This window comes from Anabas testudineus, chromosome 3, assembly GCF_900324465.2.
Source record: "Anabas testudineus chromosome 3, fAnaTes1.2, whole genome shotgun sequence".
Lineage (NCBI taxonomy): Eukaryota > Metazoa > Chordata > Actinopteri > Anabantiformes > Anabantidae > Anabas > Anabas testudineus.
The window spans coordinates 10158633-10219067 of record NC_046612.1 but is presented as its reverse complement, the minus strand read 5'-3'; the positions used below and the strand labels follow the sequence as shown (position 1 = coordinate 10219067).

General features: G+C 39.3%; 7 protein-coding genes across 10 annotated transcripts; 1 reads left to right on the top strand and 6 right to left on the bottom strand.

Moving 5' to 3' along the window:
• Positions 1-8655: 8655 nt before the first annotated feature.
• Positions 8656-14240, bottom strand: ist1 (IST1 factor associated with ESCRT-III). 2 transcript variants are annotated; one of them, XM_026378823.1, is made up of 10 exons: positions 14124-14240; positions 13448-13548; positions 13129-13309; positions 12928-13015; positions 12710-12793; positions 12513-12623; positions 12240-12428; positions 11594-11695; positions 11045-11090; positions 8656-10542 (listed from the first exon to the last, which is right to left on the bottom strand). In XM_026378823.1, exons 2-10 carry the CDS (start codon positions 13533-13535, stop codon positions 10376-10378), a joined length of 1056 nt encoding a protein of 351 aa, XP_026234608.1. In that variant the 5' UTR covers positions 13536-13548; positions 14124-14240; the 3' UTR covers positions 8656-10375. The 2 variants fall into 2 exon arrangements, with proteins under 2 accessions (XP_026234608.1, XP_026234609.1); XM_026378824.1 differs by having other exon boundaries at positions 11045-11051.
• Positions 14241-14922: 682 nt separating this feature from the next.
• mphosph10 (M-phase phosphoprotein 10 (U3 small nucleolar ribonucleoprotein)) lies at positions 14923-20466 on the bottom strand. The gene is made up of 11 exons (XM_026378034.1): positions 20354-20466; positions 18708-19371; positions 18446-18627; positions 18179-18341; positions 16845-16986; positions 16596-16663; positions 16359-16496; positions 16161-16271; positions 15707-15814; positions 15386-15616; positions 14923-15166 (listed from the first exon to the last, which is right to left on the bottom strand). The coding sequence occupies exons 1-11, from the start codon at positions 20437-20439 to the stop codon at positions 15017-15019; spliced, it is 2043 nt and encodes a 680-aa protein (XP_026233819.1). The 5' UTR covers positions 20440-20466; the 3' UTR covers positions 14923-15016.
• A 14-nt stretch (positions 20467-20480) lies between these two features.
• On the top strand, positions 20481-23505 carry mcee (methylmalonyl CoA epimerase). 2 transcript variants are annotated; one of them, XM_026378031.1, is made up of 3 exons: positions 20481-20557; positions 21203-21543; positions 22517-23505. In XM_026378031.1, exons 1-3 carry the CDS (start codon positions 20530-20532, stop codon positions 22667-22669), a joined length of 522 nt encoding a protein of 173 aa, XP_026233816.1. In that variant the 5' UTR covers positions 20481-20529; the 3' UTR covers positions 22670-23505. The 2 variants fall into 2 exon arrangements, with proteins under 2 accessions (XP_026233816.1, XP_026233817.1); XM_026378032.1 differs by having other exon boundaries at positions 20515-20557; positions 21209-21543.
• A 204-nt stretch (positions 23506-23709) lies between these two features.
• LOC113174233 (ferritin, heavy subunit) lies at positions 23710-28491 on the bottom strand. The gene is made up of 5 exons (XM_026378030.1): positions 28198-28491; positions 26911-27016; positions 25890-26036; positions 25458-25583; positions 23710-24164 (listed from the first exon to the last, which is right to left on the bottom strand). Exons 2-5 carry the CDS (start codon positions 27010-27012, stop codon positions 24006-24008), a joined length of 534 nt encoding a protein of 177 aa, XP_026233815.1. The 5' UTR covers positions 27013-27016; positions 28198-28491; the 3' UTR covers positions 23710-24005.
• Positions 28492-31077: 2586 nt separating this feature from the next.
• Positions 31078-33845, bottom strand: LOC113173956 (60S acidic ribosomal protein P2-like). The gene is made up of 5 exons (XM_026377561.1): positions 33774-33845; positions 32873-32996; positions 32737-32785; positions 31699-31797; positions 31078-31191 (listed from the first exon to the last, which is right to left on the bottom strand). The coding sequence occupies exons 2-5, from the start codon at positions 32993-32995 to the stop codon at positions 31115-31117; spliced, it is 348 nt and encodes a 115-aa protein (XP_026233346.1). The 5' UTR covers position 32996; positions 33774-33845; the 3' UTR covers positions 31078-31114.
• A 1862-nt stretch (positions 33846-35707) lies between these two features.
• lin7c (lin-7 homolog C (C. elegans)) lies at positions 35708-43028 on the bottom strand. Its single transcript, XM_026378702.1, has 5 exons — positions 42829-43028; positions 41598-41716; positions 41388-41459; positions 41029-41238; positions 35708-39868 (listed from the first exon to the last, which is right to left on the bottom strand). Exons 1-5 carry the CDS (start codon positions 42863-42865, stop codon positions 39701-39703), a joined length of 606 nt encoding a protein of 201 aa, XP_026234487.1. The 5' UTR covers positions 42866-43028; the 3' UTR covers positions 35708-39700.
• A 2572-nt stretch (positions 43029-45600) lies between these two features.
• bdnf (brain-derived neurotrophic factor) lies at positions 45601-60046 on the bottom strand. Of its 2 annotated transcripts, none has more exons than XM_026378594.1 (2): positions 59925-60046; positions 45601-46987 (listed from the first exon to the last, which is right to left on the bottom strand). In XM_026378594.1, the coding sequence occupies exon 2, from the start codon at positions 46964-46966 to the stop codon at positions 46157-46159; it is 810 nt and encodes a 269-aa protein (XP_026234379.1). In that variant the 5' UTR covers positions 46967-46987; positions 59925-60046; the 3' UTR covers positions 45601-46156. The 2 variants fall into 2 exon arrangements, with proteins under 2 accessions (XP_026234379.1, XP_026234378.1); XM_026378593.1 differs by lacking the exon at positions 59925-60046 and adding an exon at positions 52401-52759.
• Positions 60047-60435: the final 389 nt, after the last annotated feature.

Below are 60435 nucleotides of genomic sequence, written 5' to 3'. Positions count from 1 at the left end.
CAAGTATTATCAAGTATTACAGTGATTTTCGGAAACATTTTGTTGATGGAACTCTCAACATAAGGTCCAAAGGTGTCTATTTAAAAACAACAAAAAAACAAATTAAACACACCACAGATAAAGCAAAACATTGGGAGTAGTCAATACAACAGTTTTAATTATTAGTAAGAAATAATTAACTGGCAGCTCAGCACCAGCAAAAGACCTGGGACTAAAGTGGACAACCATAAACTTCTGTCCATGGTGAAGAAGAACCCCTTGACAACATCTAATTAGGCTAAAAACACTCTTGATGAGGTAGATGTGTCATTGTCATTGTCAAAGTCTATGTCAAGAGACAGTTATGAATGTAAGTACAGACACTTCACAACAAGGTGCAGAACACTGGTTACGCTCATTAGACGTTTTCAGAAAACATCTTTAAGTATCTGAACAGTTCTAAAATATCTCTGGACTGATGAAACCAAGATAAAAGTCTATCAAAATAATGGGAATATAAATGTATGGAGAAGGACAAAAAAACAGCTCATGATCCAAAACATACTACATCCTATGTCAAACATGGTGAAGGCAGTCTTATGGCATAGTCGTGTAAAGCTGCCAGTGAACTTGTTTATTGATGATCTGACTGCTGATACAAGTTTAGGGCTATAGTCTGTTCAGAAATCAGACAAAAGCTGCAAAACTGATAGGACTTTGCTTCATACTGCAGATCGATAATGACACAATACAAGCTGCAAAAGCTACCCAAGAGTTTCTCAAGGCAAATACATGGAATATTCTTCACTGGCTTAGTCACCTGATTGGCTCATGGCTGCAATTCCTGAATGGTTAATGTCACATTTTTGTCAAACCCCTTGACTTAAAGCTAAAAGTCTCGGCTTTGCTCACATCATGAGTGGTTCATTTCAAAATCAATGTGGTGGTGTACAAAGGACAAATTCCAAAAACCAAATTATCTACATTCCATTACTGACTGAATCTTTGTAGTACCTGAATGTAATATTCATGAGTGACTGTCAAAATCTGCTATAACTGTACCAGAGAAATAATCCAGGTACGCACTAGTAACAATACAAAACAGTAAAAAAACATTAAGTGTGGTGTTCTTTACATACACTGTATGTACTACCAAATTCTTCATGTATTAATATATCAGGCAGACACATTGTTTAAAGCTTTAATCAGATCTCGGAATACAAAGTGGTACTGAGTGCTTTTTGCTACAGTAGGCTATCGCTGGATGATAACTCCAGAGATGTTAAACAACAGTTCTGGAGTCTGGTATACTGACACCAGACTCTTCAATTCCACATGGGTGCAAGGCCTGACCCTGAAAATCACTTCATTCACAACCAAGTGCCTGTATTGGAATATAGACACAGAGAGGTGGAGTACAGAAGGCTGTAGGGTGAGTTTCCACCTGGATAACGTCCATATTGTTTTAGTTCTGCATGTACAGTAATGTTCTTGCGGTAGTAGATGAATACCAGATAGGAATGTGCTTTATTTGTTTCAGGTGGGAATAAACAGCACTCCAGAGCTTACACAGTGTCTGTGTAACCACCTCACCCTGTTTGGGAGCTCTTTCTTTGTGATGCCAAACTACGTGGACATAACTCAGACCGCAGAGTTGTTTGCCACCGTGTCTCAGAACTACGTGGTGCTGGCACTGCTGTGCGCTTTCTTCGCCCTCTACCTGGTCACTCTGCTGTGGGCTTGCTATGCTGACCGCAGGTCTCGCTATAAGGTCAGCCCCTCTAGAGAGAGACCTCATAGGACTGGTCTTTTTATGTGTTTTTCTATATGTTATCAAGTATGAACATTTGAACTCCACATTTAAAACATATATAATAATAATAATAAACTTTCTCATCACAGTGCCCAAACAAAACACTTTGTGCCATCAAATTCATATTAATGCATCATAATGTTTATGCTAAACTCTCAGAGGAAGGTAACTCTGCTGGAGGACAATCACCCAGGCGCTCAGTACAACTACCTGATCCATGTCCAAACTGGCCATCGTAAGAATTCTGGGACTACTGCTAATGTAAGAACCCTCTCTGATACGTATATTGTAAAGAGTAAACCTCTTTACAGCATGTTGCGTTTTCTTTAGACCCATTCAGACAGTCAGTCGATTCAGTTAAAGTTACAAAATTAATTCGTTTATGATGAAAATTAAATTTAAATAAATTATAAAATGTTGTTTTAAAGTCTTTTTCATTCTATTCAGTGAAAGTGAAATGCACTAATCAGCCTAAATCTACTGTTTTGCTCATGTGTTCCTTTGAGTGTGTACAGTCTAGATCACAAGTGTTGTTGCATCACATTGTTGTGCTCTCCTGTAGGTCACAGTGCAGCTAATTGGCTCAGAGGGGGAGAGTGACATACACATCCTCACAGATCCTGACAAGCCTGTGTTCGAGAGAGGAGCTGTTGATATATTCCTGTTGGCCACACCCTACCCGCTAGGTGAAGTGAAAAACGTCAGGCTGCAGCACGACAACTCTGGAGGTCAACCATCATGGTACTAGAGGCTGAGACCGAACTTTCCCCATGTTTGTCCACGACTGATAAGATGACTTAGCTAGTTTTGAAACCAGTACAAAAAAAAGCTCACTTGAGGCTTTATGTCATTTTCAGGTTGTACATTGAAATCATACGTACTTATTGTAACTGTGTATTTGGATAGATTCAGCACTCAACACGTGCACATCTGGCAGGTGTTTGCAGCACTTTGATGTTCCCACTTTGAATACATAACTAGAGTTTATACTATATGTCTCACATACAATTACCCATATGATTAATGTATGAGCTCTGTTGTTTTGTGAATTCCACATAAATAAGGTACATAAACAAGGTCATCATACAAGACCTCCAAACACGACTTGTGTGGCACTTCTTTTGTAACTGCTGGCTGAGCGCTGACCGCGAAGACGGCATGACCAAGAAAACCTTCAATGCTGCAAAGAACAATGAGATTGCTAGTTTCAGGTTGGGATTTAACCACTCTACAGCATAAAACAAATGTAAGAAAGTCACTTTAATTCCTTAGCGTCATTATGAATTTCTGTTTTTCTTTGTCAGGAATATTTTCCAGACCAGAACATCAACTGGCTTTAGGGACGAACACATCTGGGTGTCCATAGTGAATCCTCCCTCACGTAGCCCGTTCACACGTGCACAGAGGGTGTCCTGCTGCATGAGCCTGCTCCTCTGCACCATGGCCATCAATATCGCCTTCTGGAACATTCCCATAGATTCAAACTCAACAGTACTTTTTCAATTAGGTACGTTTCAGGGTCTTAAATTATTTTAGTTGTTTCTTAGATTTGTGATTTTGAAGTTTTAGAGTAGAAATTAGGCATTATATACATTTATAAATGAAAAGTATGTTTACATTAGACATGTTATAAGCATCTAAAAAAAAACAGCAGACATTCCACTTGTAGAAAAAGAAATCTGGTATAACAACTTCTTGTACAAACCCATAGTAATTTTAAGATAATTACCATATCGACCATAAATACACAGCAAACATCCATCTGTTATCATGATCGCTTTTCCTCTCAAGGGTTTCAGGAGTGCTGGAGCCTATCCCAGCTGTCAGTGGGCAATTTAGTGTCACCAATTAACCTAACTGCATGTCTTTGTACCGTGGGAGGAAGCTGGGGTACCCGGAAAACCCACAGACACAAACTCATTGCCTGGCAACATTGCACGTGGCAACATCTTGCCTTTAGTGCAGATAATTAAAAAAAATCATTTATTTAAAGCTGTAATTGGTGGGACAGGTTGGACTAAAACTGCAAAACACGTCACACTGCACAACCACCTGCTCCTGCAGCTGTTTTTTGGATGTTATTGACTACGCTTATGTTTAGCTGATTCACATCAGCAACACTGTGTGCTTTTCATATTTGGCCAGGTTCATTGCAAATCACCTGGCAGGAGTTCATGGTGGCGGTGGAGAGTGGTTTCCTTATGTTCCCAATCAACATCCTCATCATCACCATCTTCCGAAGTATCCGACCTCGCATCATTTCAAAATCCCCAAAAGATGACTCTGAGACCTCGAGATCCCAAGCAGTTAGCATACCAACTATTCTGAAGGTGTGTTTTGCACAATCTAATCTCTGTGGACTTCCAGTTTCTACTCACCTTTTACTTGATATTATGTACACCTACTTTTATTTATCAACAGTATGCTGCACATGTAGCATTTGGTGTTTTGGTGTTTCTCTTCTAGGAAACAGAGGTGGTGATTTCTTTAGTGAGCAGAAGCCCAAGGAACAAGCTATCAGAGATAAACAGTCTGGAGTCGACCACTGACCTCTACCATGCTTTGGACAATATGCATGAATTCGTCCAACTTATGCAAGGTAGTTTTTAACTTTTTATAGCTAAAAACAAATGCATTATTGCAAAAACTTTGGGCTTGACAGAGTAAATTCCTTGAACTGTTTGTTTTTTTACAAAGTGTCTAAACTGAAGTAAGTAGTGCATTGAGGGGGATTCAGTGCTGTATTTGCAGCAGGACAGTGATGTATGTGGGACTGACGATGACACCAAACTTGAATCAAATAGGTAGATTTCTAGAAACGTCTCTGACCAATCTGTGCAGCAAAGTCCAAAATACTCAATCGTACAAACTTCAAGCTTTTTGTGTGTAGATGTGCAATTACATGTTGGTGTGTTTTGTGATCCTGCCACAGGAGAGACTGAAAGTAATCACCACTGGGTGTACTGCAGCAAGTTTCTCCTAGCTGGTCTCTGCCACCTCCTGATGTGCCTGGAGAAACTGGATGCAAAAAACTTCCCGATCCCAGAACAGTACCAGCAGGTCCTCAACATTACCAACCTGCTGGTTCGCAAGACTGAGATGGTCTTCAGCAGCCACTTGGCATGCTGGTCAGCGCTCTGGTCCACACAGCACAACAAACACAAGAATCTCTGTACTGTAGAAATGTCTCCACTTTTATTCATTCCTTCACTCCTTTCCTCTCTGTGGCCCAGCCCGACTCCTGTGAAGAGGATGAAGAAGAAGAGGTCAGGAGGCTTCTGGCTGCCCTGGTGGTTTGTGTTCGTGGCCTGGTTCCTGTTGTTGTCCATCAGTGGAATATCCACTTTCTTCACGCTGTTGTATGGGTTTCAGTACGGCAAAGAAAAGTCCATCAAGTGGGTCATGTCTCTGGGCCTCTCCCTCTTCCAGAGCATCTTTATACTGCAGCCACTCAAGGTGGGTAAAGATGTGAAAACATTACCTGAATGAAATTTAGTCCTCATACTTAAAAGTCTAGTAATTTAATATTTCGTAACACAGGTGATAGGTGTTGCTGTGTTTTTTGCCCTGCTACTGAAACCTGTAGCTGTGGAGGAGACGGAAGAAGTTGAGCAAGTGCTATTAGGTAAGGAATCCATCACACAGCTGTTAGCGAGATAAAATAAAGAACTGGGCTCAAACATTTTAAGCCTGCTCTTCATGAACTATGTTTTATGAATAATGTAAGTCTGCAGCACTTTTTCCAATCTTGTCTATGTCCATCTGCTACTTGCAATGTTTAGTACTGCAGTGGAACCAGTACACCAAGTTTCCATCACTATTGTATTCACTTGTATAATATTTTGCTGTCCACAAATTTACAGTTATGGTTCAGTCTCTATATTCTCAGCAGATAGAATATAGAGAATATCTGGAGATAAAGAAACAGGTATTTCCCTCAGGAGCTGGTGGAGACCAAAACAGAACTAAATAACAGATATTGTAGATATTAGATATGCAATTATCCACGAGCCACATGAATCACAATATCAGATAACGCTTCTCTTGTTTATCGAAGTATCATAAGTCTTATTGCAATGTCTTCTCCAATTAACAGCGCAACAAAAGAAATGCAGACTGTACACTGGCAGGGAAACACTCTGAGGAAGCTGCATTTAGCAGGTCTTCTCCAGTGGGTACAACCGTAACCCATGGCATCCTCACTTTAACACTCTTTTGCACTTACGGGAAGTTTTACTTTGTGAATGTAGAATTCACATTCTGGTGTTTTGTATGTGTACATAATTTCCAATGCCTGCGTAAAGTTTCTGAACTAGTGAGTCAGAGGAATTGTTGCTGATGCATGTTGGAGTTTCTTTTTTCCAGGTATGATGATCTCTGTTGGCTCTCTTGGCTTAACATATATTATTCATCAGTGATTTACTCATTTCATGTTGACATGCAAAACTGGTAGAATCCAGCTTTAACTTGTATCTATATAAGTTTAGATGAACATCAACAATGGAATAGAATTATTTAAGGACTCAACTGAGATACTATATAAAAGACCTGTATTTAGATTTAGTGGACATTTCAATTAATAATTAATTCAATATTGCTATCAACATGACCAGTCATCATATGTGTATGACCTCCAACCACCTGGAACCTGCAACTGTACACCAACACAAGGATTTACTTTTAGGAGTATGAGAAGGTGCCTGTGTCTAACTGAACATATGGGTATTAATTATTACATTTTTTCCATCTAACTGTAATACATGTTGAACGTGCATGAATTTTCATCATACTTACGAACTCATATGTGATACAGTCTATGCTCCATTTGAATGATTATGTAACACAGTTTATGCTTTTGATTAGGGAATTAAGTGTCTGCAGATACTTTAATGCCCTGTCTTGAATTTTTTAGCTTTTATTTAATCATAGACAAATTATTTAAATTAATTTATTAATACTGTTTATTTTGTATTGTATTGTGTGAACACAAATAAACTGCTATGAGCTAAAGACATAGAGAAGCTGGTAAGTCTTTTTTAAATATTTAATTTACAAATGTTTTCGGACCCTTTGCCGTAGTAGTCCACAATGTGGTCAGGTGATTCTGGTTCTGATCAATTTGCCTAGAAGAGTCTAGACTGGAGTCCACGTGAGGGGAACTCACTGGACTGAGCATGTAATTCATGTTTGACACTGCACATCAGGACAAAACAAATGAAGTCCAAAGAACTGTAGGTGTCCACGAAACATTTTGTGGTGAGGAATAGATTGGGCCAAAAGTTACAAAACTACGATTAAACTAAAGTTTGAAACCTGAAGGACTTTTCCTAGAGTTGGGCGTCTGGCCAAACTGAGAATTGGGACAAGAAAGGAGGTGACCAGGATCCCAGTGATCACTCAAACAGAGCTTCAGCAGTAGGATCTGACTGAAGGATGACTGCCTCAGTACCAGTCCATCCACCAGGTTTTGGTGGTAGAGTCATAAAATGGAAGACAGAGCCTAGTTTGAATTTTGCAAAACAACATTTAACGGACTCTGTGAGAGCATGAGGACAGAGATTTAGACAGATTCCAAGCACTATGTCTTAGACACTGCTCATCATCTGGCTAATGCCATTATGTGACGTAGAAACCTTTCAGCAACAGGGACAAGGAGACCAGTAATGGAGTAAACTGGGGGCTGAGTAGTGGAAACGAACTACCATTCTTTAGTTAGCCATGTTTGCTCCTCCTTAGGGAGGCAAGTAAAAGTGTGTGTGTGTGTGTGTGTGTGTGTGTGTTGTTTTTTTTTTTTTTTATTGGTTATGTTTAAAATTGTCTCAGGTAGGTAATGTTTTATTTGTTGTTTTAACCATGTAATTCTAAAGCTACAACTATGTTTTAATTTACTGAAAACATACTGTCAATATACACAATAATCACTGACTAAATATCTGACTGTGTGCACTTTTGGAAAAAGTTGCTGCTTTTCTTCTGTTACACAAACAGCAGCATAGCTTGACCCACATTCATGCCACAGTAATTGACTGATTCACTCCTTCCAGAGTAAAAAGGGAGGACATCAAGCTAAAAATGAACAGTTTTGTCAGTCAAGTCTTTCAGAGTCAGGTTGCTCCGATTTTTCTAGGCACCTGGGGAAATCACACAAAGACGTGAAGAAAAGCAGCAAAACCAGCTTTTTGCTTTTGGTACAGCAGATAAAACACGAACCTGAAGCTGTTAGGATCGTACAATCAGATATATTGGCCGTGAACACAGGTTTAAATATATAAATTATTGACTTCAATTATTGTTAAAAAGCCAATGGAAACAGCTATAATAAGATTTAGCTATTGCTCATGAATTGATTTAATGTAATCAGAGATTTGAAGGAATGTTGGAATTTTATCTAATGTCCTGCGCAGTCAGAAAAATCACTATTCAGCAAACACTAAATTTCAATCCCAACTCTGTGGTGGATTATGTAAAACAGACACTTTTAACTCAGATTTAATACTTAATGAAAACTCTTTAAAGGGAAAAAAAGACTAATACATAAATCACCAACTTACTTTTGAGCGGATCTACTACATTACAATAACTTTCATTTTATTTGTGCCCTTTTAAAGAAACCAAGGGAGCAGATAAAATGCCCTGCAACAATTTGAGACATAGTCAAGGCAGAACTAATAAGATGCATAAAGATGAACCCACTCAGCTCTATATATAATTCACTTCATCTATAAAGTTTAGTTTGGTTTAGTGGTACTAAAGCACATTTCTCTTCAGGAATAACTCTTTACTGTTGCATTGATGACCTCTGCTGGTTACTGTTGGACATTACAGAGAAGACAAAGTATCACAAACAATAAAAACAAATAGTGTAAAATCCTTACCAACACCCAGTTCCAAACAACCTTTTATTAAATTTTTAATTTAGTATACAATGGAAAAACTCCTGTTTCTTCGTAGCAACGAGACTCAATGTTGTGTCTCAAGTTTAGAAGAAAAGAACAGTCTAACATAGAAAAGACAGTGAGCAGATCACAGTTCTGTAGTGTTAATAATCTCTCTCTACCTTCTCCAACAACTGTAAAACATATTAATAAACAGTGTCCATTAGCCAGTTGGAAAGCTTTTCAAGGGGCTTTCCAAAGATAGCGGGACCATGTTATTCAAGGCCACTGTCCATTTGCCATGCAAGCTGGGTGTGGTTAGGTTGCAGCAACATCAACCCCCCCCCACTCCTATTTCTGAAGCAGAAACATTCACACCTGTTGCCAGTGGAGACACGTCTTTCCTTCTGATACACACGTCAAATCAGCAGGTTTTAGAGAACTGTTTACAGGTAAAGCAAACATAGCAAAGTGTAATCTAATCAACTGAGACTCGACACACGTAACATGAGTCTCATCCAGACTGGAAAGGCCTCTGATGAGAGATGGTAACTAAGGCAAATGCAGCGGTGCACATACAATATAAGTCACATGCACACAAGATCACAGAAGAGAACACAAACCTATTACCTCTGGGGGGTACTTTAATCAATCAAATTAGGCTGTTGTGTGACTGCGTTGTCTGCACATATTCTAGTTTTAAATCAAGAACTTTAATACTAAAAAGTGCAGGTATTTGGTGACATTCAAAAGGGCAAAAAAAAACTTTATTTGGAGATAATGTATATAAAAACAGATTTATCAAATATTAAACACCACCTGACTACCTCTTCTTGCTGTACAGTTAAATCATACATGGAAATAGGTCTATCTATATCAATGTAATGGTATTATACTACAGATGTCCATACACTGGTTTAATTTGCATCTGTGCCCCACTGTCCTTTTAACAGAACAGGTTTGGCAAAGAGTTTTCCACGGAGGACTTCAACCTTAGTGAATTAGGAGCTTTTCAAAACTCATTTCCACAGCGACAAAACTGCATGACTGCCCAAGACACAAAAAATATGGCTTCTGTTGATCACAATAACTTGGTGAAAAAAATAAAAAATAGTATGGTGCTGCAGCCTCATGACTTTGTTACAGTGAATGCCAACTCTTCAACAACTGCGGCTACCTGTTGAGCTTGTTTGACTGGTCTGAGACAGGAGTGAGTGACAGTAGGAAATATCACAGCAACACAGCATGTGCAAAGCAGAATCAAGGCATACTGTATACTCAAAGTATTATTCAAACCCTCAACCTTGGGAAAAGAAACTAATAAAATCTAGGTATGATTAAGCAGACTCTTACACAGACAAATGGGTAAAGTTAAAAGTTGGTGTGACCTTAAATGAAAACAACAACGGTCATCACTCACATGATTGTATGTAAGAATTTATATAAATTCTTACATACAAAGAAATTAAAACGTGGTTACACTGGTAGTGCCAAAAGAAATGAAATTCCTCCTAACTAACAAGGTGGAGTGAGCAACCACACCCTCAGTAAGCTAGTCATGTTCATATACATGAGGTAAGTAATACATGTATGGATACCTGAAGATGACTTCACTGTGAAAAGGGGAGAATTATGGAAATCTGATTCAGAGCCTTGAATATGTTCTGTGTGTGTACATGTATGCGCGAATGAACCAGGGATATATCATTTAGGTTTTCTTTTTCAGCTCCTCAAACCGCCGTGTTAAATCATCAAAGTCGATGTCATCTGACGTGTTGGTTTTTCCACCGAGGGAGGATGTGGGGAGTGTGTCTGGAACGGAGGGGAGTTCTGGGAGAGCATTGTTGTCATATACCTGGGATGAAGGGCCAGGACCTGGAGAGTAACACATGGTATGAAGCAGCTTATACAACAATAGTGAAAGATACAACATGGCGGATTGTTTTACTCACAAAAATGTACACAAATAATAACACAATGTCAGAAAGCAGAACTACTCTACAGACAATTTAAATAGTGGCATGTAGAAATGCTGATCTTCCATGAGAGATGAAACTATTAGCATGAGTAAGTCTGATTTGAATCCTCTGTGCCACAGAACTGCAATATTGTCCAAAACATACAATTATACAATTTACTTTACCTATATTTTGGGCATCATCTGCTGGAAACTAAATTTTTTGGTAATTATTAAAAAATAAAATCTACTGAACTACTTGAATCTGTAATCTTTTATTTACTTTTATTCAGAACGTACAAGACAAACAAACCCACTGTTGGTTGTAGTCTTTCAACTGTATACTTGTATACAATTACAAAAATATAAGATAGCACTAGCCTCATTTTTTGACTGTTTGTGATTCTTAGGAAAACTCACCTAGAACCTGAGAAGGAACAGAAGGTTTCTCAATTATGTCGTCAATCTAAACACAAGGAAAATGTGTTAGGGATCATGTATATCTTTCTTCCTGAACTAAAACATTACATGTGTTGTGTTAGTATTGAAAATTAATCAACAATACTGTTGCAAAGCAAAATAGTAAAAAGAATAAAAAGGAAAAACTGCAGTGGATTTTTGAGAAACCAGCACCTTTAGTATGTGACACAAATACAGGTTTTAGAACTTAGTTAACCTAAGCTTGCTGCAAAATGCACTTGGTGCTCATGTCAATCCCACTCAGAGCAACAGATCACATTACCATGTTAAGATCAAGTTATACTGATCATAGTTAGTAGTTACTTCATGCTACCTATATCTATGGGAATAAAGTAAAGTTCGGGCCTTATCTGAGAAGTAGTTCAAAAGTGTAGAGGACAGACAAAACTGCAAACAAACTGCTCTTCCCTGAGTGGTGCCCTGCCCTGTCCGTCTGTCCATCTGTGGGAACAGGAAGGGGGCATGGATGGGAGGTGCTCGTTCACTTACAGATTCATATGTAGGGGGAGAAGTGGGCAGCTGAGGAGGCTGCCCTGCTCCCATGGGATGCTGGAAGTTGTTGTAGGTTCCAACAGGACCATTAAACGGCTCCTGAAGGAAAATAACAAGTAGGTAAGTCTGAAGAAGACAGGTCACTACTGCAAACTCATAATCCTCATCTCTTTCATGCCACTCAAAGGATGAAAACGTGCATTTCCTTTCAGAACAAATATCCAATTTTTTCATATGATTGTGTCAAATTATATTTTTCTCACACATTGCCGGTCATATCATCATATTGTCACAATAATCGTCTTCAGCTCAATAATCAGCAATGGCCATAATGATGATATTTCAATTGTTTAAAATGTTGAAAAAAATCTAGGTTCACTTCAAAATAAAATGTTTAAAATGTAGTCTGTAAAATGTATGCCAATTCAAATCACACAAAGCAACCAACTAGGAACAAGCCACCGTTCTCTCGAAGAGCAGCTTTCATATAAAACTGAAAAAACACAGTGCTGTTGATGAAATTTTTGCATGAACTGTCCTTACTCATAAGAAACACATACATTACCATAGTTATCTTTTTTTAAGGAGAGGTTATATAAAGACAAAACTGGATCTATTTTTTTTTAAAAAGAAAACATCTTACAGCTCCTTTGGGAGGTGGATAGTTGAAAGCTGTTGGCATAGGCATGGGCATATGCATGGGCATGGGCATGGCCATAGGCATAACAGCAGCAGGAGGAGCAGAAAAACCTCCACCACCTCCTCCTCCACCAGACTTCTTGTCATTGTCTACGTCAATCAGGTCTGCCTCCTCTCCAGGACACACCTCAGGCTGTCCAGGGATACAGGTGGTTAGGTAAATAGATGGAATGCATGACGTCATCATACTAAGTGATAATTGATTGTAGACACTCACCCGGACCATGGCGTCAGGTTCATATGGCACATTATAGTTCTTGGCAATCTCTATCAGGTAACGCTCCACCAAAATCTTGGGTGGGGCCTCCACACTGAGTTTGTGCATCAGCTATAAATAGATTATTTGATTAGATGCTATTAATAATCTACCACCCTAATGGTGCATGATTTGTTGAACAGTGTAAAAAATCCTACCCTGTCATTGACTGTGCCAATCTGGTTTGTCCTGCACAGCTTGCCATACTCCTTGCTATATTTTGCACAAAGCTGTTCAGACACCTAAAAGATACATTTGGAGATAAGGCTGTCAAGACAGACCTGATAAAATTAAATAGAGCATTTTCCATATTTCGTACTGCTGGAAATACTACCAGCACTACATATGTATGCATGTAAAGTTGGGCTGTGCTTACAATCTTTAGTTCTGACACCTCTGACTGGAGACGAGGTGCTGCCCAGATGAGCGTGGACACGGCTTCCTGTAAGCCTGGATCCAGTTCCCTGTTGGGAGAAACAGAAAAAGGTATTTAAGAAAGAGCAGTATGACAGACAAAGGGTTAATGTTAACCATTCATGTACCTGCACAACAGTATGCTCAGTACTTCTGTACTTACTTCATAGACTGAATGAGGCCAAAGCGAGCCAGCAGCAGGTCGCAGTAAAGCTCCAGGATCTCCATGGCTTCTACCAGATAGTCCTCTCTAATGATGTGCTCCACACGGATCCGTGCCCGCTCATCTTTTCCGGATGACAGATAATCGGCAATCTCCTTCCTCGCCTTTTGCGCAAGCTCAGCTTTATTTTATATTTGTGAGTTGAAGAGAGGAAAAAGTAAAATGTCATTACAGGGAGGAACAGAAAGGCATTTGTCTTGCAAACAAGCGCCTACTTCAACTACAGGAGCACAGTGTTGGTGTTTAACCCAGAACTCACTTTTCTTTTTCTCAAGGAGTTTGAGTCTGTTGATGACCAGCCGGAGGTTGACTCTTAACCTCTCTGCTTTGAATCCTCCTCCCAGCATGATGGTAAACTACCTGTGGATAGAAAAGCAGGAGATGATGATAGCTATCCTACCGAAACTCACCAACACTGTCCATCTAAACTCGTCCCACCTCCGATGCAGTGAGTCACTCAGTCATGTGAGAATGACCAACCCATCGAAATTACAATGACTCCGCAGATTTACTCCAAATACAAAACACGCCGCTAAAACATTACGTTAACTTGTTAGTGAAACTACGTAATTGAGCGTTACACGTTCAAACGACCCGAAACTGTTAGCTTTAGCCTGGTGAATCGGACAGCTAACGACACTACCTTAGCCGTGCTAACGTTTCTTTAGGCGTTACCATATAAACCATTTCATTTCCATTTTTTCCACACGTATAGTAAACGACATTAATACATACATGTTTAAAAACCCAAACCAGTCTGTTGTCAGATCTGACAGTGAGCTAGCTTTTGCTTTGTTAGCAGTCTTCTGGTATCGTTTGCGCTAGCTACCTAGCTCTCGCTCAAAGCTAGCTAAAGCAAAACAAATAGATCAAATAACATTACATTGAGGTGGTTTGACTAATAATACGCTGATTTCAGGGCGATATCAACTTACCGGTAAGTCTTAGTCGAACGTCAACACCAACTTGTTTGTGTTTCTGTCTTGTTTCGTCGCCTCGTTCACTTCCGTGATGATCTGTAGTGACGTTATGGGACTTTTCCTAGTGGGCGGGGCTTGAGCTTTCTGTCAAACAGGTGAAAACCAGCAGGTGAAAACCAGCAGGTGACTCAAGCAACTATTCTTCAAACACAGACCTCAAAACGTGAAACCTTCTGCTTTTTATAGCGTTCAATAAATATATATTTGGAATCTCACTTATACAATTAGTTTCTCATTACATAATAGAAAAGCTGAGTGTACCATTTATCTTATTTACACTCATCTTGTATTAATTTTAACTTATGGATATTTTATATTAATTAAAAATGTGTTTTGATATGATTTCTTCATAGCAGGGTTTATCAACCTGGGCAAATGTGATTTCTGACATAAATGTACATGTAAATAAAACTAAATCCCTTTCCCTCCAGGTGAGAATAGCAAAATACTAAAAATACTCTCACCTGACTACAACCGCAATGAACAGTATGTCACAATACTGAGTAAGGTGACCAAATCTTTGTACATACCACATTTTTTCCTCTATTAAGTTCATGAACTAAAAGGTAGCAGTGCATTAACATCTAAAGGCTCATTTTTAATAGTTTGCTGTAGGGGTTATATTTACACTTTTGTATTACAGTATGTGAGTGCTGCTACCTAAACTTTTATTTGTGACAACGTATTCCCTTAGAAACAATAATAAATAAACCAGAATAACATTTGACACAATGATTCGCATATCAGGATTCACTTCGGTATGAGTTTGAGATTTATTATATTGCAGTTTTTTCATAAAAAAGAATCTGTACAATAAAATGATCTTACAGAACAAATCATCACATTTATTACAACTTGAGTTTGCTGACAGAAACCTCTTTGTGTTTCTTCTTCTTAGAAGACTGATCCTTTGCACTTTTGATCTGACTTTTGACTTGGTCCTGCAGCTGAGAGAAGAAAGCTTGAGAGGAGCGCAGAGCCTTATCCTTTCCTTCATCCTGAAACAGAGGAACAACATACTATTTAACAAGCATTTTCTGGGTGGTGGTAGTGGTAGGTGGTAACACTGAGCCATCTCTTTAAATACTTAAAATATATTACCTAGTTTGTGACATAAACAACATAAACAACGTAACAGATTCTATTCTTTAATTAATCTAAGCTTTTTGTTGATTCAATCAGATACTAAATAAAATACTCCACGACAAAGCTCTTACCTTGAGTATCGTGGCTTTGCCTCCTTTTGTGAGTTTCTTCAGGTTTTCTGTGACTTCGGCCTTCGATTGCTTTTTGTTCTCTCCAGTTTTACTGGCCTCTTTTAGTTTCTGTCTCTTTTCTTTTTCCTTGATCTTTAGGCTCTTCACCTTCTTCTTGTGGCGTCTCTCGCGCTTCTTGTCTGTTGACGTCTTCTCTGTATCACCCAGTAAGTCTCCTGCTTTGTACTTCTCCTTTGGTTAAAGGAGGGTTTAATTAGACAGGCTGTGTGACTAAATATACCAAGATAAGAATAAATGTTTGAACATAGATTGATGTCAAACCTTGATTTCTTCTGGAGCAAGCATTGTAGCATCACTGGTGCCGACTGGAGCCACCTCTTCCATTGTAATTGATGGCAAGTTAGACACCACTTTAACTTCAGGAACAGGCTGTGGACAAAGAGCAAGATGAATGTGCTTTTGATTATCTGCACTGAATATTCATTCAACTGCATCATCTCATCAAAAGTATTTTATCTGTTTAGATTTATTATTAATATACACAAGGTGATGGAATTTTACATATTTACGTAATATGTATAAAAACATTTGTAGGATCCTAGATTATCCTAGATTACATTGAAAATGACAATGGCAGAGTTTGACCCACAGAAAAAAAAATCCTACATAAAAGTTCCTTTAAAAGTTAAATAAGCCTGTAATCAATAACAATGACAGTTCTTCAAATGACAGTTTCATTATGTTAGACATATTGATGCTATTGTGCAAAGCTTACAGGTTTAGGTGTGAAGTGGAAGTTGGACAGAGCATCTAATTTCAGGAAGAGTGTGTCCATTAGCTTCTGAATTTCTACATGGGCTGGGTTCTCCTCCTCTTCTGTCTTTTGCTGAAGTAGGAAAAAAAACAAACAAAAAAAATGGCTGCAGCACAGGTCCTTCTCAGAGTAGCAGTTAAAACAAGACAAAAGTCAAACCTGGTTCTGCTTGAGGTATTCTTGCTCATAGATTTCAGCTAGACTCTGCTTGCTCTTCTCATGGTCCAATGTTAGCCTCTTCTTGTATTCAAACACCTCCTCTTTGGGTTTCTCTTTGCGGACCACATCATCAAATGCCTTAAAGCAACACAAGTGAAAGGCACACGGTTATAATCAGTCCACAATAAAACAGCTTCAAATTTTCAGAGTATATAAAATAACCTTTTTATGACTAACCTGGTCTTTAATTCTCTGTTTAATGATGTCTTCAAGCTGTAGTGTGGTTTCCTCTGTGACAGCAGGTGCTAAAAGATAAAATCATACCGCTGATTTAAAACAGCACACAGAAAGATATTCTTGCCATTTATACTACTCAATTAAACAATATAAACATAACACTGGTGTGATTAGTTAAAGCAATCCAATATAACATACCATTATTTGCCAAGGTATGATTAAAACACACAAACACTCAGCAGTACACACCCATCCTGGATGCCTGTTCAAACTCCACATCTTCCTCTAGCATGCTGTTCTCTGGACGAATCTGTGCTGTCGCCTCTCCCGACAACTGCCAGGGCTTCTCTGCTAGAGCCGCTTTCTCTAGCTCCTCGATCTTTGCAGACATCTGCAGGTTGCAATAAAAGGTACTTAATAATGATTAACAGGCATTCAGACCAAAGCATTAATAGGGCACAAGTGGTCACGGTGGTGGTGCTGTGTTGTTGCAGGTACCAGTGAGATGTGAAGCATCTGTTAATTGGAGAAACGCAGTGATTCTAACCAAGAAATATTCATAGTCAAACTAACCCACAGCTGAGTGGTGCTGCTGATGGTCTGTTGACCAAATGTTCATTTTTATTCACATTTCTTTTGAGAGTTTATAAGTTTTTCACATTGAATAAATCAGCAGTCTTTTTGACTGCCTCTCAATCATCATATCGTATTTGTTTAATAAACTAAGAAAAACTGAAAGAGTCTAAATGTTTCTTATATCAAATCAGTCATAAATAATGTTCCCTTTGTTGTGCAATCGAGAAAAAGGTTAAAAAGTTAAATACAACCACAAAAACAATCCGAACAGTATTCTGTCCTTGTATTTTCCAAGTAATCTCAGATACCAGCTGCTCTCAACTGCTTTCTCTTGTACCAGGTGCCAAATATCTGCCATCATATAACCAGAAAAAACTTTATTGTTTAAAAAAAAAAAAAAAAAAAAACCCTATAGAAACAATAAAAAGCTATAACTTTTAATTATTACACTAAGCCAGAAATCTTATGAATTAAAATGTGTTTTAGAAAACTTAAAGGATTTGACATCTTAGAGAGGTTTATCTTTCTTCAAATGAAGGATATTAACAATTTTGTCTAAGACTGTACATTTCAGATTTAGAAATGTACAGTAGATAGGACTTTCATTTCAATAGAAATGAAAAAATTTTTTTCAACATTTTATGACCAAGTTTCTCCATCCACCTTAAAGGCAAGATTAAATATTTAAACCATTTACTTAAAACCAAGTTATAAAGAGGCTCCAACAATATGACGTGTTTTCACCATCAATCCTGTATAACGAACTAAACATATCCGGAACAGATCAACATCCTGAATTGCACTTTGCCTTTTTAGTGCAATAACTTTTCATGTGCACAGCCTCCAGGGAACCCTAAGTAGTGCCATTAAGGGTTCCCATATTTTCAGGCTAACATACTGACCTTGTTCCTTCACCTGGTAAGGAGTTCTCACATTAGTTTTCCTAATGAAATTGCTAAACAGAAAAACTTCTGCCAAATGAAGTTACTCATTTTAAACATTGTTACCTTTTCTTGCCGTTTCTCAAATGATGACTTTGATTCAGATTTCGAGCTCGGCGTTTTGCCTCCAAAAATGTCCTCCATGTCCTCTCCCTCACTGTCTTCATCCCCAGAGAGGTCAAAAGTCACTTTCTTACGAGATGCTTTGGACCGACTTGTCTCCTCATGCCTGGCAAATGGTAAACACACAAATGCCACAATAAATCATGATGAATCAAATGTGTTTCTCCCACACATAATTAAAAGGCCTTACATAACTTTAATCACACTTACTCATCGTCACCATCCTCTTCACTATCAATATCATCTTCCTCGTCATCTATTTCTCTTTCACCTTCTTCCTGGCTTTCATCCATGCTGTCGTCCTCACCATCTGACTGGTCATCTGTTTCAGCTGCTTCACGATCCACAGCATCAAAGAAGTCCTTGTATTTGAGATTCCTGGAGCTTTTTACCTGTCAATATTAAAAAATAATATATTTCCTACATTCTGTACCATCAGAGAAAAGGTCAAAACAAATGATAAAATACATACAATGTTTTTCTTTTGCTTTTTGGAAGATATTATTTCATCTAGGTCAAGATCATCATCCTCATCAGAGGGTAGGTCCTGAAAATAATCTACGTCATCGTTATCTTCCTTTCCATCCTTTCCCTCCCGCTTGTCCATTTCATCAAGAAACGTCTCCATCTCTGACAGTTTGAAGAACTTATCATCAACCTCAGAAGGAACCACTTTTGTTTTGGAGCCTTTCCATTTAGTCTCCTTCTTCTGTTTCTCTCGCTTCTCCAGAGCATCCACATCAAAATCTAAATCAGAGTCCTCATCTGTGTAATCATCCTCAGCCTTCTCGGCCACTTTCTCAGACTGTCTGGAGGGTGCCTCCTCTTCTTCTTCTTCTTCTTCCTCCTCATTAACATTTTCACCATCCTCCTCTTCATCATCATACTCCTCTTCCTCCTCCACCAGCAATGTTAATGTCTCATCTGACAACGCCTCGTCGATGGCAGTTTTAAAGTGTTTCAGTACAGCATTATTCTGCAACTCAAGCTCTTGCCAGATCTGCTCTTCATCAAAGTTTTCCACCATCAGCTGAGCCAAGGGGCTCCCTTTATAATCTGCAGGTTCCTCAGCTTTATGGAGGTCATACAGGGTCTTTGTGAGAGCAGTAAAGTCTGCTGCCACTCCATCTTGAAGGCTGCAGAGGTGAAAACATACAATCTGTCAAACTTGGTGTATTATTAAAAGCAATAGTGTTTTTCTTTGTGTGTGTGTGTGTGTTTCATCCTTTAAGTTGGGTACAGCACTAGCTGTTGTCAGTAAAGTAAGTAAGTAAGTATTAAGCAAACAATAAGTAATATATTCATGACATTGTTACACTGGTAACAACAACTACTGCGTTAGGGAAATTGATTTAGTTTATAAGCAGTAATAATATTTAAAGATTTCCTTTCAAAACATCTTTGTTTTATTCACTTCCACTTCTATCATAAGCAGTAATACAATTTTATTAACTAATAAAAAAAGCACTGTAGTTATTCCACATAGGTGTCTAAGAGTATGTCGACTTTTGAGTCTTTCATCTATTTCTGCTTAACAATTGATTGGATCACATTTGTAGTGAACATTTCATTAATTCCAGAGATTTTAACTTTCTAACCTTCTAGCAGGTCTGTGTTTTCCTTCCGTTTGTGTGTCAGGACTACATTAGATTACACTACATTTTGCAGTTTGTACTAAACGGTCTCACGTTTTATTGTGTTTGATCATTCTCGTTTTTAACCATTTTGTCATGACACCACTGAAACAGACGTCCTATCGACAGTTCCTAAATAAAGTTAGCTATTACTTTACTAGCATTAGTTTGTATTAGTTAATTTGTATTTAACGTGAACTCAAGTATAATATGTGAGTGCCTATACTACTGTTACTACCTATACTACCTATTACTACTGACTCTGTAAAATAACTTGATAAATAATGACCTTATAGTATATAAGATGTGAGCAGCAGCAGTTTGTGTTTGTGTCTCAGTGTTTAAACTAGATGTCTGTGCAGTTAGCTTTGGCTAACAGTTAGCTAACGTTCCTCTTCTTTTGGAACAAGTAAAAACGACATTACAACAACATTTAACTTTATGCTTCAGCAACACCACAGACATACACACAGAAAACACTTGCCTTAGAAAGTTCTCCGGCTGTGCTGTGTTAGCATTTATTTTCTTCACACATTCCTCCAGCACGCTACACAAATCTCCACTAGCCATCGTTCCCCTCACATGTGTGGCTGCTCGTGTCGCAGGTAAACAGGCTCACCGAGAAACTCTTCCGCTGCAGTTTGGTTCCGGGGTACCAATATGGCGTCGGCCGTGCTGAAGGTTGCAGGTTGGTTTGTGCCAATAATCACTGGACAAACTTGATCACCAAACACACGTCTGTGTAAATCTTGTAACTATTCAGTAATTGCAGATAGCAGTACGGCCATCTGGTCAACTTCCTTATAACCAGAGTCAGAGACCGTAGCGGTGATGAACTACTGTGTGTGTTGTTTGAGTTGCTGCAGCGTTTGAGTGCAGGTTTAGTGTTTGGTGTCTAAAAGAGACTGTATTTGTTATGTTATGTTAAAATGTTATCTGAATGCATTTAAAAGATAACTTGAGAACGTTATTTACTATGTTCCTGTCGTAATCACATTTCAGCCTCAAATTCACCAATGTGCAGATGTTTTCCTCTTGGGTTCTTCTTCAAGTCCTAAATACTAACGATGGACTGTATATAAAGATCTCTATAGACTGTGTTTCAGACCCACACACGTTTATTTGAAATGGAGGTTACAAAAATACCGAAATATGTACAACAATGTACAAGACAGCTAATATATGTCAATATGATGACGTTATGCAGCCATATGTTGGGTTCACCGTGTGGAAGGAGGTGTTTTTAAATCCTGAAGCTTCTTGAAGGGAAAATATAAAATCATATTTCCATGCAATAGCTGCAAATGATCTAATATTGTTTCTGTATATTCAGTGGCAGGCCTTTCCAGATGCGCTCATCTCACGCTCCTGCGGGCACATGCAACAACAGCTTCCCTCCATCAAGGCATCCCTGGATCACTGTGGAAACTGGGAAGGCTGAACCACGTTGCAATTGCTGTCCCTGACATGGAGAAGGCCACAGCTCTTTATCGGGATGTGCTGGGGGCCACAGTAAGTGACAAGGTGCCGCTGCCTGAGCATGGCGTCTACACAGTGTTTGTAGAGCTTGGCAACACTAAGCTGGAGCTGCTTCATCCTCTGGGGGAGAAGAGTCCAATTGCTGGTTTCTTACAGAAGAACAAGTCTGGAGGGATGCACCACATTTGTATTGAGGTGAGATCGATATTATGCCATATCAACCCCAATAAGAGGCCACGTTTTTAGGTACACCTTTTCAGTATGTTGTAGGACCCACTTTTACACAGCATGAACAGAACTTATTATTGACAAAGTATAAATAATAATGACACTTTGTTCCATTCATGTGTCAAAGTGAGACAGTGTGCACAACGTGTCCTTTTCACAGCATCCAGTTTGACTTGCAATACCAGGAAATGCACAGGTCTTGCATTAATGATGGCTCTGTTGTCAGTGAATGTCACGGTAAGCTGAGACAGCGTGACACCGAGCCAGCATGCACAATACCAGCAACCTGAAACTGAGGCAGCTGAACAGAGCTCAGCCATCATTCACTTCATTATTTAACCTGTGCTTTTCCTTCTGTGACATGTCAACGTGTCTTCAGTGAACAAGGCCAACACCAGGACCCTGATGGCACTAATAATGCTTAATTCATCATTAGAAAGACCTCTGTTTGATGGGTGGAACTGTCCAACAGTGATCATTATCTAACTTTATAATTATGGATTGAACTAATCGCCAGCTTTTACTTTTTAGCTGAAGACTGTTTCCACACCTAATGTGCTTAGAGCAGGTTATTTTCAGTTTAAGTGGAAGCTAGAAATTATAATTTAATCAAGAGTCCAACCAGTAGGTCAGCCACTATTAGCTTACTACAGACATATAGTTATTGGTAAATAGATCCTGTGATGGTACAATGTCAAAGAAATGTAGTGAGCCATTAGTAGAGTGTCAGTGTTTCATAGTTTGTCCACTAGAGAGCACTGGCTAGTTTCTTTTTTAAAAGCACCTTAGTTTAACCTCTTAAATTCTCTCTTAAATGGCCAAGACACAAAGTTGCCAATACAGTAAATACAGTCTATTTTCTGTATTTCTTACTTTACTGTGCATTTAAAGACAGCATGATAAAGTTTGTATCAACCTGACATTTTTCCTTTTGCTGCAGGTAGACGACATAAACGCTGCGATAGCCGACCTGAAAGCAAAAAACATCAGGACTCTGTCAGCAGAGCCCCGAATTGGTGCTCATGGGAAACCAGTGATGTTTCTCCATCCTAAAGACTGTGACGGTGTGCTGGTGGAGCTTGAGGAAGCATGAACACCTCAGTGTGACTGAGTTTAATCCACTTGTATCAATCCCACTGTTATGAATACACATGTTGATTATAAAACATTTCACAAAGGTGCCTCACAGTTTTTCTTCTAGCTTGGTGTCTTTTCTCAGTTTCCTAATATGTGTGATCAGGAACTTAATGCATGTTTTGAAGAACATGTCAGATTTTATTGTTACTTGTTTAACTTTTGGGGTGGCACACTTCCTATATATATGAAACTTTGTGTTTTTCAGGTGAAACCAAAATAGGAAACGGGACACAGTATGTCTAATAGTGCAGTAAAACTGGCCAAAATCCAAAATCATTCATGTGTGTAACGGACATCATTCATTCAACATCCAGGCACATTTTCTTGCATCTATAACTTCTTATACGCAGGAAAGTTTTGCATATGGTTTCTAGTGCCAGTGTTTTGTTTGTTTCCATGAACAAAAACAAATGTGTTGTTAGGGAGGTTATGATTCACATCTACTCATCCACATTTCATTGCAAATTCCTTTGACGTTTGTTGAAATGACATGGTTGTGTAACCCTTCATAAGAAACATACTGGAATTTTTTTACAACTGGCATTTACATTGAAGAAGTTCTTGAGTTCAGGAACTAATCTGACACAAATGACCACGTAAATGTGGAGACATAAACCCATGACTTACAAGTTATTGTCACATGAAGGAACTTACTAAATTACAATTTTTGGGGAATTTTCTAATTAGCACGAGCACAGTGGAAAATTGCACTCATGTTGTTCTTCTCTTTTAGATAAAGTGATCATTTTCTCCACTGTGTTAAAGAAATAAAAACAGCAATATCTCCAGTAACATTTCATTTGCAGAGATTGAAAACACAGCGTTCCCCTGTTGTTTTACACTTCCTGTAAAATTTTACTGCAGGTGTTAGCCTACTGCCTAGTTCTGTTTTTTTTTTCTGGTAACAGAAGTGAAACAGAACGTTAGTACAATAACCATTTATTTATTCTGAGCTTAATTTAGCCAATTCTAATTTAGTTTAGACACCAGACAGAATCCAGAGGGTTTGATTTATTTGGTTTGTTTAACAGCTCTTGGCATAAAACACAGCAAATGTATGGAAATGACATGGGCCGATAACAGAAAGCTAAGCGTATCATACAAGAGTGTCCTTTGAATGCAATAGCTCACAGGAGTCTAAAGAAGTTAAGTCTAATGTGGGTGAAAACAGCAATAATAACATAATAGAGGTTTAAATGACTAGCCAGTACCATGCAGATGGCTTCATACTTTTAGGAGCAAGATACAAATATACATATATAGAAGCGTTTTTAAATTTATTCTGGAGGAATTTAGCTGCTTTCTTTGCCCAGGGTGTGTTTATCAAACAGGTATTCGGCCATGCCATTTTGAGGAGCACCCATGCGACGCAGGTTGGACACCCAGTCTGCCAGTTCTTTGATGGACTTCACCTGCTCATCCAGGTAGTGAGTCTCAATGAAGTCGCACAACTGAAACAAAAAGATAAAATTAATAACAATTAAAGCACAGGGGTACATGAGGTCTAAGACATTTTGGTTATGATTATATTCTGCTGGTGTCAGTGTTTTGTGGGGTTTAGTCCTCAAACAGTTTGACTAACATACACTGCTCGTCCAAAACAAAGTCAAAATATTTAGTTGAACTGCTTTTAACTGTGATTGCAGCACACATTCACCATGGCATCGTTTCAATAAGCCTCTGTAATGTCATAACATTTATTCCTGTCCAGAGTTGCATCATTTTTTGGCAAGATCTTGTATTGATGTGAAAGTCGGACCACTGTGCAAAGTCTTCTCCAGCACATCCCAAAAACTCTCAGTGGGGTTACAGTCTGGATTCTGTGGTGGCCAATCCATGTGTGAAAATGATGCGTCATGCTCCCTAAACTACTCTTGCACAATTTGAGCCCAATGAATCCTGACCCTGACATTGTCATCTTAGAATATGCCCCCATCAGGGAAGAAAAAAATCCACTGATGGAATAAGCTGGTCATTCACTATATTCAGGTAGTCAGCTGACCTCATTCTTTGAGCATATAACATTGCTGTACCTAGACTTGACCAACTGCAGCAACCCCAGATCATAGCACTGCCCCCACAGGCTTGTACTGTAGGCACTAGGCATGATGGGTGCATCACTTCGCTCACCTCTGTCCTTACCCTGATGATCCCATGACTCTGGAACAGGATAAATCTGGACTCATCAGACCACATGACCTTCTTCCATTGGACAGTTCTTAACCCAGTTTTAGCAGTTTCATCAATCTCATTAGATGTTTTCTTTTGTCCTCAGACATAGATGTTTAAGAAATGAGAAGCTACTCACTGCACTAGTAAGGGTTAAATAACTTGTTACCAGATGCAACCATGCACTTATTATCCAGTGGGAGGCTTCTACCCATTTGCTTAGTTCAATCCAGGTGGTGACTTTTTTTTGGACGGGCAGTGTAGCTCAACTGTACTGTTTAAAATGCCATATCAGTCGCATTAAACTGATAGATGTTGGCCTATTTCTATTACACTGAAGTACAGGTATACAACTAATGTATTTGTTTTAAGTGCTTGTTCTCAGATCTAAGTATTTTAACAAGTCTACAATGGCCCATACTGTGGGGTATATAAGGTGTAATCTAGTTCAAAACCTAGTTCAGACTAGATTAGCTGATTTACATTTCAAAAATACTTACTTTAGGTTTGAGAATTTGGGCTAGGTGTTTTCTACAAATAAAATGATAAATGTCAAGCCACAGTTTAATACTTACATGTGGATCATTGTGGTCAGAGCAGAGCTTGTGCAAGTCCAGCAGAGACTGGTTCACGCTCTTCTCAAGTTGCAGGGAACATTCAAGAGCCTCAACACCACTGCCCCACTCATCCCTCTCTGGCTTCTGCAATAAGAAGCAGGTCAGGAAAACGTTAGAGGTAGGTGGTCCATGACCTGACCCAGATAGCAAACTTGAGATTAGTTAAAAGTTTGCAGTTTAACGTTTTACTCAAGCGCTGGGGGTTGTGTTTGCTTGTGTGTAAAAGATAAACAGCACAGCACACACACGCCCTCCGTATCTTTTGACCTGATGATGCCCTCCCAATATGGGCCTCACGATAGCCCAGAAAATAATCTCACACCCAGCGATCAAAAGTTAAAACACACATTAAAATATACGTTTATTCTTCAAACACACATTAAATCATACCCTGATATCTTGTAGGAAGATCCGTCCCCCCCTCTGGTTCTGCAGTTTCATTAGCTTCTCAGCATGCTCACGCTCCTCGTGCGACTGATGACGGAAGAACTTGGCAAAGTTGGGCAATGCCTGATCATCCCGGTCAAAGTAGTAAGACTGTTACGAGGAAAAAAGAGAATGTGTTTTTCATAATGATCTGTTTCCTTCAGGTGAAACAAAAAAGTTCCTGAAATGTGGTCAAAATACCCACAGTTTCACACAGCTCAAAACAACCATGTTGGGTAGAGTGTAATATACATATTAACATAGTTCAACAGCTTTCATTCAACATATATGTAAATAAAGTTACAGTAACAATAGTATTAATAAATAGTTATTAAATAGGTAAGTAAGTAAATAGAAATTACAATGACTAGGGAGTAGAGAGTGTTAAAAATTAGAATTTACATATTTAAAGAAACCCCCCCATTATATTTTGCAGTTGTGTGGGATCAATAGGTGACACGTGTGGAGTGAAGCACATTTATGCACTCAGTGCCCACTCTCTGTACATAATCTCAAAACGAACTTCACCCTTTGTTTTATTACCTAGTCACGCAAAACTCGCTTAACCTCATTTCAAACCCATGATATCAAACTGAAATAGTCTTTCACTTTTAGTAGGTTAAGATGGCTACTCTGATAGTAGCTGTAATTTATGATTGCGGTAGTCATCCTTGCAACTATGTCCCACGTCATTTTTTCATCCATCTGCAGAATGTTGGCACACTACTCACACTTGGACGGTACATGAGAATACAAACCAAGCCAACCAGCGCAGCAGTTACATTAACAGAAATGCAGCCTAGTTAATAACAATCACTTCTCTATAATAACTGCCGCCAGTAAAGTGGGTATACACTCTTCCCTTTACACTGACCGTATCTACTTACACTTCTACCCTGGGTATTTCCCACTTATCTTTGCACACTCAACTCCTTTTTTTTTTTAATCACTTGAATACTGTTCTCTCCATTTACTGAACTCTCACCATAGACAGGTAGACATAGGAGGCATACAGCTCCAGGTTGATCTGCCTGTTGATTGCAGCCTCGCAGTCCTGGTGGAAATTCTGTCTCACCTGGGAAGTCATTGTTCTGAAACACAGCAAACAAAATCCTTATTAGACCAAAAAGTAAATATCAAAAGAATCGAGCTTGAAATTGACCATTTGTGTTAAATTATTATAAATTGAATATATATGGGTTTTTTACTGTAGGTTAGACAAATCACTTTGATATTTGTCAAGGTTAATGATTTATAACTAATCAACAAAATATTTATTTCATGTAGTCCTATAACTATAAAACGGTATTTCTTGTAGTCTAATTTATGTCCAAATACACTGTTAAACGTGAAACTTGCATATGTTTGATTGTTATTACTGTATTAGACATTCTTTATGATGTAAATTTGGGTCTCAACAACGGAGATCATAACAAAAACAATGAACTGGGACTTATTTTTATTATGTTTTAGGCAGAATAGTAATCAATTACCCAGTCAGTTCTCTAACAACATTAAAATGTGAAAAATGTTCATAGGGGTTTCACTAAGCCCAAGGTAAAGCCATGAAAACCTTTTTTTTCCAAAATGGTTTTCTGTGGAATAATAAGAAAATAAGTTCTCGCGTTTGATCCCACTCCCAGTCACTTTAATAAGTGCTACATACTTATACTTAAATACAATATAATTATTTTAGACTATGGAAACAGAAGATTTGTGCCAGACCAATGCGTTATGTTAACGGTGTGTTATTCTGCTTGACACGGCTGTGTTTTGTTGTGTAACGCCTTTTCTGTCACTCCAGTCAACGCTAATAACTCCCTGAAGAAAATAAATAATAAACATAACTGTTTTTTTATTTTAAAAACATTTAAATAACACAACTAATACGCATGTGCCAAACATCGCATGATGGTACGAACGTGGACGACTGAAGTTACGATGGTTATATGAAATAACAAATATGACCATCATAATATTTGGTTCGTAAGTTCAATGTTGTGAGGAACAGATCCCGAGAGATATTACATTTATTATGTAATCCACTGTCGTCTGGAGCTCTTGGCGCTTAAGACATTGCGCAGAGGATGAAGAACCAACTGCGCCAAAGCCACATTGGCGACGGTGGCAAGAAGACAAACAACCGCAGTAGTAACGTTTCTACTAAAGGTTTTACTACACTGAAGGTACACAAACATTAACACGACTGTCGGTGTGGATCAGACAGCGGCCGACAAGCAAAAACAAATATAAAATGGAAAATAAATCTTACCTTAAGTCAGTGGCAGGTCTTATTGGGAGGAGGTCAAATTAGCAAAACAAACAGTTAGCTAGCTAGTTGTTAGCTGTCAAGCTAAAAGTGTTTAGAAAAAAAGGAGCTAGCGAATATTTTAAGGTGAGTGAAAACTGATGATGATGATGATGTTGCCAATGAAAAGCTGAGTGATCTTTTCGCGTCCTGGGTTGTTGTAGACAGTTAAAAGGTTTCCGTTCAAGCACTGTTGAAGCAGGTAACCTTCACTGTCCGATAACGAGCGAGCGACTGACCGGGCCTGAGCGTCCGTAGATAATGGTAACGACCGTGACGTCACCGCGCGGAGGCGGGAGCGGCACGGAGTCTGCGCAATGAGCGCACGCTGGAGCCACGTTTTACTTTTAGTCCTAACAGGGTTCGTTGATGGTGGTGGACAGTAACTAGGTAGATGATAATATTTATAAATTATATCCTTAAGACTAATCAATTAACGTGTAAGCGGTATTTTACTGTTCAAGGTGCAAGGAAGCCCAAATAGAAGCTGTGACAGGTCGAAAGCCAAAATGTTTGGGAACTTTACAGTCTTTACCAATGCAGTGTGTTTTATAATTTTATTTATATTACTGTATATTTTCTGTATAATAATAATAATAATTATAGACCTAAGTAGGCTAACTGTAGGTCTCAATTGTAATGGAGTAAAAACTATTTTCTTCCTAAATGTACTGGACTACAAGTAGAAACAGACTGAGTACATTGTTTGGGTAAATGTAATTCTACCACTATATGTTATCTCACCATGACCAGTTACATCTATAATACAATATTTATTTATAACTTTACAACAGTATAACAAGCATTAAAACTAGCTCCACCTCGACCAGCCACATTATATTTTTACTTACATTATAATCTATGAAGAAAAGAAAAATTATAAAATTGGACTAATTATTAAAATTATAATAACCCTGTAGTAATAATAATAATAATATGTCATATGAGCCTTTTAGCAAATTGACTACTTCAACCCTTTTCATTTAAATGTATGTTGTTGTTAAGAAAAACTAACATTAGCGTTACTGCTTCATATAAACATTGTTTATCCTTGAACAACACATCACTATTTAGTGACAATGGTGAAGAAAATGTAAATAAGGATTTATTCTTTACTTTTCTAATGAATCAGAATCCATCTCATACTGGAATGACTAATTGCTGTAACTTTTTCATGTGAAAGGTTGAAGAACGTCTTTTTTGCAGGGAACTTAAAAGCATTTGAGGGTCAGACAGGTATCAAGTCAAAAAACAACAAACACATGACACATGAGTCAGTGCTGCTGTTTTTTTTTCCTTGTGACACTAGCAAATTAAAGAAAATTGGGGATTTAGCAACAATTTTAGTAACCGGTCACACAGCAGGATATGACTTAGTGCCTCGATAAAATTTCACAATTAGTTTGTTCTGTTGCTTGTAAGATGAGATTATCAAGTAGACAAAGTGGGGAACTGTGCCAGGTTTATCAGTTTCAATGTAGTATAGATGCCCTGCTTACATTGTACACATACAAAGAAGTTAGACTCTGGGTTAACTTTGGAAGTTTGTCTGTGTCACTGTGGGCACATTTTTTTCTATAGTAGTCATTCTAGGATTAAAATGGCTTTGTAAGACATTTTGCAACATCAGACTACAAAACACTTTAAAACGGGTGTTGCTCTGATAATCAAACAACCAAACAACTTGTGCACATGATGCTGCAATGTGTCTAACTTAGGGTGGAGGTCATTTAATGGGGAAGAGTCTCTTTAAGGGAACGTCTGACCTCTCAGACAGTATACGAAGGGATGGATCTTTAGGCAGCTCAACCTATTTACTGCTGGTTATGATACTTCTGTAAATCATTGACATCTAGGGTGTTGACTCTTGAACCTAATGAGAGTGGATATAGAAAGATTTCTATCTTTAGGCCTCTGAACCTGAAACAAGTTCATGTTTTATCTTTGCTCACCAGTTATCTGGTTAGTCAGATACTTTTTAAAATAATAAGCGATCACATTTTGAACCATTTACACCTTTATAACTGATTTATACAAATCTCAATGCTGTCACAATCATTTTAAAATGACCTAGCATTGTTTATATTCAAACTTTGAAGTATATCTTCCTGAATCTAAGACATAGATTATTATATATAATTTAGGCCTTGAGCTTCACCACTGAGCTGCCACAGAAAGCAGCTTAACCCTGATAAATATCCTCCCCATCTCATCTGAGAGAAGTATTGATATCCTCACGGATCAGATCCCTGTAGTTATCGCCGTCGAGTTTGACTCCAGGCGTTAATAGCGAATCATTATTTCTTGTGTTGTTTCAAATCCTGTTTGTGTCTGTGACCTTATTCATCACATGATGCGCTCCCCGCAGCTGACGCCTACGTGCCGGCGCAGGTGCACCAGCTGTTCACCAGAAACCACGGCTGTTTTTTAAAGTGATGCAGTAACTAATACAGGTACTGGCATGTCCACCGTGCGGTGCCGTCGTCGACGATACTTTTAAACAGATGCTGACATAAAAACACCGGAGATGTATTCAAGAAAACAACAAACAGCCTCATTCTACTGAGTATGATGGAAAACTCAACTGCGCCACCTGCTGATCACACAGGTCAATTACACCACTTTTGAGAAAGTCAATGTAGTAGTTTGGCAGATGCTCTGGTGTCCTGCAACACGTTTACAGACAGACTAGTCAACTATATTGCTTTTGAGTATTCTAGAAAATATAGCAGTTTATAATAACTTAAATATACATTAAAAAACGATCTGCTAAAAAACTTCTATACCCATCTAGAGATCAATAACTGTTTACTGAAAGAATATTCTGCAATAACACAGGACTCAGAGTCTTTTAAAAACTTTATTCATCTTTTGAAAAAGTTTAATCGAACAGGCCGAATCCCATGTCGTCATCAGACTCCTCGGACTCTTCTTTCTTCTCTTCCTTCTTCTCCTCAGCTGTGAAAAGAAAAGAAAAAACATTATTTCTTGCTATATTCCTGATGTGTTGAACAAATGAAGGATGTTTCTTCAGATCGTTAGGCCGCTTCAGTCAAACTGTGATTTGTGCTATATTAAATTCTTATGTGCTACTATTCTGAAGTCACTAAACTAACTCAGAAGAAATCCCTGTCAACCTTTACTAAGGTGAATACTTACTACTAATAAGTATTAATGGGAAGTCACAATTGCTTTCTTCATGAATGTGCAAATTATGGCATCACCTTCTCCGTAATTACAAAACTTAAAAACTTAGCCAAAGCATCCCACAAATGAAAACAATTCTACAATAGTTGCCTGAACTGCACCTATGTACATTCTCATACAGTTGGGTTGAATTATGCCCTTTGGCATTTTATGATCTCTCCGATTTGGCTACATGTCATATTAACATACAAGGACAAAGGCATTCTGTGCCAGGCGTCACGGATGCTGACAAGCAAGGTGCTAAGCTGCAATTCTCACCTGCAGCTGCGGGGGCTGCGGCTCCACCTGAACCAGCAGCTGCAGAACTGGCAACAGCTACGGCACCACCTGCAGGCACGCTGGCCAGCTTACTGTAACCTGAGAAGAGACGAGTTGGCAGACATTAAGTACAGGCAATAACACTGACACTCAGCAGTCAAAAACAAGACAGAGGTTACAAACTGTATGTGGATATGATTAGAATTAATCTGGTAGTTTTATTCAAATCATATTACCATAAAAATGGTCTATTCTAGTTTTAAATTGATTATACTGACATCATTTTCAGGTTTAGTTAAGTGAACACTGGCTGTCTGCCTGCTTGTCTATTATAACCGCTTTATGGAAAATATGTTAAAGCACCAGTATATGTCCAAAAATACTGAAGTGTGAGAGATACATCCAGATAAAGAAAACTCCATATACAAACAATTCTTATTCACAGGCTGTTCGGTCACCTTCACCAGCTTGTTGTGTTCATGGTCTAAACTGATAATGAGTTGACAGGAATTTTAGGATGTCCAGAAATCAAAATCTTAACGATTTTTAAAGAAAAGTTCATTAAACGGGATTGTTTAAGTTTGTAGCAAAATCATTGGAACTCCCTTAAGCAGCTGCTGAACAAGATACAGTCAGTGCTGTCTGACAGCTCCCATCTCCTACACTCTGACTTTCATGTACTGCCTTTCAGTTCTCTTTAGGCAGCCACAAGCCAGAACCTAGAGATACAAACACAGTTCAGTATGGTGAACTGAGAGAGAAGAGGGTGATGAAAGTGCCCCCCCTTCCACTACATACTCTATGTTGACTGTTTTCTCTGTGTCATGTGCTGTTGTGCTGCTACAAAAATAATTATCCTTTGGGGACAATAAAGTTATTTATAAGTTGATTTGTTAAGTTCAAATGAGTGTTCTGTTCATGTAATTTAAGAATTTCAGAGAGTTTGTTTCCACATTAAAACAATCCCTTTACAGTTTTAATTGAGAGACTAATAATCACCACATACAGACACGGACAAACAGTAGTGGCAAAACTCACCTGTGGCGATCACGTCATTCACATTCTTGCCCTTAAGCTCAGAGATGACCTGTTGAGAATGATCAAATTAGTGATCAGCCATGTGTAAAACCGAAGCTACAAAAGTAGGGAAAATGACAAGTGGACTAATTTGTACCTTGTCCAGACGTGTGTCCTCGGCTTCAATGCCAACACTGTCCAGGATCTTCTTGATGTCCTTGGCCTCTGGGTTGTCATTGCCTCCCAGGGCAGCGAGCAAGTAAGCAGCAACGTAACGCATCCTGCAACAACCATCAACATTCAAACTATGAGCAGATGTGTTGATGCTGACACAAAGACATGTATAAGATCGGCTGTATTTAAAATGATTGTATTTCCAAATAAAGGCAAAAACGGTATGATCCGCCATTCTTAGAAGAAGAATGGCAAAAATTTAACATATTGTCTTTTTGTGTAGTAATAGAAAAAGAGCATTAGGTCTTAGTGTCTTTTACACTATTTGAACACATTTAGGATTCATCTCACATTTTAGCAGAAATAAAGATATTAAATACCATCTGTATGCAGGAGGACAGTGTGCATAAAACCTACTGTATGTATATAAACTTACTATATGTATATAGACCATCACTAAACAACTACATTAACAAGATTTTGATGTTCAAGTGATTTGAGCTAAACGATTAGCAGGTCAATTTTAAGTCAATACTTAAGCTCCGGGCAGGAAAAGTGCTGCTTTTCCTGCCCGTCATCCTAATTCAAACATCATTTGAGTTTGTAAACTAGCAACTGCAGCTTCAAAAGTCTGAAGCAATTTCTATAGTGAAATATAATAACATTTATTCGGATTAACACTTTTTTTCACCCATGTGACAGCGTGTTGCTAACATTAGCTAACGTAGCTAAACGCTGCGACGCTTAAAACAAGTGAATACTGCAGAGATTCCGCTCTTTGTGGATTTTGAATTACAGATATGGGAATATTACTTATTTATAGTGACACTATATTAACTTTCACACTCATTATTGCATTAATTACATTATAATAACCTACTTACTTGAGCTATACAGTCGAACGCGTGTTCACGTCGAGGTTGGCGCAGACAGAAAGGAAGTTACGTCACTGAACGAAAACGGAAGAAACCTCGCTTCTTCTTCGTGGACGACGCAGAACAAGACGCGCAGAGGCGACACCTGCTGGCCCGGAGCACATCTGGCAGTGGCCTTTACAACATCTCAAATGTGTGCATTTTCCAGCAGCACATGATGATGTTCCCAGTGCTCTCACTACTCTAATGGAGATTTAACCGATACAGTCCAGCACTTTAAGTGTTCTTTAGCACTTAGAGAGCAGATGGTCACACAAAGCACATGTGGAACATCTACACCAGAGCAGAGTGCTCAGTCATGGCCTCAGATATCGTATCTCTTGTCTGTTCCTAATGTATAGAGGGCGATGGGGGGAAAGTGTTTATGTTTTGTGCTCCAATCGCCTAGAATAATTTGTAGAAATACATTTATTGTGCACAAACTGAATGTTCTGACTCTCCTGTGCATTATTTTTGGTAAACCTGTGTGTCCACCTATAAGGCATTGGTCTGCAAACTGCAGAGACATTCAACATTCAGCTAAAACCATGACACCAGATCACAGGAGAAATTGGCTTCCTCACACTAGAGCTGAACTGCTAAAGACTGGTTTTTGGTATGATTTTGCATGGACTTTACTACTAGAAGAATCACAATTATATCAGCATATAATTATAATAAATGCAAACACAAAAGTAATTTGTAGCTGTTAAACTGTTGGTAATGACTCATCTAACTGTCAATAAACCTAAACTCCCGTAGGTTTGGTCAGGATTTGTTGCTTTGACAACATGTTTCACATGAATTTTAAATGAGCTTCATGGTGAAAATCCAGACTCGGGTCAACAAGTATCAACGTTTAATCTGTATAACTCGGACATCCATGTATGGATGTAATAACATCTCTGGTGTTGAACTCCTCTGTTTGGCATGAAACAAACATGGCAGCCCATTACTAAATGTTTGATAAGTTGTTTATAAATGAATACATTTTTCTCAATAAATGCAATTAATAATTATTGATAAAAATAAAAGAGTAAAACAAAATCCAGTGGAAAATAGTCACTTAGTTTTTTAATAAATCTGTGATTATCTTACCCACACTTTGTTTTCAGCATTTTGTAATTTTTCCTAGCCTGTGTCTTTACATGTTGTCCTGCAGCAATGTCTGTGTACATCCTATTTGAAATGAATTATTTTATAATTTTATTTGCATGTTTTTACAAGTACAGCTTTTTGCAACACAACGGTTTACTTATCTCTTAAAGCTCCCATCTCTATTTATTCTCTTTCTCAAGCCTCATACCTGTACACGTATGCGTGTTATATATGTATTACCATGAATCATTTTCTTCTTCCTCACTTGCGCCTGCTGCTGATTTGGCTCCTGATCCAGTTTAGCCTCCTCCTTCGTCCTGGGCCCCTGCTGTTGCTGCTGCGCATGCTCCTCGCTGTGACTGATTTTGCTTGCCAGAAAAGGCAAAGTGAACCATCCTCACATGAGACTCTGCAACAGATTGGGTCCACATCATGGAAACCAGCAGCTGTGCTCTGGTCTCAAGCTGTAGTGTGAACAACCTGCTCTAATAAATTGCTGTCACGTGCACTGTGTGGTTCCAGCAAACTGGCCCTGATTTACCTCTGTGCTCCTGTTTCTGAGCTCTTCTCAGACACAGAGTGTGCGTTTGGATGCATCAGCGTAAAGACACCTTTTAAACTGTTAAATATAGTGTAGGGATGCTTTAAGAACACTTAGGACAGACAGACATTTTGGCAAACACCAAAATTAGACTTAATCTGACTCAAAATGTAACACAAATGCAGCATTTATTACAAAGATATGCACACGATCACACACGTCCCATCACTTTAACTAAAATAAATGAGATGTTCAAGAAAGGTCATACATTTAAATAGTTTATTGAGCCTCCAGTCCAACTAATTAATATTATGTTCTACACCACAACATTTTACATTCCACATTAATATAACACAGTAAATTAGAGAACAAAAAATAACACAGCACAGACTACAGGTAATAATAATAAACAAGCTCGGACTAAAACATTTCAAAACATTATCAAAATTTTCATAAATGTTGCTAGTTTGGTCTTGGTACCAGACAGAAAAATCAGTTCAGATCTCAGAAAAGAGGCGCTGATGTGAGACAGTTTATCTCTTCAGTCTGTTCACACAGTCACCAGATCGAATAGCATTAGCTAGTGCTGCTTTTCAGAGAGGCTTTGCTTAAATGGCCCTGGTACCTACAGTAGTCAAAATTGATGTACCAATCATTCCTGGTATTTATTTTTTAGTAAAATCACTTATAAAAATTGAGAAAAATATCAAAAGAAACTAAAAAATACTATTATAAAAAATACTCTATTGACCATTCCAGTATAGACAAGGAAAATGGGTAGAAAGTCGAAAGTACTGCACAAAATCTTGCAACTAAGTTAGAAAATGGTCAGTGACATTCAGTGGAAAGTGTAACTGTGCAATATCTATACCAAGTCTCATTACATTTTTTCCTGATTGGTGTGTATGAGCTATTGGATATAACACCTAAAGGGACAAACTATTCATTATGAGACATTTTAACTTTTATGTACACCAAAACTCCTCTGCTTTATTTTCTGCCAAAACAAAAGAATGCGCAAAGTAGCTTATGAAATGGTGTACTGCTAACTATACCTTCACATATGCCTATATTGTTGTTCAACATGTATCCTGACAATCATTAATTAGACAGCAAGGCTAATATCACATGAAAATATTCACTGTTAATGGAGGTTGAATATGAGAATGTTTCACTGTTTAAGTCTCCTAACATTTTGTAACTCCAATGTGTCTTAAGTGCAGCGGTGCCAAAATTGTTTATTACATTAAACATCTGTCCACACAGCCTCAAAGTAGGATTTTCTATAACATTCTGTAGTAAAATGCTATTTTGCACCAATACAGGGTATTTCCAAAGTTTTGAAATAACCTTGCATAGATAATTGATTTGCATTCAGTTTTTTTCAGTACTGTGTTTTATTTGTATCCTTAAATTCTGCATTTTTTATAAAGAGTAATAGATTACAGGGAGTACACCTGTTGTTTTTTTTGTTTGTTTTTGACTTCATTTAAAGCAATGTTAAAGAAAAGAACAACTGAAAGTTAATGGCACCTTCCAGTGACAAGACTGAAGATAATCCTGCAGATAAAGGACTCATAGTTTCATAATGGACATTTAAAAACATTCACAATAGTACAATGTCAAAGAATTAGTTTGCTCTAATCTTCATCTTTCTTGTGGGGAAAAAAATCTAGTTTGTTAACTATCTTATCTATCTATGCAGCATTCATTACATTTTTAGTACTTTAAGTTCACTGCAGTACATTTAGTGGTGCACAGTGAACTGTTCTTCAGGACAAATTTCCACTTGGAGCATATTTTAATGAATGAAGACCATTGTATTTTGAAGTAAACAATAGAATTACTGAAGTAACCTTAGTCACGACAACATAAGCCAAGAACTTGCATTCAAATGGAAATTCATTTAATGCTAAACTAACGTTCAGCATCTGACAAGTGCAGACTGAAGCTACCCTGCAGGGGGTTTTAGTGTTTTATACACGCCATATGTATCTGTTATGTTATGCACCATACATTTATTTTGTAAATCAGCTATCCTAACTGTCTCGAATGATGTGTTGATCCTGAGACTGGACAATAGTATGGCTTATGGAGCTAAATCCTGGTTTTACATTATGCTATATACATGATATTGCATGTACCATGTAAACAAACACTGCTGTGAATAAATCTCTGACATTAAATTTGTTCTGGGGATCCCTTTGGCTCCCCACACACTGACAGATTGGATGTTTAAGGGGTTTGAACCGATAGTCATTATACATACAACTACATAATTTTTCCATTAGTGAAAAGCAAGAAAAGCCTTTAAGTAAGTTAAATTGGTTCTCACTTTTGTTATTTTATATCCAATATCAGAGTATTTTAAGGAAAATCATGACTTATTGCATATATAGGCCTCAGGGTAGGATTTGGACTCAGTTAATAATTTAAGCACATCATAAAAGGTTTTTCCATCATATGAGGGTCGTCTGTATAATAGCTGAACATGCATTCTGTCAACACTCTGAAAGAATAGATGACTAATAAGTGTAAATCCTTATACAGTATACTGGGGATACAGCAACAAAACAAACTTAATGTTTGTGTTTTCCAGTAATAAAAAGTGTTTGTCGTTGTTACACTTAACATGCATGTAGAATACATGGGTGCCACAGAAACGTTGGCTTTAATGGAATGATCACTAAAAAAATTAAGAAAAATATCCAGGTAAAATATGGCAATGAATTCATAAATGGAAGAAAATGTTACAACTTATTGCTCTAATAAATTATTGAAATATTGTCACTTGTGTCTTTGAATGTACAACATTACAATGTAAAAAAGAATGGTTATTTAAATTTCAACACATTTTTCTAAACATCTTTACTGTTAATTCTCATCCCACACCTGGTATTATAAGCACATTGAACCTTTAAGATCTCAGTGATAGCAGGATGTCAACGTTCAGAAGTAGTTAATGCTTCATTTAAGACACTTTTTTTGTTCACTGTGTAACAAAATGTTAACAACCCAACATACTCTGTATAAACATCTAAACACTGTGGAGTCTTGATGTGATCATATACACTATGTGTGATATCAACAGCTACTATTTGATGAGGAAAGCTCACATTAGTTATTACTGTGGGATGAAGAGATTGTTTGATATCGTATAGTTCGAACTTTTCTTCACTACATGATGCAAACAATACTCACAAGCAGTTTCGAGCAAAGATAAAAGACAAATGTTGAGTAACTTCTAGCGAAGTACTGAACTGACAAACATGACATAAAGTACATTCCTGATTTACGTCAAGACAAATTAATTCAAAGCTGAACAGGTTTTTTTTCTCATGTCAGGCTGATTGCTGAGTTTATGAAGGTTTTTTATTTTTGATAACAGAGGCAGAAAACAGAGGAATTTAGTTCATGATGCCGAGACCTCATTAGATCACTTACAGTATCTGCTGTGCTCGTCAAACCCCACAGTACCTGCTGAGCTTTTTATAGTGTCGTATGACATTAAAAGAGAAAACTTAAAAAGCCATGATAAACTACCACTTTTGTTCTAAAGTGTCCTTCTAGCATTTTCCCTTATTATCAAACATATAACTATCTCTTTTAAATCTAATTCAAACTATAATCAACTCCTCCAAAGCTTCTGTGTTCCAGACAAGCATGCAGAGTGGCCATTAAGATAAAACTGCTTTTAGAAAGACTGCAAACTTAAAGAGTTTTACTTAAGCTAACCATGTATTCTTTTAATCAATCACAATTGAAAAGCATATAGCAATTCCTGCAAGAATTACTAGTATTTGATTATAAACCCTTAAATAAAAAAAAAAACCTTCTGTGAACACAGTACATAAGATAAACGTGGTTGCCCTGAGGCACTTGGTAGTGGCTGTGATAAAAGAATCACCACTACCTTTCCAGAAGAAGGAGCTCTGTAGTTGGTCTCAGTTGCATTCAAACTGTCAATTCAAAAATAATGCACACGTGTGAGTGACCACCTACACTGACAATCACGTTCAATCTAGTGTTCATCTAGAGTTGTAGTGTCTTGTACAGTAACAATGATGAATATTAAAAATGCTACAGAAAAGAACAGAAGCACAATATGCAGTATGTGTGGGTGGGAGCTGAAACTAAACCTGGTTATGTTTATGTTGTTTTCCTTTTTTTTTTGGGCAGGGAGTTAAGACAGAGACCAGAACAGATGGCCAGAAGGCTAGAGGAGGAGACACATGGGAGCTGGGCATCAGCACGGATCCTACTTGGGAAAGTTGTTCTGTTGGCGGCGCTTCGCCGACCTCATTTTCTCAAAGCGTGACTCCATCTCCTCTAGGACTTTGGGGGTGTACCTTACTACCAGCTTCACTGTGCCCTGAGCCGCTTTGAGGAATTCCACAGCTTTCTCATGGTGCTCACCTTCCACACTCTGGGAGAGAAACACAGAAATGTAACGTTAAGATTTTATCAGAAAAAGAGCACAACTGTCATTAAAGTCCTTAGTTTTTATAACTTTATAACCCTAAAACAATCAAGTGTGGGCAGCTGTTAAAATCAAGTTGAAAAAACTATGTTGTAACTTTGGATGAAACAATGACCTTATTATGTCTGAGGTATTAGAGTAAACATCGGTCTGGTTCAACTTACCATATAAAAGCTTGTAATTTGGACATTTTAATGAGAGAACAAACTGAGCAATAAACAAAGTCAATTGGATGATTGTCTTTGGCTGAACTAGGACGTTTAAACTACACAAGCAGAGCAGCAATCACATCTGCTAAACATTTTATCTAATATAGAAGAGCCTATAAGGCACCCTGAAGACTTTGTTTAAACATACTTCAAAAAAGACACTGTGTGTATCTTTGAAAATGTCTGAGGAACTAAAAACCTCAGAGTTACTTTTGTGAAGCATTTGAAACCTACATCATAAACATCCATATTCTTCTGTCCTGCCTTTGTTGGCACATTGATTTATCTGTGTGTGTGTCTGGAATAACACAAAACCATCCATGGTCTGAATATGCACCACCTACGTGCAGAGGTGCATGCTTCAGTGTCCTCAGTGACAAATTGAGAACAACTCCTAAAAACACTGCTCTACAGCACAACCGGTGGCTACATGTAGTTCTTCTGATGGCTGCTCATGTGCGAGGGAACTTAAACTGTCGAATGCATATTAGTTTATCAGCCTCCAACAAGATAATGAAAATACTTCTTCAATTTCTGGACACATCTTTGCTCAAGTGGAGTTAAGTATACTAAAAATTAGCAGTAAATCGAACATTTCAAATGTTTTCGGGGACCTCTTGTCTTAATTCTGTTCACATTTAAAGATAGAAGGTATATAAATAACTTGGTCTGAAGTGAAGAACTAAATTAGAAAGGTTATGTTTATCACCTGGTGTATATTTAAGATGAATTCAGAAAACATTAGCTTTGGGTCTTTGCTTTGTATTTTGTTATACCTGGAAATAAATAAATTGTGCTCAAAATTAGTGTGTCACACTGAAATGTGTGCAAAGCTAAAACTTCAATATAAACTTTAAATATCCCAGAGTAAGTATTGAGAGTGTGATTTGAGCGTACCACCCCATTAACAGAGAGAAGCTGGTCGCCTCTCTTCAGGCCTCCATGTCGGTCTGCGATGCCACCTGGGATGATCCGTGAGATGTAAATGGGTGAGTTTTGCTCCTTTCCTCCCATAATGTTGAAACCTAGGCCTTCTTCAGTCTTTGGCAGTTCCACAACACGTGGATGCGAGTGTCCCTCGCTTGCTGCAAAAGCTGCCACAGTAGCCTACAGATAAAGTGGTGCTGTTTAATCTTTGCAAATATACAATTTTATTACGATCAACTAGAGAGCATATAATGAAGTAACTGCCTGAAATACAGATAAATGTGCATAAGTCCAATGCTTGTGTCAGATGGTATTTGACTAGGGTTTACCTTGGCTGTGGCATTGGCCCTGACCTCAGGACTGCTGTTGATGTCCACTGTTTCATACACATGTTCATAAACCTGAAGAGATATAGTTGGACATACCATTAAACCTCACAACAGTAGTTTTCACTCAGGTGAACATCAATCAAACCAGAAGACAGAAGACAAATTATAGTCACTTTTGTTAAACATCTTGGGAATAACAAAATGTCTCACTTCTCTGACAGCATTACAAAATTCACTCTGCAAGACCCTCTGCAGTGCCTGCAGCTTCTGCGGAGGAACTTCCCCTGTCCTCTGGAGCTTATCAAGCAGTTCAATAGCACGGTTAATGTCTGTCAACAAGAACACAAAAAACACCATGAAGGTTTTCATTGATAACTGGAAATGGAAGAATCCACACATCTAAGAACGCCAGTAACCAATCTGCACTGAAACAAGGCTAAAAGGAAAAAAACAATGAATAAGCTTGTCAAATCATATTAATCTATATTTATGTCTACCATTATTTAAAGTCATTCACATAGCTATTACTTTTATGTCTAATTACTCTGAGATTTAGTTTCCTTGGACTGAACTTACTTGACATCTGATATGATTAAAAATTATTTAGTCCCAGTGGACAATGTTTATACAGCATAAATAAAAATTCACAAAAAGAGCTACGTACCTACATAAGCCAATAGAGCAATTTCCATAATGTCAAACTCAAAAGCAAGAATCAGTGCTAATGATGAACTACACAAAGTAAATGTCAGTGCTAACTGTTCAATAACTATTTTCCAAATGGGTCTCTAATTACCTGGTAACACACAGGGGATGGGACCAACATTAACATCTACTCTGTCTAAATTATTTATTTAGAGCTGAATATTTGTGGTATTGACATAGAATGAATTATGTCGTTATTCTCTAAATCTGTTTATTGAGTTAAACAATTAACAAGGTCTGTTTTGTTAGCAGAAACACTGAGGTAGAAGAAAGTGGCTATATTTCATGAAATGGTAACCAAAGGTTTTCTCCTTCTCACCCTTCTTGATGCCAATAACAATGTAGCTGGTGTAATATCAGCTAATGAAGTGTATGAGGCTTCGTTTTTATGCTAACATATGCTGAGGAAACAAGCTGTGTTGTCAGCTAGCTTAGCTAGCTAGTAGGGAAAGAATAACAATGTAGCCGCAGAAACGATTATTATTTCAGCTCAGTGTCGATAAATATACACTCAATTAACACATAAACATCCAAACCATACGCATTACCTATATGCAAGGCATCGTTAATGCAGAGTTGGTCGACTAAACATGCACATACACATTCAAAAACAATCACCAGTTCTGTTTGGCTAACGCCAGCTAAGCTAGGCTAATGTCTTCCGTTCACCATAGACATTTATGTGGCATCACAACAATTATTTCTGAGCTAACGCTAGCTAGCCATTTAACTTTACCTCTCTCCAATCGCACAGGCTCTCCAAGCGATGCCATTCTTGATATTATTGGCTACTTAACGTCCTGAAGATACTGCGTTAGACGCTAGTTATGGAAAACTAAATTAAGTAATCCTGGCTAACGTTACGTCTGCTTAACCGAGACGGTAAATCAGATTAGCCAAGTTAGCCGGCTAGGCTAGCTGCCAGTGTCATGGTGCGTTCAGGTAATGCGCGCAGAGTGGAAAAATCGGAATTTACCCATAAACCCAGCGTTAGGCGAAGTGTTGTGAATGACTTTTATCATATTATCTCAAAAATAATTCCTAAATAAATGTAAAACCAGAAATGATAAAGTATTTAATTAACACCTCACATTTTAATCATATAATTTAATATAAGCTCTATTATATACAGGCTAGACTACTGCTGTCACTCAGCTTTAACTTTTAGTAACTAAGTAGTAACTGTTTAGTTGTGTTTTTTGTTGAATCATTTTGATCATTTTGTACCTTGTGTTAAGGCCACTGGAGGTCTCGCTGGTTAGCGTCCAATGAATATGAGGAAAGGGTTACACCCAAATCCTTATTTAACAATCAGCCATCTGTAGGTCAGAGCATCCTTTATTTGATGGCTGACCTCAGCCTCTGCATGAGCAGATGTTACCTGATGTCCTGTGACAGGTGAGGGGGGACCACCTGGGAGTCTCGCTCTTCACCGTCCTCTGCTGGTGGGCTGCAGCACATCTTGAGACTCAGAGGCAGAAAACCGCTCAAACTTTGAAGCACCATTTAGTACGACAACCCGGTTGGTGATGTAAAACAAAATAGTTGACAACTGATGAAACATCAGTGACTGGAGTGTGACACACATGAGAGTAGGGCCCACATTCAGAGGAGCAGCAGCAATTGTTTGCTTATTTTCTTATTACTTTTCTTTTCCCTTTGTTATTTATTGTCATTATTATTATCATTATTGTGTTTTTTGTTTGTTTTTAAGCTTTAGCCACATATCTGGCTTAAACAAAACGCTTTCACACGCTTGATTTACGATCACAAACTTTTCTGCAAACGTGGTCTGGCTCACACTGACTCTAATCAAAGACATCTGGTGATTCAGAGTCACATTATCCAGTCCTTTAACTGTGTGATTGGCAGAGGGAAGTTTTCTATTACTTAAGCTTTGTTAAACATAAAAAGCCCAAGGCTCGTGATAAATGGAGCAGTGTCTAAAATGTACAGCAGGAGGTTTGATTCATTGCCCTGTATGCTGAGGATGTGTTGGTGCTCAGGCACGTTCATTAAGTCTTACTAAATCCTTTCAGTTTGATATTAAGGTGGATTTTGTTTGAAGAGCAAGGCTGAACAACTGCTTCTCCTCCCATGACATGAGATACGAGAACTACTTCACCTAATGTTAATTCTTACTTGGTTTGACAAGAAACTTTAGTTTCTTAGTTTAGTAAATCTTTTGCAGTAGTTTCATGCCAGTGGATACTTCATATTTGTCATCTTTCTCAGATGCAGTGCAAAAGCCACTCAGCAGCCTCTGGACCATCCAAATAAGCAGAGAGGAAAATGGACCATCTGGTCGCTGTTCATGAGATGTTTCGTTCCATTCAGCAGCACGTTTCTCAAAATGCCAGATCCAGTTCTCTTCAGAGACGTCACTTACCTTCAGGTTGAAGTAAGTTGGTTTGGATTCCATGTAAAACGACATGTAATTGAAGCTTTTGATGAAGCTTTATATCTGCTCATTTTATATGAATACTTTCTATTTGGAAACATGTGATTATATGAGTGTTTTATGGTGTTCAGATGAAAAGTTGAATAGATTTTATTGGTATCCTACTACGACCTTAAATTATGGCATCTAGAACTGGCAGGCGATGAGACCTGCAATGTGTAATGCACTAGTGTTATAGTCTGCTGGAGGGAATATTGATATGAAGCTGCATCAGACTTTTTACCCAAATACCAAACCAGCTACCTAGACCATGTTTTTATCTCAATGAATGAACAACTGTAAAATAATATAATCTTCAGTGACTGGAGATTTAAAGGTGGGATTATCATGAGCTAGTAAGAAAATGTTGGGTGTATGTAATGTTAATGTACACAACAGTATGGGTGGGTGTATCCATCACTGTCAAACTCAGGCATGTTTCATGTGCGTCTGTAGCCTAGTCGTACCAGTCTGCACTTGTATGTGTAGGCGATTTCCTTGCAATGTTAAGTTCTTATAATTGTGAAATATCACATGTGCAGCTGGAGTAATAATTAAGTAAATAACACCTGTGTACGCTGTCATTATTTCTTTCACTGTGTATTATCCAATGCAGTGACTCCTGTTACTGGAAATATCATTTACCTGCAGCCTGTAAAAACAAACTCCATTGTTGTTTTTATGGAGTGTTTGTGAGTTTGCACACATGCATGTATGTGTGTATGTGCATGTCTGCCGTCCTCCCTGCCCGCCTGCCTGCCTGTTTGTATAATAAAGTCTTTCCTGCCTAAAAGTGCACTGTTGAAACTTTATCGACATTGATTTTGTTTTCAGTTGCCTATAGTCATTTTTATTTCTTGAAATATTTCAGTTTAATATTGCAAACAACTTCACAACATACAAAATGAATAATAGTAACCCAGAAACATGTCAATGAATAAATTATATATATATATATATATATATATATATATATATATATATATATATATATATATATATATATATATATATATATATATATATATATAATTTTTGATATATACCTTTTTCCTCTGGTGGGGATAAAAAAATAAACAGCAAAGCTTTGACAACAGCACCTTGACATAGTATGTAATTCCAACATTACCTTGAGAAGTTTAGAACAGTAAACAGATAAATTACTTGAGAGGAAAATTGTTTTCTGCTGAATATGTAAATGGAATGTTTTTTGGTCAGCATCATTTTCTTTTTTGTAAGTGGAGAATTTCTCAATTCACAATTGAAGCAGCATGCAAGCTTTTGAAGATGGAGCTGTCCTCTCTCTTTCCTTGCCTGTTTTTTTCCTTCATGTTCTAATTCTTGGCAACGTAAACAAATCACAATGTTTTGAGGAATGTGTTATAGTAATTTAAACTGGGCGCAAATGACTGATCAGATTTTTAATCGTTTACAAGGTCATGAATATGTTCAATAAATAGACTGTAATATCACTTTTACTGTATAAACTTCATCTTTTTTTACATGCAGTCCATAAAATTTTCATTTGACGGAATAATTTACCCTGTTATGTATATATACAAATAGATATTTTCTCTTTATTCTCTTTTTTAAACTCTTCAATAAAATCTATACATTTTATACACTATCTCCCTCTTTTAATGGTCAATGTGCATACACATGAAGTGTCTATCCTTATAAACCGCCAGCCAATCTTCTTTTTGCTATCCATGGTAAGCGCTCGCACGTAGGACTGGGTTGTCCTGCATTGGGAATTATAATGCCGCTTGTCTATTCCTCTGCAGCCCTCCTTTGTGTACCCCATGGGGTTGCATTTGGTCTCATAAAAGTATTGCTTCAGTTGGCCATTGGGGACAGGGACCTTTTCCATGACGGTAACTGTCTGCCCAGACATGTCTATTGCCGTCTTTTTATCCACAGCTGTCACCCACTGGCTAATACTGTCACACACGCTGAGCTCTCCACGGCGCGAGGGATCGGAGTGTCGCCGCACCCTCATGGACATATTAGCGGCATCCAGATAGTTTTTGTATTCCTCCAGAAGAAAGAGCAACGGCGGCTCCAAAGGCACTTGGTTGCTGATCATCACCCGCGAGTCGTACAGGTCAACATCCTTGGTCTCTGTGGTGACTACTGAGGACGGGCCCCCACCTCCCTGGCTCCTATCAGCCCCCTGTCCCAGCTGTGCCGCGTCTCCATCCACTTCGAGCAGCTCCTCGATCACCTGCTCAAATGTGTCTGTGAGCGAGGGCAGTTCCCCACGCTGGCCTGGCCCACCACCACTCTGTGGAGTCCCATGGCCTCGTGGGGCCGTCGCAGCGGCGCCCAAGTAGCCTTCCGTCCGATGGCCCCGCATGCCCGGGGCGTCTCTCAGGGGCGCAGCTCTCATGCAACTGAAGTATGAAATAACCATAGTAAGGAACAGGATGGTCATCACTCTTCTAACCTGGTGGAACTGGAGCGGGAGAGAAAGACAGAAAACAAGAGGGACGCAAGGGGGAGAGAGAACGGGACAGTTAGTCAAAGAGCATTTTCAACTACGTTAGCTTATTCTTGATTCATAATGCACCATGTAAGCCTCTGCTCTCGTGCCCCCTACTCTTTATTTGCAAGCGAAAAAAAGAGCCAGTAGCTTTGGAATAATCACCACAAAATGTTTTTATTCAACTGATACTGGCGCTGTGTCATCAGTGTTTTCAAATTGTTTGCAAACTGTAATCATTCTGTTCCTATGTGAGGTCTGGCTTAGATTTTTATTTGTTGGCAGTAACGCACAAAAGCTGTGCTGAGCATCAGAGAGATCACTTATTACATGAGATAAGATTACACAAATAGATGTCACTACATCCTTACAAGCTTGCTATTATTTATGAGCTTTTTTCTTTCTGTCAAGCTTTACAGCTTATTTCTAGAGTGAGCAAAGATGCGTTGTTTCTCAGTGGTCAAACCCGTCATCCAGCCCTCACTGCCTGAATCACTGAATCATATCTTGACAGTTTTGAAAGCTCATACTTTTCCCCTGTTTTTAAGCTTTATGAATGACATGTTGTCTCATCGTTTTTTTTTTAAACTTTCTGTTCATTTACAACTGTTAAAACAGGTGGCAAATAGATGTAGATGTATACTGGGCTCCAGCCACGTGAGGGTCAACTGTGAACTGACAAAATGATGAAACGCTCTACAGCTGATGTGTTGACATAAGGATATGGTGTTGTTTGTTTTGTTTGTTTGTAGAGTGCATGTATTGTATTTGGACTTGGACATTACCCAACTAGGAAAATCACCATTATCAACACTCAGGAAACCTCCAACAGGGACATCACTGACCGAGGGACTGAGTGGGGACGGTTGTGTTTGTCTTGGCTCAGACAAACACAGGTGCTACGGTCGTATTTATTGAATTAAAAAAAAACTGGCCTGTGCTGTAACACAGGTCTGATACTAAACCTTATAGTTATGACTGGGAAGCAGGAGCCTGTTGAGGGACACTGTTTGTTTTTTTGGCAGGTGGACGGCAAGAGCACTGCAGGATGAATTAACAGGACGTCACGAGGAAGCTGAATGACAGAAAGATGTGTCATCCTCCCTGCACCGTAAAGTACCGATCTCAAGGCTCAGCAGAGAAGCTTGCAGGATAAGCAAAGCACCGCCGGGTGGGGTGGGGTGGGGTGGAGATTGGAGCCACAAGGAGCCAGGTGTATCCAAAATACTGTACATGCATACTTAACCATTGCCTGAGCACATATCTCTTACCTTTTGAGAAGCTCTATGGTGCACAGCAAATCAATGAATTGGTGGACATCCAACAGTCAGAGATATAAAAGCGACCATAATGAAAAGAAAATCTAGATCTTGCTTTCCACAGGGGCTCATTTAAAAATAGCCTGGTCGAGGCTTTGACTGCACTCTGCATGTCCCAACCTGATACAGGAAAACACGCCACGCAAACACACTCCCGCCTGCACTCAGAACGGACACGAGGACCTTCGTAATAGGATGGAGCAAAACCCCACCTTAACAGCGTTTGTTTCATTCTTAATTGGTATCAGGGGCTGTGGCTGCAATTAACCAACACCACGGTGACTGCCATAGAGATATCTTGTCTAAAAATAGACGTGCTGGGAGTCTCACAGTCTCTATTCAGAATATCACATCCTTCTTCTTAATGAGCCACTCATTCCCCAAGCTCAGTGACGTGCTCCTCAAGAGTGTGTGAGTGTGTGTGTTAGGGGGAGGGCATGGGGAGGGGCTCGCTTGTATGTGTTTGCAGCTAGATGGGGATATTTTTCCTCGCAGCTAAAACAACAATTAGGACAAAGCCAAAAATAGGGAGCTAATTCAAAATGGTCATTAAATATTGCTCATAAAAGTCTATTTAACAGGCAAATTTAAGATTAGTAAGCTTGAGTATTGTCAAGATTTGGGTTCCAATAATAAGAATTATCTGTGATGCTTCCCAGCACAGCAAATCGTGTAGGTTTACGGGATTGAGGCCAGTCACGAGCTTTATGTGTAGGATGCATTTAGGCTGATATTATTATCAGCATCACACTCAAATGGTTCCACTTTTCCACTTCCACATAAGGGAAATGAAGGCAGAGGGCTGATTACTGTTAGGCGTCAAACTTCATGCTGGAAATGGTGCAGACGAAGAGTGCTGCATCTTCTGTAACAGACCACAGGGGTAATATTGCAGTAGCAGGGGGTGGAGAGACTGCCAGCGTCATTTCGCAGCATAACAACCACAGATGACGTCTCTTCCAGGTCTCCATAGGGGAAAGAATGGAGGGGAGGAGGTTGCTGGGGGTAATGCCACTCAACAGTGCGCAATTGCATGCTGTTCCCCCGGGTATCCTCACACCGGGAACAACAAATGATTTTATTTCTATCTCCATGATTTCCTGTTTCCATCAGGACAATCAATATGGCTTATGCTCTCAATCAACATCCTGTTAAAAAGCGATAAAGCCAATGAATCATTTAATTGCTATGGGACTGGAGGAGAATCTCTGACTTATATCTACTACGGGCTAAATGTGACAACCGATTGGTTTGCTCTTGTTTTATACATACAGCGAAGGAACATTTTATATGCACGGCTGGATTTGGTGGTTAATAAAAAGCTGCTTTCTAGTTAACATAATAAGAATGAATAATAAAGCAGGAGGAGATCTACATGTGGGGGAATGTCTGTTATAAAATCAACAGTTCTGTGATTTGCTGTAATCAGGAGATGAGTCAAGTGCACTTCCAATGCGCATTGTTTAAAAATACGATTTTACATCTGATCCAGCTACACGCCACTGCTCCAGCTGTGTCACATTATAAACTAAGCGCCACATCTCTTCAAGTTTAACTTCATGACAGTTTATTTGACCAAAAATGTAAATCAATTCAGCATTGAGCTAAAAACACCGAGTGTAGGGACATAAAGCCCGCAATAACCACTGATCAAACACACCATTATTCACGACGACACATCTACAGCATGAAACACCCAAAACAATAGCAGCAGGTGACTGGGTGCACTCTGTCTACTGTTTGGCTTTGGCGTCTCTGGATGACCACCTGTTCATCTGCTTTGAGAGCAGAGCTGTATGGCAGGGACATGTAACTTACCCTCACATTTATTCTTTGAGCCAGGTGGGGATTAACGTGATAAATGTCTCCTTTGACAGACGCTGAAAAGTTTCTCCAAAGCATGAAAGGACTAGCATAGCTGGTTTATTACACATTCAGTAAATGCTCACTGGCCTCCCTGCACATGTCAGCATACTGTATGGCTTCATCTTTACTCAGAGCCAGCGTGGTATCTTAGGAGCCGTTAGAAAGGAAAATAAACATCAAACAGGAGAGATGAAAGAGGGGAATATGCCCACTTCATTTGAATAGAAATGTGTGACCTGTAGCAACATTTGTTCTCTGCCTCTACCAGTGCTCCCTTGTGGGCATCCGGCTTTGTTCAATTCCTCAAGAACTGTGCCGACTAGAGCTATTTACCTAGCAACATGTTTTGTCACGTTCACATAATGCCAAATGTTCAGGTGGAAAAAAACAAAACCTCTTGTGTGCCACAATGCAGCACTTAAAAAAGGCAATTAGACTTGTCTGCAGTAATGGCTGACACATGTGGAAGCTTGCTTCCTCCAGATCTGTTTTCAATCTGACACAGTTTCAGAGCATGTTTAGTAATAGATGAGCATCACTAAGGGATTATACCTGGCCTCCAGGCCAACCCCGGCCACTGCCACAGAGCGCCTGGCATTCAAATAGCTGCTGAGTGATCTATGCTCTCCAAATAAGATCGCTGTCTCCCTCCCACAATGTGCGCAACAGTGGACGACTGAAAGAACAGAGAGCAGCAGCACATACAGTATTAAAAATCATAGCAAGGTAGCAACTGAGGCTACTTGTTCGTCTTTAAATGGACAAAAAGTCTCACTTTAACTGGGTTAATGCACTTTTAACATCCCAGTGTGATCGTAGCATAAAATTCGTGATTAATTTTAACTCATCAGCTACCAAAATCATCAAAATAACACTTATTGCCCTAAATGAGCAGCGCTACAGTTCCCCACTTTGTGCACTAGATGGCGTGTGAGACCATGAAATAGGAACAGCTCCATCTTCCCCCCCTCCCTCGCGCCACCTTCCTCTCATCTCCTTTTCCCTCCGTCCTGTGAAACACGATAGATAGATAGATAGATAGATAGATAGATAGATAGATAGATAGATAGATAGATAGATAGATAGATAGATAGATAGACAGGCCAAGCACAAAGTGAACTGGAGTCTTTTTCAAATTACGCACAGCCAGTTTTTCTCGTGCGTAATTGTAAATAAACTCTGTTCACTTCTTCGCTATTCAGTCACAACCCTCACATAATAAATTGGCTCTAAGGTGCATTTTTTGGAAAGTACATCATTAATTAGCCAATTCATCCATCTTCCATCCAGCTCTTGTAATGCTGTGATCCTAGGATAAGTTCGTGGATAAGACATTTTCACACGGAGCTGTCACAAATGAGCCAGTTTTCCAACCGCGCTATAAATAGGATCTAATCCGTGTTCATTCTGCCCAGTAATTTGAAGTTATTCTGTGCAACACACAACACCAAGAAGTAGACCCAACAGTGGATGTTGGCCGACGTAGCAGGGCGTTCAGGTCTCGGGTTTCCTATAAAGTCTTAATGAGTTCATCAAAGTTTTTCCCCTCAGAAAACAACAATACAAAACCTACCTATAGTTTCCCCCTCTCTCTCTCTCTTTTTTTTTTTTGTGTGCTCCCGGTGAAGGAGGTCCAGTGTTTGGATACAGACCCACCAGAGTAAGAGCTTTACTGAGCTATTTACGAGCATAAAGTTGTCGTTAAATGTTCAAACGTGGCTCATTTCGAACAGACACGTTGGATTTGTTTCCACTTCGTTACGAGAAACACTAATAAGCAGACACAGTGCACAGGCTGCTCTGATCAGAAGGAAACAACAGCCTTGTTTGGTTTTTTCTTCTCGAGATTACATCTGCTGAGCCTGTGCTCTGCATTGGAAACCCAATCAACATAATAACTCCGTTTTTTATTAATGAACGGGAGGATACGGTTACACATATCCCCTCTCGGGCTGCGGCGCTGTCTGTTCGCAGGATAACCGGACTTGATAGAGCTACTTTTAGATCCCCCCCCCCCCACCTCCTTCTCTTCCTACCTCCACCCCCCCCCCCCCCCCCCCCGCCTCCGACGAACACCACAAACACACACACACACACACACACACACACACACACACACACACCTCTATCTTTTCTCAAGAAGCATCAAACAAAGCGAAAGTGCTTAAAGCAACTTTATCGAAGAAGGAACAGACACATACCTCTTTACTGCCCAGTCGTGAAACAGACCATTCAACAGCACAGTAGTGTCATCTGGGATGTTTTGGACAACTCCCTGAGTAAATTACTTAAGCGATATTTTCCTCTCTGTGCTCTCCCGACAAGCTTCAGGATATCTCTTCAGCTTTGGAGCAAATAGATTAAATTATTGATGGTGGAAATTGCATGGATGAGGTAATGCACTCCCATGTCTGCGCGGCTCCTTTGGAGAGAGTCTGAATTTGAAGTTGTCGCATGCTGGAACCGCCGCAACAGCAGCACGGGATGAGAGACCTCTGGAGCTGAAATGAGGAGCGTCTTTGCAACTACAGTAACTTTACTACACAATGACGCTGCAACATGTGACCTGCCGCTGGCTGACTGGTCGCCACCAAACTCCTGTTTAAACAGCCCCGAGGCGGAACTATTAATGCGCCTCCATTGTGCATGATGTGCTCTTGTTTGTCCGCATGCCTGCATCAACACCATAATGTCTGCCAAATGTAAAGCACAGCCGAAGTTTGTCCTCTTCCGTATTTTGCTCCGTGGAGCCAAAGAGGTGGCATGTTTGTGAAGGGCTTTGCGTAACAGCGCGTCTTCAGCAATTCGTGATTCGCTGGATGCCAGTTAGAGGTGGCCTATTTAAGTAAAATTAGATTATCATATAATTAAATGGAAGAACTTTTTGTGCAGATCTGCAGACAGAGTTGTGAGGCTGAGATATTACTATGAAATAAGCTTTAAGAAAGAAGCAGTGCACGGCTGCTTCAGATAATAGTCAGACCCCTTTACTTTCTGCACACTTTAATGTTTGATTGTAGATGGTTAAAACTCAATTTGAGCTCAGTAGCTTGATTAGCAAAGTGAATTGATTAGAAAGGTCATCATAAAATGATGGTGATGCAGGTCAGAGCATGTGTTTATAAGCATTTCTAAAACTTTGCATGTTCCCAGGAGCACTCAACAACCGTCCAACAGTCCAGTCCATCCAGCATTGGTCCGGGCGATGACCATGAAACCAGCGGTCATTCTAACTTCACAAGTCCTCTGCAGAAATGTGTGAACCCGACAGATAGACCAACATCTCAGTAGCACTCCATCAATCAGCCCATTATGGTGGAGTGGTTAGATGGAAGCCACAGTCTGTTTGGAGGTTGCCAAACTGTATTTAAAGGACTCTGAAAGCAGGAGGGAAAATGTTCTCTGGTTGGATGAGACGAAATTAAACTCTTAGGGCAGAACTCCAAGCTCAATATGTCTGGTGAACGTGCACTCGTCACCTGCTAATACCGTTCAATGAGGCATGGTGGTGGCAACATCAAGCTCTCCACCTTTCAGGTCAAGTCAATGCTGGAGTGGCTTTGGGACAAGTCTTTGGATGTGAATGGCCGAGTATCCATGTCCAATCCAGGTGTGTTCTAGCGACTTCCCCAAGAAGACTCAAAGCATTTATTGCTGCCAAAGATGTTTGTTCAAACTGAGGATTGAAAACATTCAAAAGTAATTGTATATTTGTGAATGATCTTTTTCACCCTTTATTCTATCGTAAGCATCTTTAATCTGTCTTGATTCTCTCGATCCTCTCTGATAATGTAATCTGTATAATATTGAGTCATTTCTATTCTGAACCCCTGGGCGTAGAGAAGACTTACAGTTTCGCTGCCGTGAAATGTTAGTCGCGTTGCCAACAGTCACTGGAGGCTAACGAAGATGTGAACTTATTGGAAACAATTCTGCTTCTTCTTGCTTTTAAAGTGAGCCATCTCCACAACAGATGGATGACTCCCCTGCAAGTGCTCTGCAGTGTAGTAACCAGCTTTCACAGGTTATTATTACCAAATGTCACCTAAACAAACGTGTTTAAATCATATACACAGAATCAAACTGCTTTGCTTTCTGATACTCCGTTTCCCCTCACTGGGAACAAACTGGGAACAATTTGTTTCCTTTATATTACAGAATCCAAATAAAGATGTCAGTGGAGCCACAACCTTTCAATGGGTGATGAACGTTTGGAAACTCCACCTCTGATGAATACACGGGCGAGCATAATGGGGAAATAGCAGCTCATTATCCTTGTGACTTGGCCCTGGTCCAGTGCAAAGATTTATTGTGATGCGTTTGCTATATTACCATCATGATTCTTCCCTGCACGAGCTTATGAGCTGGAGAGCTCTTGTTTGGCATGTAGCAGTATGGGAGTGGATGCTCACACCTGCTTAATGAGTCAGTCCCACCTCCAACACACCCGGGGACATGCCAAGATAGATATAGCCCTCCCTGAAGGCTCACAGGAGGTGAGGGCAAACTCTGGATGACAAAGAGTTGCATCAGCAATCACTGAGCGACATGACTCCAAAGAGGATAAAAAAATGCACACTGCACAAGGGGGCTGTTCCAAACAAGTAATTCATAAATAAATCACTTGGCATCTCATTAGAAGAGCAAAAACAACAACACGGTCTCTCTCATTTCTGCAAATGCAGCACAACTCAAAGTGTTGGTATCAAGAGAAGTATGTTGGTTTGCGTGTGTCTCAGGCTTTCAGGGCTGAATTTCTGAATGAAATGAATAAAATGCCCAATAAGCAGGAGTAGCGAGCAGTGGTGGGTCTGGGATGTTTTTGATTCATGTGGCTGAGGCTCAAACCGAGGCGTGACACTGACCTGTTACAAGGCACCAGGAGTATTTCTGAAAACTAAACTAAACCACTATTTCATTGGAACTGAGGTGTAAGATTTCTTTGGGTTTAAGATTTCTCCACGCGGCGCCGGGAACAATGACTTCAAACTGTCTGAGGTGTTGGGATGAAACCCTTTGTCTTTCCGTGTTACATGTGGCTAATTCCTCCACATCTTGATCATCTCATTCTTGGTCAAACACATATGATTTGCACAAACAGTCAAGCAGCTCTCCCCTCACATCTTCCCCGCTCACAACCTTTTCGCCTGTTTGTGCAGCGGAAAGAAGAAACAACCACAGGAGCTGACAACACGACACACTTGTATAACCTTTCAAGGCTTCTCTTGCCAAACGCAGCACAATGCTGACAGGTCTGCACCGCCGAAAGCTTCACTTAACAAGTAGAATTATGCCTCCTCGCGCAAGAGAGGAACCATGTAACACGGACGAAATGACATTTTGTGAAATGTCATTTTCACTGGGGATAAAGGAAGGCGATGAGTGTATTTTGATCACAGTGAAATTTCATTCCTCCCCGAGAAGGAAACACGTCAGCTGAGAGAAACGTTCTCTATGAGGTTGGGTGACGTCAAACGAGACGTGACGGTGAGCTGGAGAGAACAGTTGAGAAAACTCCAGACTGGTAAACAGGTAAACTCAGCACAGGCCTTTTCTAATCAGATGCTGGAGTGAGGAGTTAATGTCAGCCCCCCTGTGATGACATTAACCTTTATTGCAATCATCAGGCAGACGCAGAAGACCAGTGTTCTCAGCTTCATATCCACATCCTCATGCAGCTGATGCATTATTTCCATAGTGGTACAGGCTGTAAATCACTCCATAGCCTATTAAGCTTCTCTCTGTCTCTGTGTGTCTCTTTTCTTCTTATGCCACCCCCCTCCTCCTCCTCCTTCTCCCTCCTCTTACTCCCCCCCACCCACCCACCCACCCCAATCCAATATCAGCACAGCATCAATAACCTTTGCATGGTTTACTGCTCAATGAAAACACACTAATCATGCCACAAAATGACTTGGAAATGCTGAAATATTTGTTGTGAGAGTCCAACTCCAAAAGCAGAAATGTTTCATTTGCTGCACAAATGAGGCTGTAGAAACCAAATCAATGGCTTGAATACGACTCCTGCCTGGTTTAATATGACATATCCTGTCACCACATCCAATTGCAGATACATCTTTTTACATAATAAGAGACAGATATCAGATATTTTCCTTCATAAAAATCAAAAATAAACCCATAAGTTAGTTCTAGACCTGAGTCACTGAGGAAACGCAGGTAGATATACTTTATTATTTGGAGATGTTGCTTGAATTCAGTGATGTGCTGCATGTTCACATGCTGAGAGACACACTTGAATGGTTCGCCGGCATGATCCAACATTTCCTCACACACACACACACACACACACACACACACACACACACACACACACACACACACACACACACACACGCACAGCATCATGAATCCACGAATCCTTGCAGTCCCGCAGTGGTCCGACATCCAGCCCTAAAGATGTCTCTACTGCCAGGATAACTATATCCTCTGTGTATTAATAACTAATCGTGGGCTTCATCACTGTAAAACCACAATCACGCCACTGTGACGAATGAGTGACAATTAAAGAACTTGTTTAAACAAGCCTGTTAATTGGATGAAGGTGTTGGTGATGAAGATGATGGTGCTGGTGACTAAAGCAGCTGCAGAGACGGCGGCGGCGGGCGGTGTAGCCTACATTTCCATAATGATTAAGATGATTAATTTTCGCTCTAAATATATCGTGACGTCCGCCTGGCCGTGAGTCGAGATTTCCGCCATATATAGCCCAAAAATAATCAATAGTCTATTTATAATTTCTATCAGACATCAGCTTGGATAAATAGACAGATTGTTTCAGAATTCATGAATGAAAAGCGCCGTGGCAAAGTGGAGCAGCACAATCCGAAATCCGACTTTAAGAAAGAAAGAAAGAAAGAAAGAAATACCTGTTATTTATATAAAAAGAATAAATATCGCCGTTAATTGAAAACCAGATTTCGCCAAAATCCTTTTAATCCCCAAAGTGCATTGATTTGGCCGCAACGGGGAAAAGAAAGCGCCACACAAAGGCCAATATTTACATCAGCTGTGCGAAACAATCTGTTCTTAATGCTGCCTTTATTTGATTTTCGTTAAAGAAGTTAAATAAGTAGGCCTACCCAAAGAATTTCTGCTCTTTCTTTCTTTTTCTTTTTCTTTTTCTTTCTTTTTTTTTTTGCAATGAAACCTACCATCGGGTTTGTTATTGACGCCCACCCCAACTCTGCAGAGCTGAGAGTGCAGAGAGAGAGAGAGATGGAGAGAGAGAGAGAGAGAGAGAGAGGGGAGATTCTCGGTAAAGATAACACACGCGGAGACGCACGCACACAGGCGTGAGCGCACGCAGGCGCACGCCCGCACACAAACACACGCAGCCCCATTTATGGACTGATCCGCTGACGTACATTGCAGAAAAGTGCTATAAAAAAACCTTCATACATACAAAGTGTGTCGTGCCACCCCACAGACCCCTCCTAACCCGCCTCCGCTCATCCCTCCTCCTCCACCCAACACGCCCACGCCCACACCATAATCCCACGTCTCAGTAGAAAACAAAAAATTATAATAATAATAAAAATACTGCTACATGGCCAGAAAATAGACGTTCTGCAAATACGATATAACATTTATAAACAACAACAACAACCAAAAAAAAAAAAAAAAAAAGAGCCGGAGAAGATGCTGCAATAAAAAGACTCCAACTCCCTCATATCATCTGCGAATAAAAGGCCGAATATTTCTTTAGAGTATCACAATTTTCTTGATCTTATATCCACAAAAACCTTTATCGGTGCGTTAGAGAAATTACGGATTGGTCACAATTTGCGCAATAAACAAGTTGGAAGCGTGGCTGCGACGCAGCTTTTATTAAAGCAGCATTTTTATGAATGTCAAGCAGCCAAATAAGTAACATGATCTATTTTGGTTTGAATGTCATTTAAAATGAGGAGCAAAAGGCAGTAATGTGTAGAAACCGATGTGCGCACATTATGATGCTGGGTAAAAATGAGCGAAAATGCCAACGGAGAAGTCCCATAAAAAAAAATCCACCTGGGAATTTACTCGATCTGTTCGTTTTGGAGTATTTATTTAAAAACACAGCGCGCAAGGGGGGAGAGTCTTGATTAGTTAGAGGAACAGGACTGCCAGTGGGCGTTGGGGCTTTTCTCTTCCCTTGCTGTTGTTTTGCCATGCAGTTGCTTCGTCTTGGATCACAAATCTTAAATCTTTGACCAGAGGGGAGAAAAGGAAGACGGGAGAGAGAGAAGGAGAGAGAGGGAGAGAGAGAGAGAGAGAGAGAGGAGTGAGTGAGAGATGGAGACAGAGAGGAAATAGACAATATCCACCGCTTCTGCATCGGTGCGAGACGATTTTTTTTAGGCTACAAGTCCTTCAAGAGAGCAGAGAAATAAATCCCAGAAGGAAATGTGGGGTGATTACCATCGAAATCTAACAAGCCTACGTGATGGGCTGAATATTAAATAAATAATAATAATAATAATAAAGAGAAAGAGAGAAACAAAATCGATGCCTCCCGAACAATTGCATATCAAGCCATCTTATCTCTGTCATCACATTCAGCCATAACATCTGTCAGTGGATGCACTTTGACCACGCCCATCTTTATTGTAATTTCACACAGGAATAATATCACAAATTGTTTTCTGTAACAGCAGCCCCGCTTTGTCCAGACCCCGTAAAATGACCCGAATCAAAGCGATCACGAATTAATTCATCGTTTTCCTCTCCTCTTTTTTTTTTTTTTTTTTTCTTCCTATCATTCATTCGTAGCCTGTGGATGACAGGTCGACACGGAGCCGTGTACGGACAAAAGAGGGGGGTAGGGTAGCAGGTGAAGTGAAAAGCACCTTATGAATGAAACCGTGGAGCGGTCGTAGTAAAAACACAAGTGATTTGATGGCGATGACGGGGGGAGGGAGGGAGGCAGAGAGGGTGGGGGGGTGGGGGGTGGAGGGGTAAAGAGTAGGGCTATTTTTGGTCGATAACAAAATCCAGAGGGTTTGACATCAAGACAAAACATGAATGCACCAGACCAAACAAGAAAAATAAGCCCCGATAGATAGATAGATGGATAGATGGATATATGGATATATGGATAGATAGATAGATGGATAGATGGATATATGGATAGATAGATAGATGGATAGATAGATATATGGATAGATGGATATATGGATAGATAGATAGATGGATCTGTTCCCAGACAGTTTTATGAGCTGCACCAGCATCACTACTCCGGTTCGTGCAGACTGAAAGGATCACTGCAGCGTCTTAAGTCCCATATTGGGAGCATGATTAGGCACAACGCAACGATTACGCAAATTGTGTTGCAGCAGTCAGTGTTCGGAAACTCCAAAAAAAAAAAACGCCTCAAAAAGGTGCCTTTTTTTTTTCCTGAAACCCCCAACCACGAACGAGTCCCAGTTTAAAGCGTTTCACATGACTCGGAGATTCAATGAATGTGATCGCACCAGTATGTTAGAAATCCAACTTCATTTTCTTTTTAGAATAAATGTCATCCTGCGAGATAGTGGTCACCTGGATCGGATTTGATTTCGGAGTTATTTCGGTCACTGATGCCCACATTGAACACAGTAGTGCCAAGGCGAAGGCTGCATGCTGTAGTTTTAAGGCGAAGTTCATTTGAGAGAAACCAAAAGAAGCCCGTAAAGAAGACGACAGGAACAAAAGAGTGACAGGAAAACAATGGATTGTGCTCTTACCTTTACAAGGGCTGACAACCACTATGTGCGTGGTTAGATCTCCGCGACCAAGACTTGCATGTCCCAAAGTTTAACGCAGTGTGGGGGGGCTTATAGGTACCGAGAATGTGGTGTGCAAAAGACCAGACGCCCTAACATTTCAACTTTCACAGCGCCCTACAAAAACGCATCCCAAAGCACGAGCTCTTAATGGAGAAACGCTTTTCTTTTTTCCTCTCTCTTTTTAAAAAATAGCTTTTCTCTCTCTCTCTCTCTCTCTCTCTCTCTCTCTCTCTCTTTAGAATCCCGTTTATTTCCCGTTTACAGACCACAAGGCTCCCTCTGAAATAAGCTTACCAAAAGTTGAAAAAACAATCCCAGGTTTGGCAAAGGGGGGCTGGGAAAACAGAGAAAGAGAGTTGGCGTCCACTCGGCGTTTTAGTCCATGCACGACTCCGGTGCCTCTGTCCAACGTGCTGAAAGCATAACACAGCCAGGGTAACTATGATGGGCCAAGAAAATATCTATATAC

What these genes read in the sequence shown, in the direction of transcription:
- mphosph10 (XM_026378034.1), bottom strand. Translation starts at nt 20,439, where the DNA reads ATGGCTAGTGGAGATTTGTGTAGCGTGCTGGAGGAATGTGTGAAGAAA. An exon ending in TGAACAGGCATCCAGGATGG is followed by an intron (nt 16,664 to 16,844) that starts GTGTGTACTGCT and finishes TTTATCTTTTAG; the next exon opens with CACCTGCTGTCACAGAGGAA. An exon ending in AACAGAGAATTAAAGACCAG is followed by an intron (nt 16,497 to 16,595) that starts GTTAGTCATAAA and finishes TGTTGCTTTAAG; the next exon opens with GCATTTGATGATGTGGTCCG.
- ist1 (XM_026378823.1), bottom strand. Translation starts at nt 13,535, where the DNA reads ATGCTGGGAGGAGGATTCAAAGCAGAGAGGTTAAGAGTCAACCTCCGG. An exon ending in GGCCTCATTCAGTCTATGAA is followed by an intron (nt 13,016 to 13,128) that starts GTAAGTACAGAA and finishes TTCTCCCAACAG; the next exon opens with GGAACTGGATCCAGGCTTAC. An exon ending in TGTTCCTTCTCAGGTTCTAG is followed by an intron (nt 10,543 to 11,044) that starts GTGAGTTTTCCT and finishes GTTACTCTCCAG; the next exon opens with GTCCTGGCCCTTCATCCCAG.
- bdnf (XM_026378594.1), bottom strand. Translation starts at nt 46,966, where the DNA reads ATGACCATCCTGTTCCTTACTATGGTTATTTCATACTTCAGTTGCATG.
- mcee (XM_026378031.1), top strand. Translation starts at nt 20,530, where the DNA reads ATGGCGTCGGCCGTGCTGAAGGTTGCAG. An exon ending in GGCCGTGCTGAAGGTTGCAG is followed by an intron (nt 20,558 to 21,202) that starts GTTGGTTTGTGC and finishes CTGTATATTCAG; the next exon opens with TGGCAGGCCTTTCCAGATGC. An exon ending in TGCACCACATTTGTATTGAG is followed by an intron (nt 21,544 to 22,516) that starts GTGAGATCGATA and finishes CTTTTGCTGCAG; the next exon opens with GTAGACGACATAAACGCTGC.
- lin7c (XM_026378702.1), bottom strand. Translation starts at nt 42,865, where the DNA reads ATGGCATCGCTTGGAGAGCCTGTGCGATTGGAGAGAG. An exon ending in GGGCCAATGCCACAGCCAAG is followed by an intron (nt 41,239 to 41,387) that starts GTAAACCCTAGT and finishes CTTTATCTGTAG; the next exon opens with GCTACTGTGGCAGCTTTTGC. An exon ending in TTCTCTCTGTTAATGGGGTG is followed by an intron (nt 39,869 to 41,028) that starts GTACGCTCAAAT and finishes TTTCTCTCCCAG; the next exon opens with AGTGTGGAAGGTGAGCACCA.
- LOC113174233 (XM_026378030.1), bottom strand. Translation starts at nt 27,012, where the DNA reads ATGACTTCCCAGGTGAGACAGAATTTCCACCAGGACTGCGAGGCTGCA. An exon ending in CCTATGTCTACCTGTCTATG is followed by an intron (nt 26,037 to 26,910) that starts GTGAGAGTTCAG and finishes TCCTCGTAACAG; the next exon opens with TCTTACTACTTTGACCGGGA. An exon ending in CTGACCACAATGATCCACAT is followed by an intron (nt 24,165 to 25,457) that starts GTAAGTATTAAA and finishes TTTTTGTTTCAG; the next exon opens with TTGTGCGACTTCATTGAGAC.
- LOC113173956 (XM_026377561.1), bottom strand. Translation starts at nt 32,995, where the DNA reads ATGCGTTACGTTGCTGCTTACTTGCTCGCTGCCCTGGGAGGCAATGAC. An exon ending in GAATGACGTGATCGCCACAG is followed by an intron (nt 31,798 to 32,736) that starts GTGAGTTTTGCC and finishes GTCTCTTCTCAG; the next exon opens with GTTACAGTAAGCTGGCCAGC. An exon ending in CGCAGCCCCCGCAGCTGCAG is followed by an intron (nt 31,192 to 31,698) that starts GTGAGAATTGCA and finishes TTCTTTTCACAG; the next exon opens with CTGAGGAGAAGAAGGAAGAG.